Genomic DNA, 72,089 nt, shown 5'->3' on the forward strand with positions numbered 1-72,089 from the left:
CCTCACACACATACATATATGACAAAATATTAATAATGATTTAATATAGTAACTAAAATAAGGTTTGTATTTATTCATTTATATAGTATATATTTATCTTATTCTTAATAAATATCAAATATACGATAGTGTAGAATAAAAATTTGATTTTGAGTGAAAATAAGCAAAGTAAATAATGTATAAGAAAATTCTAAAATCTTAATACTTGTAAATTTTGATTGAAAGTGGCATTATGATTCTGGATTGACTCTTGATTCGAAATTAAATGTATATCTCCCATTTCCATATTAAACTCTGAAGCATTTGTTGACCCAGTTTGTACTTTTGTGTAATTAATATTGCTTTGGAAAGAGATAAAGATCTAAAAGTCATAAAAGGATGAAATGGAATGTGATTAATTGAAGACAGTAAAAAGTAGTGGTGTGATGATTGAAAGTTAGAAGTAGGTCAAGTTGCTTTGCTAGCAACAACGATCAACCACTCTTTACTCTAGAATGTGGTAGCTGTAGCCGCCTCAAAACACTTTTGCACGTAAAATAAAACTACTGAACAAGACTATTGTTCATTTGCGGAAATCTCAATATTAAGCAAAGCAAAACTCATTTAGAAGTAGTATCTGATGCGTATTTTATAGTAATAAGATTCTCCTTGTAATTTATTTGGCTACCAGAATGCAATGTATGTGTGTAACATATCTCGCAACTTGACATGCGCGCATGCTTTGGAGTTTCGACAGGAACAGAAGAACAATCTTAAAGTGATCATACGGAGAATATATGTAGAGTGAATAACCAACTCGATGATACGCAGAGACAAATAAAGGATAACAGCAAATTAATAGAATTAAAATATGTTAAAGATAGCAAAATCTAATCAGAAAATATCTTTTTTCGTCTCCTAGTCCACTTGCTAACTTTATCAATTATATATTCCATAAACTAAATCAACAGCACAAAAGTAAATTCAAATAAAAAATAAAAACTCTTACACTTTAAAGTTTGTTAATTTATTTACGTTAAGTAAAAAGTAACTATATAATAATAAAACTCCCATGGATAGCCTTAACTACGAGAGACTCTAATATATTAACAACTTTTTCATATAATTTTTTTGACAATAAATCACGTATTAGTATTTTATTGGTTTGTTTAAATTTATTTTTTTAAAAATATGTGAAACAAATCAATTCAAAGTATTATAAAAAATTGTTCAGAAAAATTGTTAAAAAATATTTTCCAAATATGAGTAACTAATTGTATATTCTGTTTTTCAATGATATAGGGAACACGCTTCCTCACTCACTAACCTTTTTATCTTGGCAAATCCAAATGGTAAAGAACATATATTGTTCAAATGTGATGGGTAACAACAAAACCTTTAATACCAAAATTTTGGTTTGTTGAAGTAAGAAACATTTTTCTCGCTGAGAAATTTAAATATATCAAAATATAAGATTTACAAAATTAAAATAACGAAAGTAATATGGCGAATCTTATCTGAAGAAAATGATTATATATTAGTATAAATAATATAAAATATGATTGTATTATAATATGTAAACAAAGGATAATTGTTTTTCTAAATTAGTATGTTGAGTTATATTTAAAGTCAATATTCTAAGATGGTATCAATACCTATTTTAACTAGATTTGTTATATCAATTATTATTGAATTTCTCTCTATTTTCGTTTTCAATTTTATCGATGTAAAAGAGTACAAAAAAATAATATATTATTATTATATAAGCTATTTGATAATTATTTAATTGTAAGTAAATGGATAGATATAAGATAACTATCATACATTTTTATAACATACTAGTAAAATTTGCTTTAAAAATGAAATACTTCTATAAAATTATTAATAGTTTTCTACTTAGAAGTTTTCATTTGATAAATATTTAGTTGACATGGGTTTTATCTTCCATCGTCAGATAATATGTATGTTGTAAGGGTTCAATCTCGAATGAAATATTTTGATGACTGTCATTAGTGTGAAAACATTACTACTTGTGTAGGTTACTGTTCATTTCTTCACCTAACCTGACTTAACAATATAAGATGGATATGGTAAATATCACAATCAAAAATTATTTTTATGAAAAAAGAGAAAAATATTTTAAAATGTCAGCCATTAATTACTGGCTACCTACCAATTCAAGATTCATGGACGTAGCTAGGTGTGAGTCATTTCGCCCTCATAATTTCTCAGTTTGATCCTAATCCACTCGTTTTTCAGAAATATAAAAATTGGATACTCTATTCCATCTTGTATTAAGATGCCCCACATACATATTTATTTATTTTTGTAAAATTATAAAAAAACAAGAAAATTGCAAGCTCAACTTTATAATTCAAATTTTATAATAATCTAATTATTATAATTACGTTGTGGATGAGTATCTATGTCTCTAAATCTGATCTCCATCTTATCGTTGCTCTATTTTCAGAAATAAAACATGGATATTAGATTCCAACTAAAATTCAAGGTTGTTCCTGTCACGCGATACTCAATGTCAAAACAAGGTTGTGGCCATCTAAGTACAAACATATGGAACAATTTGTTTGTAACTTTGAAAGATCAATTTTCAAGTATAAAACCAAAACATACATTTAGGTATAGAGACTTATTATATGTCAGTATTTGCTATATTATATTTTATCTTCGCTTATCACTAACCAACACCATCTGTGTCCATTTTTTTTAAGACGATTAATGGTGCATAACATGTTTGGACTGACTTTTCTGTAAGTTCTTCGAAAAAGAAAAATGAAAAATTCAAATTAATTTCTGTTAAAAGTAATTTATGCATGAATTAAATTGTAAAACCTTTCTTTAAATATTTATCTGTAACTTGCACAGAAGTTAATATTAATTTATGGAAAATTTAATTTTGATGTTTTCTTCTATTTTTTCTCTTAAAATTATAGAAAAATTCGATTAAACGTACTTATATGTAGAATATTTATACTACTTACAATGTGAGTATGATGTAAGTCTCTAAAATATTTTTTTTTTTATTTATATAGGAAGAAGTACATTCAGTGAGAGTGGTAGGAATGATTAGAAAGAAGTACATGACAATTAGCATTTGGTGAAAACTAAAGAAAGCAAGAGAAAATGTGCAAGAATAAAGGTTGTTTAACTAAAAGGAAATAGATGGAAAAAGGGAATGAAAATTAATAAATAACTAAAAAAAATGTCATTATTTATAACTTTTGGATATTACATTGGCAATTATTCTCCTGGCCCTACTCAAATCGCCATCACTTTATTTTCTGGCCCAATGTTTAGGATATGATATACACTCCCCCTTCATGATAAACGCCGAATACAGTATAATTTCATCAAAGTAAGCCACATCACATGTATGTATGTAACTTGTATAAACAGTCATATACTTTTGTAATTTCAAGTAAATCATATACAAATTACATGAGCATGATTATAATAGTATCTATTTAAATGAACAATAATACATATCACGAGTGTGTATATATATATATATATATATATATATATATATATATATATATATATATATTGTATAACTATAGGTTAGGTGTTTCTATACATCAGTGATTTATACAACATAACGACGAAGATAATCCAAACGAGCTGAATGCTTGAGCTTCATAAGAGCCTTCATTTCGTGCTTTCTAACCATTTCCCTTGATATATTCAAGTTCCTAGCAATTTCTCCCAATGTTCTGTCACCCTTCCCATCAAGTCCAAATCTCTGTCTGATAACTAAGTTCTCCTTCGGCTTCAGGGAATCAAGCTAGCACAAAAATTATATCTCAGATTAGTTGACAGTGACAATATGGTGTAATTGAATCAGATATGTATAATAATATATTACTTGGACAAAGAAAAATAGATATGTTACTAATTCCCAACTGAAAAGGGTTCTAAATTCTATATACTCTTCTTATGGATTAGAGTTTATTGAAAACCAAAAATATCAAATATCAATAAATTTCAACAAATGAATACACATTCAAAGAAGTATAGGGGAGGTTTTTGACCAAGAAGTCAATGAGCAATGAGACGTGATCCAACCTTATAATTAGTTGACACCACTCTTTACCCAAAACCTTAAGGCAATGAGTTAATGGGTCTCTCACTTATAAACCACTCTACTTTTCTACTTTTTCATTTTTATCCAATGTGGGACTTAGACTCACACTTGGATATTAGTCAGGATCGTCAACGAAGAGAAACCCAAGAGGAATCATGAAAGAAATAAAAAATACTGTTGACAAGAATATGATTATCATACTTATTTGAACATATGGCAGTGTTAAAACTTGAGTTCTGAAAATTTTCAAATTTCATTTATTTCGCAGATTTCATTGAACAAATACAGTTATGATCATAGCAAACTTCAACAGAATGAGAAATGTGGGATCAAATAATGTCTCAAGAGATTGAGTAGTTACCACATCATCAAGAGCAAGCCGTAGTAGAGCAGGTTGCTTACTATTATCACCATTAACACCATCATTATCAACGACCCCGTTAATGAACTCCTCTTGTGTAGTTATATGCCTCGAGTTCAGCGAAAGAATGGATTTTGATGCCTTCATTACGTCATGGTATCTTTCCGGAGATATTTTAGCTCTTTCTATTATTTCTTCCTCTGTTGGTGACCTCTGAAGCTCAATTGTTAACTCAGTTTTAGCTTTTTGGATTTCTGCTCGAACCTGCTCAAAAAGAAATGGAGAACTTACCCAAAGTTGAGACTTCAACACCCTAAATTCTACTTAATTTTATATCCAAGCCTTTCTAAATATATTGTCTATATAAAACAATCCTGGATTATACCTTCAAGCAACCACAACAAAAATGGTTGATTAGGAATTACAATTTGTTGACATTGAAAACAAAGTATGATGATATATAACATGGAAATAAAAACTAAAGAAATAAAGCCATGAACCATATGCTGCTAAACAAAACACTAATCACCATGAATAGTGAGAATGCATACCGATTCAAGTCCAAACGGAACGCGTGTGAAGCTTGAGAGGGTCATTGAACGAGTGATAGCATGTCTAATCCAAAATAAGCTATATGTTGACAGCCGAAATCTTCTGTTCGGTTCAAAGCGATCAATTGCTGTCATAAGTCCCTTAACTCCTGCCTGACAAAGATCTTGAAACCTAGAGCCACTTGCAAAATCTGAAAAATATTTGTTGATAACGAACAAGACAAGCCGGAGATTGTGCTGCAAGAGACATGATAAGTTACACAACAAACTGACAGTAATTTCATCTTCATACGTTGAATTTTTTTTCTAAAGTCATGCCGTGAAAGAACTTAACAATTCGAATTACCTTTATGAGTTTGTTTCTTGCAGCTTGACCAACCTCCAATGCTTTCTTTACATGAGCAATGTTCATGTTCGTTGCATCGGCTACTTCACTATCAGCAGGTTCTCTTTCTAGCTCTTTCTGTAAACCTTCTTTCACTTGAAGTATTGTCTGAAAAACAAACAATTATGACTTAATGTCTGCTACAGAAGCAAATTCTGAGTTTTCCTAACATCTTGAATTTGACAAAGTTATCTAAGAATGGAATTAAATCCTCGAACCCCTGCTACTCGGGAACCAAACAAATCTAAACTAATAGTTCAAGAATAAAAAAATCAAAGTATGGGGACAAAAACATTAGTTGTAATTTACTGATTACCTTCATAGGTTGCATCAATTTGAAAAGCCAAGCATGCTCTGAAGAAGAAAGAACGGGAGGTATTTTCATTCTTCTCCAGTCCATACCGACAAAATCAGTTGATGCGGAATAGTCCCGAATAAGTTCTTCAATCTTCTCCATCCTATTCTTTCTTTTATTTCGAGTGGGAACGACTTCATCCCCGTCTGAGTTCCTCTTTAATGAAATCCGCTCATCAAGATTCAACCGTTTAGCTTTCTTGTTCTGGTTTCTGACCACCCTATCGTCGTTTACATCCTTTTCTTCACAATCGTCAGCAATCTTCTTCCTTCTCCGGGAGACCCTTTTGATTTTACCATCTATACATTCTGCATTATCAGCATCAAAAGCAGGGCTGAGTTTGTAAATATTTTCAAGCATAGCAGCAGCTTCATTATAGTCGACATCCAAGGAAGAAGGAGAATTTTCCTCCGCAAAGGCAACTCTTTCTCTCTTAGGTAGTTTGTTAGCTTTCCCTATCTTTTTCTTCTGCGTCTTGGTGGTCGCAATGGGCACAGGGATTTTCTCTTGAGTTGCAATCAAAGCTGACTCATTTTGTTTATCCCCTTTAAATGCTATAATTAAAGGTCTCTTCAGACGATTACAGGAAAAGTTTGTATTCAATCCCACTGGAGTCCTCGCAGCTGAGCTAGAAACAGTCACAACTCCCATACCAGGTTACCTAATAATCTGCGTTTAACAAGAAATGGCAAGTTTTTAATGCTAAAGATCTTACAACATCATTAACTTTGGTTCACAAGTAATCCTTACTGAGAATTATCAATCAGTTAGCACATTCTCATGATTAATCATTACTACAGCTTAAAAAATGTATACCAAAATAATAACGTATGGACGAGTAAACTTACTGCTCTACCAACCATCAAAAACTTGCCACGATATGATATGATGAAACAAAAGTAATGGAATCAAATGAACAAGTAAATTAATATATGTTCAAAGACAGAGTGAGACCATAACGAAGAGTACCTTTGATCAGCGAGAAGCAAATGAATCCAGATAGAGGAATCTACAGAGAAAAGTTAAAGGATTTGAGTTTTTCTGTATTTAAAGCGAAATGCGTAATTAAGATGACCACAATTTTGGTCTCCGAAAAATCAACGGCCAGGAATTAGTGAGAGTAGAATATGCGGTTAGTGATGGGAACACGTTAGTGATGACGTGGCTAAGGTATGAAGAGGATTGTTCTGTGGAGCTTAAGGTTGACACGTGGATGGCTCCTTCTTGAGGCGAAAAAGATTTCGCCACTTTTTTGTGGGATCGAATTCAAGAGGCCTTTTATTGAATACGTAGCGCAATATCCACCATCATCCTTGCCATTTGCATTTTAACTCGTATATTTAAGTTCCATATTTACGAATAAGTTTTTTTAAATTGTGAAATACAGAAAAAAAAATGGAATTAAGAATACTCGACAAAAATAGGTCAAGAAGTTATATGATTCATCATGCTTGTCATCATGGAGCAAGAAACTTTATGAAAAATAATGACATTTTTCGAAGATAGTGTTTTGATATATATATATATATATATATATATATATATATATATATATATATATATATATATATATTATGGTTCAATAGTTGTTTCTAATATCTTGAATTGAATTTTAGTAATATGGAAGTTTCGTTATAAGTATTTAGAGATCATAATGAACTAATCCAACAAAAACAATTTTGGCAGTATTAACAAAATTCAAAAGAAGATAGAACATTGTCATTTGTAAGACGAATATGTTTTATAAAATCTGTTATCATTATTTTATCAATTTATTATTTCTCCATTTTTAAAGTTCCAAAAGGAATGTATAAGTTTATTAGGAAAGTAAAAAAAAAACTTTTTTTTTTTTCATAAAATGAAGGTAGGAAAATAGCTTGAATAAAATGAAAGAGTTTATGTACATAAAAAATAGGAAAAGACATAAAAGTATTGAGTTCTTTAATAAAACTATATTAACCAAATGAAAATGGAGACCAGATAAATAAGAAAACGACTTCTATAAAGAAATTCTAGAATCAAAATATAAATCTTGGAGAGGTCTATCGAGAAAAGTAAACATAAATTAATATGGTGAAAAGATTTAAAGAAGGTATGTAGGAAGGAGGGAAAAGGAGATAGTTTTACCAAAATATAAAATGGAAAAGTAGATTCAAAGCCTAAGATAAAATTATGGGAAGATACTTGATTAGGATAAGATATCATAAGCCTTAGGTTTATAAGACTATGAGAATTCCATAATTAAGAATAGAGTCATAAAAGTGTTTGGAAAATGGGAGAATGATGAATGGAAATGGAAGATAACATGAAGATAATGGACATGAAGAAGAGAATGGTTTGAGTGAAAATTGTCAAAAGTAGACGAATTTAAACAACAATAAAGAAGGAGGACTTGGAAAGATGAGAAAGATACATATTCTGTTAAATTTGGATATGAAAAATATAAAACACTTGTATTGAGGAAAACTCTTATTTGTACAAAATGTTATGAAGTGTAAAGATAACTCTCTCAACCAAATTTTTGCTTGGAGAACAATTATGAATAAAGTATCAACAATAACAAATCTTAGGAAAAGAGGAGTACAATTAAATGATTTGGAGAACAATCATGAATAAGGTACCAACAATAACAAATTTTAGAAACAGAGGAGTACAATTAAATGATGTATCTTGTGTATTATATGGATTGGAAGAAGAGACTAATTCATATTTATTTCTCACTTATATATCACAAAAGATTTGGAATGTATAATAAATGAGTATAAGTGAGAACAATTCATCATAATCAACTAAAAACCACATCCATCTTTTTTATTTGTTGACCCTTAGTAGTACAGAAAACATATGGAAGGTTGTGTGAATTAAAATTATAAATAATATATGGGATTATAGGAATAATATAATGTTTAGAGAAAGAAAAGTGGATGCAAATAAAATATTTACTTTTGACACAACTAAATGTTTGGTTTTAGATAAAACATAAAATTAATTGTTATTTTTTCTATTCTGATTGAATTCTTTGTCCAATTCAATACATTCCATTTGTCACATAAAAATATAACCTTAACCACACGTTAGAGACTAGTAGGAAACACAAATCTCAATCTATAAAATTGGAGGTAAATATCTTTTTTCTGCATTCTAACCTGACTTGACTTTTAGTGTGAAGCTATGTATGTTTTTAGTAGTAAATTTAGGATTAATATGAAACACAATATGGATGGTCCAACAATAACATACAGATACTAAAAAAGATACTAAAAAAAATGCAGTCATGCAACAACATGCTCCTTTCAAGCTACACCAGGGAAGCAACAATGGAGGAACAAAAGTTATCCAGTTATGACAAGTACTATAGGTTGATTTACATCAAGTACACAAATATCATAATTGGTTTTTGATGTAACTATGACTGCTTTACATTACATTAGATGTAACATGTGACTACTCTGTTTTAGTACCTTGAACATATATGTAACTTCTAAATTTTAAGACTATATAATACTGTCTTGAAAAGATACAAAATGAGATTTCATTACAAATGTGTTGAATGCATATTTAGATATTTTATAATAGTGTTTAATATATATATATATATATATATATATATATATATATATATATATATTATTTGTTGATAAAAAAAAATCAGAATATAACCTGAAAAAGCCCTTGAATTAATCAACAGCGGAAAAATCTAGTTGTGATTCTTGGAAAGAATTCGATTCCAATGTTAGTAATTACTAACTGGTAATTTATTTTAAAAATTATTTATCATTTATTTGTTTATTTTGATAAATACTAAATTATATTATTTGTTAAATAGGAATAATTAATAAGTTATTATTACAATTATTAAATTATTACAATTTTTAATTTTGTTATCTCCACAGGAATGAACTACTGCTCCTATCTTTGTTCAAATTTAACGAAAAACAAATTACATTGTTCTTTTAAAAAATATTTGTGTCAAAAAATGTTAAATCTACATTTTATCTTTATAAAGTTTTGGTCTTTTGAACTATCACAATTCATACATTCTACTATATAAATTTGATAAAGGAGTACACATAAGTCAATTAAATAAAAAAATTAATTTTGGTTACTTTTACTATGTGTTAAATTAAATTTATTATATTTAATAAAAAAATATAAAAGAAAAGTGGATACAACTTCTGTCTATAAACTTTAGAATTAAAAAAAGAGAGACGTGTAGCTAATTTAACCTATTTTCTGCTAAAGATTTTATCATCATAATTCATTTTGGATTAATTTTAATTATAAAATACTTATGATATTGTAAACTATATGATTCTTTTATTGAATAAAATTTGATTAAAATTAGATAAAAGATTGAAAGAACTAATTGTCACAATATATATCTTGAAACTATTAGAAAAATGTTAATTTCCTGCTAATTTTGTCGTGGAATTTTTTTTTTGCAAGAAATTCCTGAGAAATTTTTTGCTGGTTCACATTTGCAAGAAATTCTTGTGACCATTTCTGTGAAAAATAATTTGCAGTAAACTCATAAATAACTCTGCTAAAAATAATCCGTTAAAAATCCTGGTAAACCTTTTTCCAAGATGTATTCAGCAGGAAAAAAATGTTAAATTTATTATAACTTGGTTAAATTTTGTTAAAGAGTATATTAGAGGCAGAATTTTATGAGCCTTGTATATTATAAAAGAAATTATCTTAATTAATGTTCTGTTGAGTCGATGGATTGAAATTCATTAAAATTATATCTAAATAATTGAATATGGCTACGTTAAACCTAAACTCGCATTCACATGCTCCTTCTTTTAGATGTTTCTAATTTAGGTATGTTCATTCTATCTTTTCTACTATCATCCGTTCCATTCCTTATTTTTCCTTTTCAAGATTTTTTGCTCTCTCCCGCGCCTCTATCATCTCTTCTCATGTACTTTCCTTATCTCCAGGTTCCAAATTATTTTCAAATTCATGCCTTATTTTACATGTTTTGTTGTGATTGTTTTCATTAAGCATAATCATTTTGCAATATTATCTTTATGTTATGAGTTTGAGTTGAAGACGGTGCCTTCCACATGTTTGATGAAATGCAACACTACGACCACTTCTCAGTTGAAGTGAAAATTGCTACGACCACAGTTAGTAGGTTGATGCATGACACCTAAGTGTTGGTATCCTTCGTACTTCGCCCGTGTTTGGTTTAAAAACATAATATAACATTTTGTGGAATTCATGTAGATAGAACATAATATATTTGTGGTTTCATTTTTACTGTCTTAAGTGACTAGGAATAATTAGATCTTATTGTTCAAGCTCAATATTGGAGGTTAAAGGTATTATAATAAAGGCCCACTCGTTTAAAGGCCCACGAGAGATAAAAATATCTCGTGGTTAGAACCTGAGCCAAGAAAGGCAGTGCTGGTCCGCTAGGAGAAGGAGCACGAGGCTCACTGGCAGCATTCAGGCATGGCTTCTGGAAGGAGAGAGAGCAGATCGGCGGAAAGGCTTTATCAGAAGGTATGAAAAAACTGAACTTTCATTATTACTGTATTGTGTAAGTTTCTATGATGTTACAGGATGGGGAAAAACCCTAACCTTTAAATAAGTTAGGGAAAAGGGGGCGAAAACCAAACTCCTAACAGATTACTACTTCTAAGTAGTAATCCTAACAGATCTTACTAATAACAAACATCAATAGTACTAATAGGACAATACGAAAAGGTCTTTTTCTATTGATTTACTGCTTTAATATTTCATTGTTAAAAGTCTTTGTCGTTAGATATGTAAGATAGCATCAACATCATTAATTAGATTGCAACCCTGGATTTCATATAATTAAACGTAAAATACACTTTTAATGTAAGTGTAATGATCTAATTTTTTTAAATAAGGTTAATGGTCTACTTTTTTTTTATAACACGTGCATTTTCTACTATTTTGACTTGCAGGCGATTGTAGGTTTCAAGATCTGCCTCTTACATGAGGATCTGTGTCTTTCATTGAGGCTTTTCTAATGGTAATATCTCCTTCTCCTTTACCCTCTTATTCTCTCTGTCATGTGTTCTGATATCCTCTTCATTTATTTTCTATAGTACTGATATTTCTGTCATTATCAATCTTTATAGCCTTACGATTTTTTAAAGTTTCTATGTCAGTTTAAAATTAATATTTCGGACATTACCATTGTGTTTGCTTCTCCCACAGTGGTGAAGATTTTGAAATTTGTCATGGTTTCTGTTGAGAAATTAAGTTGCTTACGAAGTGTATGCTGAAATGCCTACATTCCTAATGTTGAATTATTGAGTCCTAGTTGGTTTCTGATGCACCGCAATGTAACCTTGCTAATGAAGAATATCCCTGGCAATCAGCCCTATGTGGGATCCACGTTGCCCAGGGTACAACGTATATATGTATGTCTTTTTTGCTAATATTTTTCAGTTTGTGTGTGTTCCCTCTAGCTTAGAATTCATAAACAATATCCGTCATAGTTTCTGAATAATAGGGCAGTTTGTAATGCTTTAGCTGTTTAATTTGTTTATAGCAGTGTATTTGTAAAGGAGGAGTTAAGTTTGGAGATCAATCCTACCGTGATATATTCAAACCTGCAGTTTGGTGACCAAGATGGAATAGACTCTGATGGACTTCTTCAACATCCATTGGGGATTATGTGTGGAAATGATGGTGAAATTTATATCACAGATAGACACAATCACAAGGTAGACAACTCACACCCAGGTAATTTTGAATTGCCATGGCTCTGCCATGCGATATATCTTATTGAAAACACTGACTGAATTATATAACTCACTAACGTATCTCAGTTCAAAGGCTTTTTTGCTATGCAAAAGTACGGGGGAGGATTCTATATAGCCTTACCCTTGCATGTCAGAAACGCTATTTCTGGATTTGGATCCACGACCAGCTGAGTTATATATATGCACGCACGCACACACACCAAGAAAAGAACGAATTTTTAGAATAATTTACATGTTCCTTTTGTCTTTGCATACATTTTCCAATTTCTGTCATTGCTGAAATTTCCAATTCTTGCTGGTCATCCGGCTGATTTCTATGAAAATTTGGGTGTCCGGCAGGTTTAAACTCTTTTAAACATTAATTAGATTCTTATTTTAACCTTTTATGTCAAATTTTTCGAGGGTATCCAATTCTTTTTCTACATACCTTATTAGGTCATATACGTGATTTAATTCTAAATACTATCGAATACTCAGATTTATGTCATCAAACTTATCTTGGAGCTTTGGAATCAAACATGATACACCTTACTCTGACACAATTTAATTAATTGAATGGTCAGACTTTAGTTCCATTATCCTCACTGACTGAATTTCCTATTCTCCTTCCTGTATGTTTTAAATTATCAAACTAAGAAGCTAGATCCAACTAGTAAAAGAGTTAACAACATTGCAGGAACTGGAAAAGCTGGTTTCAAAGCTGGAACGGCTGTAAAAGCTTAGGCTGGTAAAATGTTGTATGCCGTTTTAGATAACATGAATAATAATACATCTTTATAGACAAGTATTTAAACATGTGTATAAATTAAGTTGTATAAAATTTGATGTAATCCTGTTAACATTTACGTATGATTATTTTATTTTTCACTGATAGTAAAATATTTTTTTATTTAATCTTAATAGAACATATATTTCAAATTTAATTGTAGGTCAAGTTAGACTTTTTAAAAAATACCTACAACATATAAAAACAAAATTAAATTTGCTTTTTAAACAAATAAGCGTGCCAAAATTCTGTCTCGGCTTACATTTATCTGTCCCTTATTACTACTATCTTAGTGTGAAGGGAATGTGTAACTATATAGATGAGTACAAATAAAAAGATTCCATCACTCCTAAGTGTTTTTCTTTTCCAATCATCTATTTTATTGTTTCAACATAGAGTAAAGCTAAGAGATAAAGGATTATTTTTGTAAGTATTTTATATTTGGTATTTTTTGTTTTCATTATTTTTTTGGTTTTGCTTTTATAATAAATAAAAAGCATTATTTAAAATGAATCTAAGTGTGTATTCACTTTAGATGATTGATTTGGGAGAGAGTGAGTGAATGAATTTGAGAAAATTTGAGAATGAATTGAATTTTTTTTATGAAAATTAATGTAGAATTTGATTGATGTGATATATAAACAAAATTGTTTAATTGGTAGAAATTGAAAATTATCAAAATGTTTCTAGTTATAAAAGTAATATAAAAAAATAATTGTTGATGTTATATATAATTCTAAAAATATTTATAAGGAGAAAACAAATAAAAATTAATTTTAAAATTTTAAAAAAATGGTAATATAGTAAATTGAAATAATTAGTTTTAGAATATAATATTTTTTAATATAATTCATTGTCTAGTGGTTTGTTTTTTCTGTTATTGTAATGAAATTTAATATATATGATGAAACAAATAATTAACCAAGTTATAATATTACATGACCTAAAAAAATGCTAACATAATAAGATACAAATATATTTCTCATAATTTATGATGAAGTTGCTTTACTTAGTTATGTAAGCAACTTATTTAAATCATATTGTATTAGTATTCCTATTAGACATATTGTATAGAATGAATTTGAAAATAGAAACTCGAAGCACCATTTGAATAAGTTATCATCATGAATGATTATAGTCCTTAATAAATTATCAATTTCTTTAAAAGTATGATTAGATAATTGAGTTGTGGCTATTAACAATGCATTTCGACGTTACATGGCTTGTAGTTGTCTTTGAACAATTGCACGTAGTCTTCTTGTTTTAGTATTTTCCTTTTTCAGTTTATTAATTATTTGAGAATTAATCTAGTTTACAATTCATTAAGGTGACATTCACAATAAATAAAAGTATGATAACTATTGTAAAAACAAGTAGAATTGAAATATAGTTAATGTAAGAAATTAAAGACATAAGTTAATGAAATATAATAAGTCATGTAATACAATTATTGAATAGTAAAGAACTTAATTATCTAAATGGTGTAGAATTAAGTTAACATTATGGTTGAGGTTAACAAATTGTCAACTCATGTCGAGGGATAAGTTGGCCAAGTTATCCTCAATACGCTGAACCCGCTCTTGTATTTATTCCATATCCTGCATTCTATGTTGCAATTCATGTATCTCTCCCACATCTGAGTCATCATATTAGGATTTGAAGGATATGAAGAAGGTTGTAAAAGGTGGTCATGTTGAAGACTATGATGTCGTGGTTGCTCTTTGTTTTCATTATCATAGATGTCGTGCTGCCAAACACTATTCACGTTTACAATGTTCAACCTCTTCAAAAAATTAGTTGAAAAATGTTGTCTGGTCCCAAACTAAGTGTTGGCATTTGCATCAAGATGTACTCTACTATATTGTATGATTTTGGTTATCAAGATATCGTATGGTAAAGGTGTGTCTCCGACTTTGCGTTTAAGCATATGTCACATAATGCGATGATGTCAATTGATAGTTATATTATTTTTAAGCACTTATAACATAAAAATATCCTCGTGTAATAACTTTGCAAAATTTTTAGATCATGGAGTCAACATATGAACAATAACATAATGCAGAAGTTTATCATTAATATTCAAACAACTAACCGTTTTAACAAATTGACCATGCATTTCTAGTCTAACCATAATAATCAATGTCATCTCTCGATCATAGGTAAAGTCATATGGGATATTTGTAAAATATAATTTTTGTTCCTCGTACTTGAGATAAGCAATATTCAACCAATCAATTGAATTAAATCTAATTATTCTCTTGTTTATCTCATTAAGATATCCATTTGCGAAATCTTTAGATTTGAATAGAACACTTTGATCAAATCCAATGTCACAAAATCTACCACTCCTTGAAATACAAGGTGATGTCGAAAATATAATTCTAAGGTTGGAAATGATTCAAAATTCATAATTTTTGTAACTATTATATTTCTTGTGTAGAAATTAGTAGTGTAGTGTTCCATTTGATGATTATTACTGAAGAAACGAAGCTGATCTAATACTTATGCAACAGATGGCCTCTTATATGTAAGAGCTTTCGTCTTAGTTGTTAGTTCTTTTTCCTTTTGACTTTTTCGTCCTTTTGGATGATGATGATGCCATTTAGCAATAACTTTAAGTAAAAAAAATAACACAAAAAATGTCATAAGAATAAGGTTTAAACCCTCCCTTGGTCCTCAAGTTTGTATGAAAATCTCAGTTGGGTCCTCAAGTTTTTTTCTGTCTCAATTGGGTCATATTTTTTGTAAAAATGAACAAATTTTACCCTAACCGTTAAATTGTAACAAACGGCGTTAGTTGGTGCTGACGTGTTGCATAATTAATACGCTGATGTCAAAATATTTGATTACGTGGAATTTTTATTTAATTTGAGAGATTATGACATGGCACGTGGTGATGTTTTGATTACCTCCCTCCCCCTCTGCTTCCTCCTCCATTGTTGCTCCACCAGCGCCACCCACCATCTACAACACAATCACAGACCAAAAAAATGCCATTCTTCTCGATTCAGTTACAGATACACATTAATTTGAGAGATTTCAGATGAACTGTAACAGCGTTGAGTTAAGATAATGATTAAGAATAATGGCACCGTTTTTAACGACAATAATTTATCAAAGTTAGCGGATGTCAAAATATGAGGAGGGAGAGAGCCATTTTTCAATTCCACGTCATAATTAATGAGGCATGAGTGTCTGAAAGAGGCAAATGTTGTGCAGACCAGCTATAAGAGTTCACAAATTTTCAGGTTTCTATTTTCATAAAAATTTTAATCCCCAATAAGGTAATTTTCCCTCTTATAAATAATATTCAATGAAATTTTTATCTGACTCTGAGATCATCTTCCTCACTTCCGGATCAGCGAAAAAATAAACCATTTCTTTTTTACAGTTTGAATATTGCGATCCCGAATTTCTTCCCAGTGTCGGATTTCGGAAAACCCCTACAGGGCCAATCAGAAACCCTAGATTCGTCCTCATTTCTGGAGAATTTTTCAGTGTAACATGAACATATTTCAGTTGATTTTTCAGGAGGTGCGAGTTTCATTCGGTTCTGTTCTTTGTGTTATTTCGGGATCTTGAGTAACCACAAAGGGGAATCAACTTTGTTTTATTCCTATTCCTATTGTTATTGTTTATTTGTTTTTTTTTTCCATTTTTGAGTTGGAAGTGAGAGTGGGATTGATGAGAGTGCATTGGGAATTGGTGGCGTTGGATTTTGTTGCGTGGATGAATGCGTGATCTGGGTGGAGAGAAAGAGAAGGGTGAGGAATGAGTGGGGCATAAATGTCTGCTCCATTGGGTATTTGAATTCGTTCTGGAAGTTATGGGTCTTTGGATAAACAGGTACAGAACGGCTCTGCACGAAAGGTAACAAAGATGCTCAAGGAGAAGGAGAAGGAGAGGTTGTTCCTTTGGATCTGCAAGTTCGCTGGTCACAAGAAAGTCGGAATGCTCTTCCTCTGTCTCATCTTGAACAGAAATCTACAATACAACGGTGCCATGTCATAATCTCTCAAATTAAATAAAAATTCCATGTAATCAAATATTTTGACATCAGCGTATTAATTATGCAACACGTCAGCACCAACTAACGCCGTTTGTTACAATTTAACGGTTAGGGTAAAATTTGTTCATTTTTACAAAAAATATGACCCAATTGAGACAGAAAAAAACTTGAAAACCCAACTGAGATTTTCATACAAACTTGAGGACCAAGGGAGGGATTAAACCTAAGAATAATTGAATATTAATAGTAATATTTTAATTTAGAAAATGTCATAGCCATTACAAGAACATTGAACAATGATAAATACCAACAATATTAAATTACAATACAAATTCACCTAAGAACTAAGACTATTAAAGCGTTGTAAATGTTGTATTGCAAAAGATTTACTTCCATAGATTATGGGTGAGAAGACTCGAGTGGATGCCAATTTTGTAGAATGGTTTTGACCAAACCGTAATGTGCACAATAGCCTTCCAAGAGCTCGTGCTTCAAGTGTCTTTCGCAAGAAAGAATGTTGCCAACGTTTCTTTTTTAATTTGCAACGTTTATATTTTGCTTACAACGTTTTAATTTATTAAAAAAATCTTTTTCTTAAAAGATCTTTTGGATCATGGGCTTGGTTCACCAGTCTTATAAATAGAGCAGTTCATTCACTCCGAAAATATCATCAGAAACTAAGAGAAGATAGAATGAGAGAAGAATAGTTTCTGATGATGTTTTTGGAGTGAATGAAGTGTTGTGTTTATAGAGCTGGTGAACCAGATCCATGATCCAAAAGATTTAAAATATTTGCCAAAATATCTTTTGAGAAAAAGATTTCTTTAATAAATTAAAACGTTGCAAGTAAAATATAAACGTTGCAAATTAAAAAAAGACGTGTTGGCATCATTCTTCCTTGCAGAAGACGCTGGAAGCACGAGACCTTGGGAGGCTATTATGCACATAACAGTTTGGTCAAAACCATTCCATAAAATCGGCATCCATCTGATTCTTCTATACCCACAATCTACGAAAGCAAATCTTTTGCAATACAAAATTTACAACAATTTTCAAAAATCCTAAGATAATGAGTTAATGGGTCTTTCATCTTTATATAGTGCTTTACTTTCTTATTTCTATCTAATGTGTGACTTAAACTCACACTTTGATTCCCAACATAAAGACACAGGTGGACTCAGTCATCATCTTACATAACTTATTCCATCTACGATGTGGGGACAATCTCATTAACCTTTTTGTGCAAGCATGATTTTCACAGAGGAAATCATAACATTGATCCATAAGGCTTTCATTTGAATTGTTCATCGCACTCAACATCTCCCATATGTCGCCAATGTAGGTGTGCGACGTAGGATATCTGTTTGGTTATTGAGAATTTCATTTCTCTTCTCCATTACAATCACTTGTCGTTCAACCATGTTTGAAATTTTTTCAAAATAAATATTGCTACATCCCATCACATTCATGAAGCCATCTAGCCTGGTCGTCAATTTATCAAATTGGGCGTCTATTACATCCACCATAGGTGTCTTCATCTACGATGCACGTGGGGATGAAATGTCTTTGAATGGGACGGAAGACACAAACTGAATTTGTCCTAGATTGTACTCGTCCATAACTAGAGGGGATGATGGAGTGGGGGTTGTAAACCCTAAATAGATGAGCTCTTTAGGAATATATTTCATGCTCTCATTAAGATCAGCCTGTACACGAGTCTTCTGCCGTTGTCGAGGTGCTTGCAGAGCAGTCTAAACTCCACTCCAGTAGCACGATCTACTGCCCAAAGCTCCACCATTAGATCATAGTATCTAATGATGTTAACCCTCCACTTGGCCATAACTGGCATCGCCTGAAATATAATGCAGAAACAATTCATAATTTAATAAAGTGTTCATATTTTGTATAACAAATTCACTTTTCAAGCATATGTAATTAATACCTTAATTAGGTCATCCTAAACTTCATCCTCTGCTTCAAATCTTATTGTTATGCCATTTCAGACAAATCCACTCAATAACACAAAAAGGTCATGTAACAAACATCACTTGTCTTTCAAAACCTTTTGTCGATTATTTACATTGTTTTTACTAATTGCAACATACCCACAGGTTTAAGGGTTATCAACAATATTATTGTAAGCTTGGATTGTCCAACTTCCATCAACCCTATTCCCTAAATGTGGTTCCTCGAGCATAACATGTAAAAGTTGTGTGTCCATGTCCTCTATCCATTTTATACTCTCTTGCACCACCAAACGACTTTATGATGATTCCTTACCTCTGTTCATTTTAAACATATTTCATAAACAAAATGATAACAAGTTAAGTTTAAGTAATCATAAAACCAATTTCTTGTCATTACAAATAACATAATCATACAAAACAATCAATTACAAGAACTAGTTTTGATAATCTCTCCACAATTGTTCTGTTATCGAATTTTTAATACTACTACCAAGCTGATAATCTTCTTCACGAACTTGAGGTGATGTTGTATGGTCTTGTAAGGTTATCTAATCCCTAATACTACTACACCACTTGAAAAGCACAATTATGACACCATATAGAGGCGTCAGATATCACTTTAAAGAATTTACACGCAAATAACCACATAATCCACGTGAGCTTTTTATCTACCGTCATTCATCCTTGAAAAATGTTATTGAAAGGACATTTGATGTGTTGAAAAAAAGTTCTTTATCATTGCAAGTGACATTGAACCACATCTTAGGTTGGAAACAATGACATACATTATATTAGGTTGTTGTATCCTACATAACTTCCTTCGTGGCATGAATGACGATGTCTCATTATTTGATGAGGTTGATAATGAATTGAATGATTGGGAAGACCATACAAACTTATTTCAAGTTCGTAAAGAAGATTATAGGCTTGGTAGTAGTATTAGGGATTCGATAACAAAACAAATGTGAAGAGATTACCAAAAATTCGTAGTTTTTGTAATTGATCGTGTTGTATGACTATGTTATTTGTAATGACAAGAAATTAGTTTTACGGTTATTTAAACTTAACTTGTTACCATTTTGTTTATGAAATATGTTTAAAATGAACAGGAGTAAGAGAGTCGTCGTGGAGTCGTCTAGTGGTGCAAGAGAGTTTATAAAATGGACAGAGGACATGGACGCACGACTTTTGCATGCCATGCTCGAGGAATCACGTTTGGGGAATAAGGTTGATGGAAGTTGGACAACCCAAGCTTATAATAATATTGTCGATAACGTTCACACCTGTGAGTATGTTGCAATTAGTAAAAACAATGTAAAAAATCGACAAAAGGTTTTGAAAGACAAGTGGCGTGAGGTACATGACCTCTTTGCATTATTGAGTGGATTTTTCTGGAATGACATAGACAATGAGATCTGAAGTGAAGGATGAAGTTTGAGATGACCTAATTAAGGTAAGTGGATTTGTTATACAAAATATGAAGACTATTAAATTATAAAAAAGACGTGTTGGCATAATTCTTTCTTGTGGAAGTCGTTGGAAGCACGAGACCTTGGGAGGCTACTATGCACATAACAGTTTGGTCAAAACCATTCCACAAAATCGGCATCCATTCGATTCTTCTATACCCACAATCTACGGAAGCAAATCTTTTGCAATACAACAATTTTTAAAAACCTTAAGGCAATGAGTTAATGGGTCTTTCATCTTTATATAGTGTTTTACTTTCTTATTTCTATCTAATGTGGGACTTAAACTTACACTTTGATTCCCAACATAAAGACACATGTGGACTCAGTCATCATCTTACATAACTTATTCCATCTATGATGTGGGGACAATCTCATTAACCTTTTTGTGCAAGCATGATTTCCACAGAGGAAATCATAACATTGATCCATAAGGTTTTCATTTGAATTGTTCATCGCACTCAACATCTCCCATATCATAATATTCCCTATCATAATCTTAACTAACTTATTCCAACGATGATCTGGGGGCAGACCCATTAGTCGTTTGGTATAGACGAGATTTGCGCAGAGGAAATCATAACATTGTTCCATAATAGTATCCTCTTGTATGTTCATGTTATTGGTTGTATAACTAATGACAAATGCATTGGTCGCAGCAAAGCAAATGATAAATATTATTCTCTTCCAAGGAACTTGTGCAACATTCGACAACACTTGCACTGAATAACTCAATTAGTCCACAAAGTTTACAAAAACATAAGAAACTCTTTTTAGTATTTTCATCAAATAGTTGGTGTAAGGAAATTTAATATAGGGTATTTACAATTGTCAGGATTAAATTTCGTCAACTTCTCATATATTCATAACATATGAATTCCATATTCAAGTCAAAATTAACTCACCAACATACTTAAATCCTATTTCTAGCAACTTTGAGTCTATGATAAATCATCAAGTTCTAATTCCTTGAATCCTCAAACAAAAATCATGCACTAAGTTCAAGAGTCTTAAGAGTGAATTATGTTTTATCTCTAGATATACAAGCTCCATTAAGTATTCAATTTCAATTCTAGGTTCAAGTTATATTTCACAATACATCAAAAATCACAAATCAAGCCTTGGGTGATTAAGCCACAACAAGCATTAAGCATCAAAATCAACCACTAACTTTTAAATGGAAAACCTTATGTATTAACATCACAAAATACACAAGATTCAGTTTATCATATTTAATCTCAACAAATAAGGTTAGTTCTCCATGGTGGAGAACCTAGGGTTTACAAACTGAAGAGATAGGAAAGAAATGGAAACCAAAGAAAAGATGTTATTCCTCTCCCAAGCTTCTTGGCAGTTGCTCCATGTTATAGTTGTGCCTTCCCTTCGCCTCAACATCTCTAATTCGTAGCTCTTCTCCCTCATCAACCTCAAGATAGGAAAAACATCATGGATGAAGATTGAAGACCCAAGGAGGAGTGAAAGAGCTTACTAGCACCCCAAACAACCTCCAAGGGTCTCTCACAGTCATCCTTGGTCGAGAGTAATTGTGGTAGGAAGAGGAATGCCCCAAGCCTTTTGAGAAACATGTTTAAAGACCCAATTTTGCTATGTCAGCAATGTCATCGCTCAATGTCATATCAGCATCACTGAGCACCATAAGTTGAAACGCGAAAAGAGTTATATGTCAAACCACTGCTCAACATTATTTTCCACCGCTCAATGCAAGTTTTTTCGTATTTTTTGCCGCTCAGTACTATTCTTCCATTATTCTACTCTACCTGTGTAGGGGTTGGTGGCATTTAGCCCTAGGCAGTTAGACAACACTGTGAAATTTAAGCATTTGGCATGATCCAAGTGGCAATCAATGTGGGTATTTTCTTCATATTGGTAATTGCTTGTCCCAAACATGCTTCATTGAGTTTCATCTCGTTGTCCTTCATTACGATTACTCTGTATTCATTTATTTCAAGCTTATGAAGAAGATTAGCGGCTAAACAAACATAAAACAACTAAAATACAAAATAATACAAAACACACTAAACTTAAGGATAAATCAAAATTAAAGCTAGGAAAGAGTTGATTTATTCATGACAATATATAGACACATAAAAATAGGTAAAAATGGACGTTATGACATGTAGGCTAACATCTCCCAAATGTCGCTTTTTAAGTATTGGAAAGTTGTCATGCGACACATAATGTTGACTTGTTCACTAAGAATATTATTTCACTTCTAAAGGGAAATCACTTGTCGTTTTGCTATGGATGAGATATTTTTGAAATGAGAGTTACTTAATCTTATAATATCCACGAACCTATCTAGTTTTGTAGTCAGCTTCTCGAACTAGGAGTCTATTAAATCAACCATTAGCGTTTTTCATTTTGAGCCCACATGATGGAACAACGATACATATTGAGTAGTGCTCCATTTGATCATTAAGATCAACCTCTAACACATGTTGTTAGCACTCACGTCGTGCTTGACGTGTTATGTGTACACCACCGTATGTTGCTCAATCAGTGCCTCATAATTCCTCCATGAGGTCATAATATTTAATGGTAGTAACCCTCCATTTTGCAACAGAAAACTTTTCTTGAAATTTAAGTGAATGACATAAATGATAATTACTTTGTTAGAACTATTCCTAAAAATCAAAATATTTTAATTAATTTTCAATTACCTTTATAAGATTTGCTTATACTTCATCCGTTTCTTCAATTCTCTTGGATAATGCATTCCATGTAAATCTACGAAGTGAAGAAACTAAATCATGCACATCGCGCCATCTCTTTTTCAATACTTTTTGTCTATTTTTGATATTATTTTTTGTTACTCCACCAAACCCCAATTGATGAAGATGATGTACCATCTTATTGTATGCTTGTGTCATCCAAGTGTCGTCAATAATGTTTCCTAATCGAGACTCGTCTATCATAGCATTTAGAAGTGTCAACACTCAATTTCGTCCGGATCGATTAAATAATAGGTCCCTTTTTACTTTTATTTTAGTATATTTTATTTGGTTTGAAGAAAAGAAAATAAATGAATGAAAAAAGAAAAAAAAAGATAAAAAAAAGGAAAAAAAAGAAAAAGAAAAAAGAGAAAAGAAAAGAAAAAGAGAAAACGAAAAAAGAAAAAAAGGAGAAAAGAAAAACAAAAAAAAGAGAAAATGAAAAAAAAAAGAAAAAGAATACTAAAAAACATGAATGAAAAGGTGTCGGCAACACTATCATCATTCACGCCCATTTTACTCCCTCTATGGATTTAACATATGGACCCCTGGAGATGGAATTTTTCAATCACGGAGGCGCGCATCATGACAACACAGATTACAGTTGTCGTGAACAATACTATCAGCCTTTTCAAATCTTTACGTTATCTCCCATTTTTGGATGGAGATCTTTTGCTAAGTGACCTACACTATCTTTGGCTTATTACCACAAGTGGAAATGCCTTGTTTGGCGGTGAGGAGCAGGAGAAAGGAAATAGGGTGGCTAGATGGCAGTGCGAGTGGCAGACGCCCTTTGACCTTAGCATCTGCAAAGAAAAAATTGGAACCAACCATTCCTCCGGTCACTCAACAGATCCATCTATTTCTAAAAACCAATTCCTCCATCAATCACTTACTTTCTAACCTCCACCACGTTTCCCATCACTGATTCTCACTCTTTGATCAAAAAACCAAATTCTCACAAAAAATCACTACACCGCTCACCACAAAAAAATCCTCATTCATCATAACTCGTCATCCCCTCCCCTCCCCTCCATTCGGTCCAGCACCTAAAAAAAACACAAAGAAAAAAAACCACTCACTCATTACCTCTACCACCTTTCCCATCACCACCAACACCGGACCATCACAACTTAGGAGAGAGCTCTTAACTCCTTGACCTCCAGCACCAGCCTCATTCATCCTGTCACAACAACCATAGTAAGGGAGCTCCAAGAGGTAAACAACTAAGCTTATTGCATTTTATTTATAATCGTCGTTAGAATACCTTTGTACTCTGCTGCTTATGTATAATTGTTATCGAATATTCCGAGCTTGTATGCATGTCCCCGTCATCTTCTCCTCTCCATTCTGTTTGACACTCGATATACATTATTTTCTTTCGCATACTATTTGGCATTCATTCGTCTTAGCAACAAAAACACGCTTCACCACAAACCTGCAAACTGATGTCCCCAATACACAATCCCCTTATCATCATCAACCTTGACTTATACTACCGAGATCCCCAATGTCGTTTTTCTGCAAGAAAAAGAACTACGTAATGTAACACCCAAATAATTTAAAGGGTATTACTGGTAGTAAAGACTAAATTAATTTGATATCTGATATAAACAATCAAACTTTATTTAAATTCCTCCAAAGTACAATTCCAAACTTTATTTTAATTGTTTTTACCATTGGATTTAGCTAAAATTTTAATATATGAATCCTAAGACCTATTTCTTCACTTTGACCGTTCAGATCATTAATTAAGAGTCTGTACTTGGAGAAATAAGTTTTGCATGTTTGAGTAAATTAATTACCCTGTTATTGTGTTACTGAGTTCTCTCGATAAAATATAGATTCTATTCTATTTGACCGTTAGATCAACTTGAAAATTTGATATATGATTCCTAAGATATATTACTATAATTTTAACCGTTTGGATTTGTAATTAGAAGTCTATGTGTTGAGAAATAAATTTCGAAATTTTGAAAAGTATGATGAACACTATATTTTTGTTCTTAAGTTATCATGGTAAAAACTTCATATATATTTCATTTACCGTTACATTGAGCCCAAACTTTAATATGTAGTTCCTAAGACATGTTGATGTATTTTGGCTAATCTATGACCTTTGATTGGTGAAAATATGTTGAGTTGTACTCGTTATGGAAAAAAAAATGAGTTTATAATATGAAGTATGATATCTGGCAATATGTTTACTTATTTTTGGGTATTGACATCAAAACGGGTTATTGTCAATTTATGATTAAAGAATGAACATGATTGAGTTAGGTGGATACGAGGGTATGATTTATTGATTTTATGAAATGTTGGAGTGGATATAAGAAATCATTACTTATGAAATGATGTTTACTACTGGGATTAGCATGTTCGGTTTATACCATGAGAGCTTGATATGAGCAAAGTAACACCCGAGGTTTATGAAAGCAGGCAGAAAGTGGTCTGACCATAAGGCTTTGACATAAACATATGATTCGTAAGTTTTATAGAAGCAGGCAGAGAGAGGTCTGACCATAAGGCTTCAGAAAGTAAGACATAGTATACAGGTAAGGCTTAAGGAAGCAGGCAGAGAACGGTCTGACCATAAGGCTTCGTGAGTAAGCATGGTATACTTGTAAGGTTTATGAAAATGAGAAAGATGATTTTGAAGAAGTTAAAAAAAAATGAATTAATGACATCGGGATAATGGTATTTTTAAATTGCAGAAATACATGATTGAAACATTTATATTATAAGTAAGTTTAATGATTGTATGATATGATTGGCTTACCCATATTTGTTTGTGCTATGATCATATAACTCATGTTATATGTGAGCAGATAATGTTGCACATGCGGTTGAAAAAGCTTAGAGATGATGAGAGAGATGCGGGGAAAAACTTTCAGGGATCTTTGTAAAAATAATAAATTTGCATTGAAAAAATATGTTGTGTAAGACTTATAAGTTTAATTTTGAATTTATGTTAAGTGGTGAATACTATATTGTTTAAAGTTTGTAAGTTTGGAATTATACTTTGGAGGAATTGAAATAAAATTTGATTGTTTATATCAGATATCAAATTAATTTAGTCTTTACTACCAGTAATACCCTTTAAATTATTTGGGTGTTACAGTAGGCATTTCTATTATCGCTCGCACCTTGTCAGGATCAACTTTTATCCCTTTTGACTAACCACAAAACCCAACAATTTCCCAAATTTCACTCAAAACGTGCTTTTGACGGTGTTTAACCTGAGTTTATACTTTCTCAATCTCTTAAATAATTTCTTCAAGTTGAGAATGTGTTCTTCTTCCGATTCAGACTTCGCAATCATGTCATCCACATAAACTTCGATCTCCTTGTGCATCATGTCATGAAAAAGTGCCACCATCGCCCTTTGCGTGTTGTCTGCACCGTGGCCATTTTCAATGTAGGGGATAGATGTCATTGGAGCCATAGAGCCAAAGGCGTCAAACGGGTATCGTTTCATACTAGTCGCAATCGATTATTTCACCAAGTGGGTTGAGGCTGCTTCTTATGCCAACGTGACTAGCAAGGTGGTGACCAGATTCATAAAAAAGGAGTTGATCTGTAGATACGTGCTCCCTAACAAGATCATCACTAATAATGCCACCAACCTGAACAACCAGATGGTGGCAGAGTTATGTGAGGAGTTCAAAATTCATCATCATAATTCTTCTCCTTATCGTCCAAAGATGAATGGAGCAGTAGAGGCTGCTAATAAGAATATCAAGAAAATTGTGCAAAAGATGGTGGTCACCTATAAAGATTGGCACGAAATGCTTCCTTTTGCTTTACATGGATATCGCAGCTCGGTACGAACATCAACTGGGGCAACACCTTTCTAGCTTGTGTATGGGATGGTAGCAGTACTTCCATTTGAAGTGGAAATTGCATCGTTACGAGTGTTGATGGAAACCCAATTAGAGGAAGCTGAGTGGGTTCAAGCCCGATTCGACCAACTCAATTTCATTGAAGAAAAAAGGTCAACAACAATGTGCCATGAACAATTGTACCAAAGAAGAATGAAAAAGGCGTTTGGCAAAAGGGTGCACCCAAGAGAGTTTCATGAAGGCGAGCTGGTGTTGAAGAAGATTTTGCCCATACAAAAGGATCATAGAGGCAAGTGGACCCCAAATTATGAAAGGCCATTTGTGGTAAAAAAAAGGCATTCTCTGGTGGGGCACTAATTCTCACAAGGATGGATGGAAAGGAGTTACTGTTACTAGTTAATTCTGATGCGGTAAAAAAGTTTTATGCATGATAATTCCGTGATAGGGGATGTTGTTAAGGCATTGTAATTATGTTTTGTTCCACATGCTACAACAGGGAATTGTTTTTCCAAAACACCAAATATTCTTTCAATGACATTTTTCAAAGATGAATGACTATGATTAAACAGTTCGCGAGATTTTGTGGCCCGATTTGTGTGTACTCTTTAAGGTGATATCGTACACCTTTATATAGAGAAATTATTGATTTTTTTAGCATAAATCCAACATTTCCCATAACTTAAACATAACAGAATAAACAAAATAAAATACTAACCTTTTGGTATGATCAAAGGATCATCTCTAACAAGAGCATGTTTCAAAATTCTTGAATCAGATGATGTCCTCTCCCACTTGACCAACACATGTGAATTTCATATTAAAATTACATGCAGTGAAAACATTTTGAGTTGGCTAGTTCTTCCTCTCTGATACTTGGGAGCTTCAGATCTTGGAACCCTTACTAGAACATGAGTTCCATTTATGACCCCTAAACAATTCTATTTCAAACAAATTAAAAGTGAAAATGAAGATTGTTTCATTCTTGTAATTTTCAAAAATATAAATACAATTATGGTGATTGTTACCTTAAAGTACGGGTATAATCGACTATTGTTGAGGACATGATGATGTACTTCTGTCCTCGATGACTGAATTAAAAACTCTGACTCCAATGTTAAAAATTGCATCTAACACATTATGAAAATGTCTGTTAATAGTCGAACTTGAACGATAGAAGAAAAATGAAACACTACGATTCTTCGTATTATGCCCAATGATGTCTAGAAATTTAGAAACTTGATCTTCCAATGTGCACTTATGGCATCCTTCACTAACCTAGTTACCCTTGATCGCTAGGTTAATAAATATCTTTGGTCGCATCTGAATAATGTCACAACATCGATTTGTATGCATTAGGTAAGATATACACTACTTTATGCGACGTTCTTTGTCTGGGAAAAAATCTCTAAAATTATTTGTTAAATTGGAATATATGTTCAAGATATTCAACACATGCACAATAATACATAACATTGTCACTGTAGCTACTATTGTGCGTAATTGTAATTGTCAGTCTAAATGTGCAACTATATTGAAGTTGACACCAATAACATCATCTAATGCATCTTTACATCGAAATATGATACATCTAATTTCTTTTCTATATGTATTATTACATTATAAAAAATATAAAGATATTAGATAGACATCTAATTCTTCTTCCATCTACATTATAGTATAAAAAATATAAAAATATTACATACAAATAATAAAGATGAGGCCAGAAACATAATCTGTGTACCATATCAAAACGAGACAAATTTATCATGTAACTCATTCAAAATTTGTATAAACTAAGATACATAAAATACATATTTACAATATTTTCAAAAAATTTATCACTCATATATATATATATATATATATATATATATATATATATATATATATATATATATATATATATATATATATATATATATTGAATTGATATATAATTTATTATTTTTAAAATTGTAATATATTTTATATATTTAACATTCTAAAAAAAAAATTATGCACCTTCAAAATATTTGTTGAAGTATGCTATTATACTCGCTTCCGTGTAATACATTCATATAACCAAACATAACATTTGTCTTTGTTTGTGTTGAATGATTTATAAGCTTTGTTTCTGTTGTGAATTTACATACAAACCCTTAAATTTTCTTTGTCTTCATTCACAAATTTCAATTCTTATTAACACTGTGCTTGTATAAATCATAACAGTAATAAAAATAAATTTATGTAAATAATGAAATTTTTTTAAATAATAAATAGTAATGACAATATAAATAAATTTATATAATAATAGTAATAGTAATAAGTTAATAATAATCAAAATGAATTTTTAAAATAATAATAATAATTAGAAATCATAAATAATAATAATAATAAATTTTATCTCAATTTAAACTAATTATATTTATTTTAAGTTAATCTTAACCATCAAGATAAAATGGTACTCATTCCATTTTAGCAATTAAAACATTTATTTTAACTTACCAAATCATCATATCATTCACTAACTTTAATAAAAAAAAAAATCCATTTCTCTTAATTTTTTATCCAAACATTTTCACTTTTACTTATTTTTCTCCTCAAATTTACTTAAATTTTATTCAAAAATAAAGACGGCGTAAGTATATATATATATATATATATATATATGTAAAGAAAGGTTTAAATATAATGAGTGTAGTTGGAACAGTGAGGCTATGATGACTAATTTATTTGGCGGTGCACACATGAAACAGCGTAAAATGACACGCAATGAGGCGTTGTGAAGCCTTGACCCTATGGCTACACAAAGCAGCATGATACATTACAGGCTCCAACTTAGACATTGGTCAGTGCACATTTCTCACGCCCAAGTCTTAGGTGGGCCAACCACAACCACCGTGGCCATTGTTCCAGGGCCCACTCTTTTTCTTCCAGATGTCCGTAAACTTTGCGGCTTACCAAATTTAGTTTTTTTCTACCAACTTTCGTTGTTTAGTAGCAGCTCCTACCAATAAAATGAAAATTCATGTTCCATTTCCATATCTTAAATCATAGGAGAAGTTCCGACCACCTTACCTGTGCTTGCATTCCTGATTTTAAAAATAGCTTTTTATCACTCTCTAACGTTGACCCTAATTCCATCGTGTCTCCATTCATGGCAATAACACAGGTTGACATAGTCTAATTCTAGAATGTTACTTTTCGGGTGCCTAAGTTAATTCGTTTTTTTTGAATTTTTCAAAAGTAAGGACGGTGCAAATTAATTAATGCAACTTAAATCATTGGCACTTTATTTAGAATTTCCCCATAGATATTTTCTCTCCATATTTGTTAACACCATTCGAGATACATGATATATTAAACATTCATGTTCTTCATGAGAAAAGTCAAACAATTGTCTCCCGTTTTTTGAAATACTAACCATTTCTTTAAAATTTTGAACCTTCTTGACACTATTGAGGATTTTAAAATTTTGAAAATAATCTGAAATATTTCAAAATTGTTAATGTAAACTTTTGTAAAGATAAAAATATAAATTCAATATCATCATCTTGTATATTTTGTTTGGAAGATATAAAGACTATCTTGTTATTACCGAGTAGGTTAGACCGACCGGACATGCTTGAGTTATTACTGAGGTTAGACCGACAACGGATCGGTCATACAAGGACGATGGAAGTGTTACTACTGAAGTTAGATCGACCGGACACGCAGGGGCGATGGAAGCCAATCATTTCCGGTCGAACACTAGAATAATACTCGTGAACTCTCCAGCCGTTTGCTGGAGACAACCTTTGAATGTTAATGAATGCATAATTAATGATGTAACGGTCACTGTGGAACAGTTAAGGTTGACATTGATCGTCATTAAGAGGTAAATTAATGAATGATATTCCTTGAAACCCTATAAATAATAATTGATTAAGACAATAAGGTCACTGATTTTGACTAGATTTGTGGAGATAAATTCTGACTTGAGGTTCGGAGTGTTTCGTCACCCATTCTGGCATTGAGAGAGAAAGATCTAGGAGGTAAGACCGGAGTAACACCCCATTCCAGCAGAAACACTATCAATGTCCATTATCACTATTAATTGACGTAGATTTAAATGAGAAATATTGTGTGATAACCTTTCTCTGGTTAAATAATAGTTAGTATTGTAAGTTTTACTCGGATCTTGATATGACTTTTATAGAAAGTTTCACAAATATTTGATTAAGCATCTCTCACATTATTCAAAATTTCAAACTTGTTTTTTCCACAAATCCAACTTCACTTTTATTACCATGGCATCCCGATTAATCAAATCCATATCAGTCCAAATTATCCTCCAATTCCTATTTCCGAACCATCATAACCAAATACACATAAAAGATGCTCATTAACAATATTGACATTTCTTCCATAAGTGAATGGTGCAAAGAGAAAGTGGTCGAAGAGGCAATGTTGTTGTGTTGAAGAAAACGTTTTTCAAAGGAAACAAAAAAATAAATGACAAAAAAGGCGAAAAAAAAGTGACTTAGCACTACCATGCGGGAATATGAAGGTAATCAATACTGTTAACAAGAAAAAGAAAAAGAATTGTGAGAATGCAAATAGAATCTTTATTCTTACCTTAAAATCACTTATAACAACTAAAGTTTTAACGTTTTTTTAGTAAATAATTTCTATAAAGGAGAGAACACAACTATCATAGTCCTCATAAAATATATTTTTATAAAATATATTTTTATAACTACTGTCCTTATTATTAAGTATGTTACTTGTCCTCTCTTATTTCTTTTCCTCTTCCTTCTTATTCTTTCTATTCTTTTCCTTTTTATTCTTTCTATTTTCTATTTTCTATTTTCTATTTATCCTTATGCATTTAATTTATAACAAATATTTCTTAGGTTTGCACAGGAAACTTAAACGTCCATTTTATCGACAAATTTATTAACAAAATGATCAATGGATCTTTAAAAACATAATTATTGATGAATTTTCAAAAATTCAATTACCAACACACTTACTAGCAAGATTTCAAGACATATTTACTAAAAAAATTATAAAAACAAAATCATTGATGAATTTTCCAACGAATTTGACTACAATATGATTGAAACCTAAAATAAGAATTTTGACTCCATCTTATGAAAAATATTTTTGTCGATAACTAAAATTCCAAACTTTGTCAATAAATTTGATTTTAATGATGAATTTTTTTATTAATAAAATTTGTGAATAAATAATTTTATGAAAAAATATTTTAAGAGATGTTTGATTGAAGATTTTTTTTTTTGTCAATTGTTTTTTTTAAGTAATATAATATTTTCTGGTAGCCAGTAATCTTATTTATAAATACACAACACCTTTTTTTTTTTCATATCTTAGAAAATGCGAGACTAAAAAATAAAGCAAAATCAAGTTGAACTACGACAATTGTGGCTTTTTATCCAATAAAAACAAGGTTGTTTCTATTTTATATTAAAAGTGACCTTATTCATAGATACTTTAAGTATTTTTCTCTTCGTATGAAACTAAAAAATAAAGAAAAAGTGAAGCAAGATAATATGCAATTCTTTATCCAGCCAGAACAAGACTTTTCTATTTTACAATAAAAATGACATATTCCACTTTACTGAGACTTCTTTTTTACCTATCTTTTACCTTAGTGTTTTATTAAAAATTTCTCAAATTTTTTTCAATGCAATAGAAAGCCTAATTAAGCCTAACTTTTTTTTATTATTGTCATCATATGATGTGAATACGTTACTCTAATTCTAATCATATACGTTCGTATAATTGCTAGCAATAGGTCATAGTTGTGTTGGGAAGACGGCTAATGTCCGAATGAATTAAACGTTGCCACAATGAAGACAAAAAGTAAAAAGATTAGAGGTAATCGTGAGCATGGTTTTGAAAAGCTGTGTTGGGAACATAGTTTTACATTTTGGGAAATTTGGGAAGTGAAAACTGGGTAAAAGGATAATGAGATGTGCACGTGATTGAATATTTTAATTTGACTGATAACATAGTTGTTAGAAACATTTCGTTCAAATTAAATAAATTATATAATAAAAAGAAGTTTTTGAAAAGTTATTCTTGACATAATCGTTTGTTTTTAGTTATAGATTGCGCCACCTTAAAATTTATGGTTTGTTTGTTTCGGAACTGGCGGATTTGCATTTGTATGGGTAAACTATGAAAAGAGTTGAAATCACGATAAACCAAAACAAAAAAAAAATTAGAAAAACACGTGTATGTTTGTTCCTTTTTATTTTCTTTGCACAAAAGAAGAAATTTGTGGAGAAATGTGAAGTCCAAAAAACCTAATGTGTAATTTATTATATATATATATATTATAATTTATTCTAATTTAATTTTTATTAATTTTATGTTAATTTAATATAATTTTATTAATTTTAATTTTTCATTTTAAATAAAATTTACATTTTATTATAATCTAATTTATATTAATCTTATTTATTTTAAATTACTTTAAATGATAATTTTTCATTTTTATTAATTTTTTAAATTTATCAAATCTATCACGTAACTCATCAACTTTCATCTTAAATTTTTTATTTTTTATCATCTTTTTCTTAATCCAACCAACCTTACTTTTGTCTCATTTTTCTTTCAAATTCATTCATCCAAATTCATCTTTTATTATACATATCAATGTGTATATTGATTATAAAACCAATATAATTTTAATATATATTAATTGATTGTTATGTTGTTTTGTTTACATTTAAAATATTATTTAAGAAATTTAAGTTTAAGATAAAAAAAATGAAGTGAATAAATAAATGTGACGTGAGAGTGTGGAGAATGAAAAATTGAAAGTTATAAAAATAATTGATATGATGAAGAGTGAGAGAATCAATTTTGTCAATTGTATGAAATAATAGAAGACAAATAAAAACAAATAAAGTAGTTTTATAATATTTATAATTCTAAGTGTTTAATCTATCAGAAATTGAGCGAAAGTAATTAGTAGTTTAATATTAAAAGGAGTATTAATCAACTAGGTAAAATTTAATAAATATTGCATCATTGTACTTAACCAATTTACATATTAAAAATAATAGTTATATGTTGGGTCTTTCATTGGAAGAAACTAAGATATTCGTTACTAAAGAGTCATATTATGTAAGAAAAGAAACATATTATTTGTAATCTAAAATCTTAATAATAGTTGTATGTCTTTATATATATATATATATATATATATATATATATATATATATATATATTTCTACTCAATAATAGGATTATATTTCCACTTGGAATTCTAACATCAAATAAAAATATTTTTATAAAAATTATGGAATTATAATTATTAAAAATAGTGTTAACTTAAATACGAGAATAATTTTAAAATAATGTAATTAATTATTGCTATAACATTTTATATTTTGTAAGATTTTCATTTTTATCAAAATTTAGAAAAATAATTGTGCATAACTTTTTCTGTGTATCTTACAAAGCTTAAAAAAAAAAAGCTGTTGAAAAAGTGCTGTGTACGGCAGAATAGTATAAAATAAGTTTTGAAAAATAAATTTATATTTTAGTTGTTGATGGCTATATTTTTTAGCAGAAAGTTTGTCCGCTGAGATGCATGCATTCGAAAAAGAATAGTAAAAAGAATTACTTAAAGAGTAAAGATCCTCATGGAAGAAACGTTTGGTTTTGATTAAATCAAATATATTATTGTATTGCATATATATTAAAAAGCTTAATAGTCTATTTTGTCTCTAATTTTATTGATTTTTCTTAATAATAAGAACTTTAATTGCGTTGTAGGTTCAGAGTCTGAACTATCCACTTCAACCTCTAATTACTTAACACGTCACCATACATACAACTTAAAAATGACACGTTACCACTATGTTCTGCCAAATCATCATTTCATTAACGTCATTTGTTTCTATTTAACGGAAGGGACGGCGTTGACACAATATTTACTAAGTAAGGACCAAGTTGACACTCTTTTCAAACGAATGACCTTTTTGAGAAAAATAAGCAAAACTGGGGATAAAATATGCTATTAAGTCGGTTTTTGCACAAAACTAGACAAATTTATAGTACAAATTACCGATCTAGGCAAAACATTTTCGAATTACGAAAATAAGCAAGTCGTAAGGGACTCATACGACTTCAAATGAAGAAGTCGTGCACTCCAAAAACGACTTTAGAGCATAGTAGTCGATTACGAGGTATTGTAATCGATTACCACGTCTTTTTTCATAAAAAGAATATAAAAAAAATTGAAATCGTAGGGATTGACGACTTCAATAAGAGAAGTCGTACACCCCACACATTTTTACTTTTTTTAATTTTTAATTTCTTTTATTAATTAAAATCATTTATAATTTGTAAAAAATATTTTTAAATGTATTTAAAATGATTAAAATTTTATCTAATTAATTATTAAAGTTTTTTAATATTATTAAATAAATAAATTTCATGATTTTAATTATTTTTGTAATTAAATTAAATTTTTTATAAAATAATTTCAATTAAATAATTTATAACTATAATTATTGAAATTATCTAACTAAAACTTCAAAAAAAATTATTATTCTATTTTTTCGAAAATTTAATATTATAGTATATTTTTTTACAAATTATAATTAATTAATAAAAAAATTTCATTATAAACTATTTAAATTAATAAAAATATTAAATATAAACTATTTAAATTAATAAGAAACAAAATAATTAAAATATTAGGGTGTTCACGACTTCTTTTCTTGAAGTCGGGACCCCACACACTTTCACTTTTTCAATTTTTTTAAAAATGATTTATAATATATAAATAATGTATTTAAATGTATATAAAATATTCAAAATTATATATAATTAATTATAATTTGTAAAAAAGTATACTATAATAATAAAAATTCAAAAAAATAGAAATATATATTTTTTGAATTTTTAATTAGATAATTACAATAATTATAGTTATAAATTATTTAAATGAAATTATTATATAAGAAATTTAATTTAATTATAAAAAATAATTAAAATCATGAAATTTATTTATTTAATAATATTAAAAAAATTTAATTATTAATTAGATATAATTAATAAAAGAAATTAAAAATTAAAAAAGTAAAGATGTGTGGGAGTGTACGATTTCTCTCATTAAAGTCGTCAATTTCCTACGATTTCAAATTTTTTATATTTTTTTTTTATGATAAAAAGAATAGTAATCGATTATCATGTCCTAAAATCGGTTTTTAGGTGCACAATCTCACCTTTGACCACAGTGTCATGGTAAAATTGTATAATGAGATACGACTTTTTTTATTTAAAGTCGTATGAACTTCCACTACTTGTTTATTTTTGTAATTCAAAATATTTTTTGCTTAAATCGATAATTTATACTATAATTTTCCCTAATTTCGTGCAAAAACAACTTGCAAGACAGAGATAAACAAAAACGTGCATGAGAAACGAGAGATAAATAAATAAATACAACATCAGATTGACCTAAACTAGATAGTAAGACTTTTACGCTCGCACAGTTCGCGGCATTAATTTGTACGGTTTAAGAGTGGGTCATGTCTAAATTAAATCGAATTAAACTGAAATCATTTTTGAGATGTAATTCCTATCAAATTAATTTGATTAGACGGGAAAAGAATAATTACGTGGAGAGAATTAAATGAAAAGAATTTGGCATTGAGTAATTGTTAATTAATACATAACAGAAATTGATATTGATCTTGAATCCAGTTAAACGAGTGTACCCCATCCTGAAACAGGTCTGGAATGTTATAAATTGTAATTATAATATTAGTGAGGATTGGAACTTGAAATGTTATGATGAAAGCAAAGTGGAAGGCCAACAACCTTCCATAACAACGTTGGAAGGTACAATGGTAATGACGCGGAACAAGGTTTGAAGATTCCTAGTCTCATTCTTTTCCAACTTTATCACCCTTTTCATCACTCTGACTTTTTTCTTAGAATATATTTTTTTCTAATAAAGAATTATATATGTTTTTTACTGCGTATGAAAGCGAGGGAGATGGTTATTGAAGAGAAGAGGGTCTGTGCTGGAGAATGGGTCAGCAATTGGACCTCTCATGGTTACCCTTTGAACTGGTGGATTCCTTCCTATGACCAAAGACTAGTCCGAGTACACAAAATCCACTCAACTTTTCTCAGTCAAACTTTCCTTTTCCTTTCTATTTTCTGCGCTTTCCCATCCTTCAAAACTCCCATATAACTCACCTCATCGCTAACCCTTTTCTCTTATGCTTTTGTTGGGTACATGGACAACATGGACAACATGGGAGACCCAAAGAGCATCATACAAGAACTGCTACAAGGTTTGGAGTTGGCAAGGCAGCTAGAAGTGCATCTTCACACGCCTTCTTCGTCCCGCGAAACCCGTGACCTCCTCATCCACAACATCATATCCATCTTTGAAAAGGCACTTGAAATGGTAAATTGGAAAGGTCCGGTGCCTGTCGGTGAGTCATCACAACTGCCCCTGGCAGCCGCAATCCGAATGTCAGACTCACCTATCAGCAGTAGTCCCCAAAGTGAAGACTCTGAGAGAGATTTGAAGGACCAAGACAACAATGCTTTCAAGAAAAGGTATATCTAATACCAATGCATATATATCTATCTATGCACCACCTTGCCTTTGCTTTTGTCATTTCATTGACTTCATCAACTTCTTTCCTCACAGAAACACTTTGCCCAGATGGACAAAAAGGATTCGGGTTACACCGGGAATGGGGGTGGAAGGGCCTCTTGACGATGGACATAGTTGGAGAAAGTATGGTCAGAAAGACATCCTTGGAGCCATGTACCCCAGGTAAGAGATCTTTAATATACTGTTATATATATAGTGTTGAACTATATTTGTATGTATATATATATATATATATATATATAACTATGTACTTTGTTCGTTTGCAGGGGCTATTACAGATGTACCCACAGAACTGTGCAAGGTTGCATGGCAACAAAGCAAGTTCAAAGATCTGATGAGGACCCTACAATTTTTGAAATCAATTATCGAGGAAATCACACATGCACGGTGGCCCACAGCGCGGGTACTTCTTCAATAATTCCACTAGAAAACCAAGAACCAACTCTGAACAACACAAATCAGCAGCAGAATATCTTGCAGAGCCTTGAGCAGCAACCAAATGATTTACTTTTGAGTCTCCGAGAAGGGTTGAGAGTCCAAACACAAAACCTTGATTCCACTGACCAATCATTTTCTCCATTCCGTTTCCCTTTATCAACAAACATGGAAAACGAAGGTCAGGTTTTCCCTCCTCATGTTCTTGAAAATTTCACTTCTCCTTATATGTCACCTGCTACATCCGGAATCAGCCACTTTTCGGTGTCTCCAACTGGGGTGAACAATTTTGGAGGGAACCAAAATTTGTCAACTTTTGAGTCTCATATCAATGACATGATCCCTGCTGTTACTTCTGCTCCAAACTCAGCAGCTGTTGCTTTAGAGTTTCCTTTCGACCAGTTTGGATTTGATGGTCAGAACCTCAGATTCGGTAACCCATGATTTTTCTGCCGAGTATACTCAATCAACTGAAATTGAATGAAAGTCAAAATCTATTATTTTTTTAAAATAATAGAATTAGAAGCATATGATGAAAGTGGAAAGATATCAGCAGGTGCTGTAAGGTAACATTCTAGAATTATATGACCCTTTTGAAGAAAAAAAAAGGCTTGTGTGTTTGTGTCGTAGGAATCTGCAATTCTAAAATTGCTTAGTCATTAAGAACTTTCCTTCATAATGTCAAGTTATCACAAACTCTTTTCTAATTTTTTTGGCTTTAATATCAGGATTTAACTTTATTCACAAAGGTACCTATTCAGTGGAAACTGGATGATGAAAATGGTCATTTTCTCGAGTCAGAGGAAAGGGGAAAAAGATCTAAACCATTGTATTTCCTTCCAATTCTCTACAAATAAAATAAACAATCAGTTTCTACAGAACAGGTTAAGGTATCTTATCTTTGACCGTTGAAACGTTGACGCGGACAAACACAAAAACTAAAAACTAACAAGATTAATGATATTTTGTTGAACTGTGATTTTAGTTGTACAGTAGCGCTTTACACATTAAGTCGCAACTTGGATTGAAAATAAGAAAGGAAAAACTAGGGCTACAAATAAAAAAGTGGGTCTATGTGACATTTATCCAGCAATATTGTCAAGGGAAATTTGAAAATACTTTTCTACAAACTATTATTCTTGAATTTCTGCTGACTATACTATTATGTTGCATGATTTTTCAAACTGAATTTCAAAGTTAATATTTCCTTAAAAATTAAAATGTGTGTGAAGAATTATGGGATATATAAACATTTTAATCTCTGATTTTTCACTTACGGTCAATTTACCTTTTATGTATATTATGAACAAATTCAAATATTACTTTAAACAAATATTCTTTACTTTTTCACTTAGTGTCGTGAAAAATTAAATGAATTCGATCTCCAAGATTCACCCAAGTTGGATATCTCATGGTCTACAAAATATTTACGAATATACTTCAAATAATTGATCGTTGAAGTTCTGGCATCATTGACAATGAAATCTAAACTCATTTTTGTGAATATATATTTTTAGAGTATTTTTATATACTAAAGTAAAAAAAAAGATAATTATATAGAAATACAAATTTGTCCAGATGCAATTTGTAGTATCCAAATTGTGAATTTAAATATATTTTCTTCACATAAAGAAGTTTGGTAAATATTACCCGGTCAAACAAAATGTTTCCTTGCAGTCCCTAAAAATTGCTTTCCACCACAAATGAGACAGGCCACCACAAATAATTGAGGGTTACTCCCTACACCACCCCACATTATTCTCAGCACCACCACATTTTCTAAAAATTTCAAAATTATTTTTTATATTTTAAAATATCCTACACCCCCACATTTTTTTTTCAACGGATGTCGACATCTGTTGAAGAAAAAATACTTCAACGGATAAGTCACATCCATTAACGGATGTGACTACATCCGTTTAAGTTTTTTTTTTAGTTTTTCGTTTATTAAATTAATATTTTGTATATAATTAGTTAAACGGATGTGCCACATCCGTTAAGGTTTTAAAATTCATTAATTCAACTTAACCTCAGAATCCATAATGAAATTACAGTGGAATAGTCCTATAAGCATAGCTCTCTATGAATGGAGTGAAATACATGGTAAAATAAAAGTGAACGGAGTGGTGGATGATTGCTTCCAGTGGAGTAGTCTGAGTGAATGAATGAGTTATGATTTTCGTCTCCCATTGGTCTCTTTATATAATGTTGGGCTTGGACTATGAGTATTTTGTTGATAAGATATTTCCTGTTGATATATTTTCATAATAAATCAATTATCTTAAAATTATCAACTGATTTATCTCTTAAATTCCATTCATGTCCTTCTTAAGTTTTCAAAATTACAAAAAAGCCCTTGAAAGTTTCTTTAATTGCCCTTTAGCCCCTTCTGAATTTCTTAAAATTGCACCAGAGCCCCTTAATTGATCATCTTTGACCAAATTCAAACAGTTTTGACCAACTTTGACTTAGATGGACGTGGCCAATAAGTCCTTGCCACGTGCAGCCCCTTTCGATCCAAGTTTTGAAGATTTAGGGGAATGGGAACTTTATGCCGCTGTGGAGAGGATGGAGGCACGACTTGCTTGCGTCGCGACGTCACGCGAAGGAAAATGATTTTCATATGAATTCTAAAATATATGAACTGCCAAAACTGGTTTTCTATTTTTATATAAAAAAAACACTAAAAGGACGTCAGAAAATGCACTTTCTGAAGTCAATTAACCTCAGAAATGGTAATTTCTAACGTCAATTTACTATCAATCCACCCATTGGTCGCCTTCAAGTTTATGAATCTGGATACTACTGATAACTTTGTGAAGTTAGTTTAACTTGTATACAACGAAGTCTTCGCATTAGTAGACATCGTTTCATACACATGCGCTTGGACGAAAGCTTTTCCACCAAAATCATAGATAAAATGTCCTTTAATTTGTCTTCTTCTAGTCAATCTTCCATGATGGAATCCACAACATGTTTAGTTTGAGAGACACTTGGGAAGTCTATTAATTCGTCATGTCATGTTCATGTTGTATAACTTCAAAGGAAACCATCACAAGTAAGGTATCCCTAATTTCGGTTGCATTCAACTTTCTCCCGTTCAAACAGTTTAACAAATACATCTAAACTTCACTTCATCATCACTTCTACCATCATTATATTAAACAAATTGTATAAATTATTCAACTCCTTTCTCATACTCAACATTGATGTGTAGTGAATTAATCAAATCTCAATACATACATATATATTGAAATTGTTTAAACAATTTCAGTAATCTTTAAATGAATGATCACCTCGCTTTTGTATTGAACATGTGACTTAACAACGGGTCGGGTCGGGTCGGGCATGGATAATGCATACCCGCTATTTAATTCGCAACAAAAAAATTCACTTGTTATTACTCATTGGATACCCGTTTAAAAATTATTCGTGGGTATTTTAAAATCCGCAAGCACTCGTCACCCACAAATATTTAAAAAAATATATTTTATAAATTTTTAAAATAAAATCTAAATAAAATTATAAAAATAAAATAAAAAATATAATATAGATTAAAATTTAATTTTAATGAAATTTAACCTAATTCAAGAAGATTTATTGTTTTGAGTTTATTGGTACATATTGGTTTTCATATTGTTTTTCAGGTTACACAAAATGTAAATGATTATAAAAGCACAAATAATATGCACCTGAATATCAATACAAATACAATTAGAATTTTAAGATATGTAATTTATATATATATATATATATACTAGTAAACTACTAAAAGGTGATTAATCTTCTTAAACTGTCTTGGAAAATTCAAGATTTAATAAATATAAATTATTAGTACTATCCCATTTTATATTAACTTTTAGAAAATACAATTTCTTTTAAAAAAAAATTAGAAACACTAAATAATTTTTGTATTAAATCTCAAACGTGAAAACTTAGGCCAACTCGATACAACAACAATCTTAAATAAAACTGTTACTATAGGCTTATAGCCAACTCGATACAACAACAATCTTAAATAAACACTAGTACAAAATTAGCTTTTAAACTTGCATATTATGCTTCATTTGACAGCAAACCGCTGCCTATCACAAGGCGGTGGCAGGTTTGTAATAAAACCGATCTTATATAATTCGGTTGTACGTCGAACCGGTGCAAAACCAAGATACAATCTCGGTTGCACACAGAATCGAAGCATAAGCCGTGCCTAAAGGACTGACAACTTTACGAAAAGGTGATACTACCTCGGTTGCCTGCAGACTCGAGGTAGAAAGCCTGAGCTACGACCTCGGTGAACTTAGACCCGAGGCATAAAGCCTGAACAAATTCATTTCTTCTCGTGCTGATGGTTCTCCTTCTTCTTCTTTCTCTGCGTGCTGCCACTGCTATTAATTTCTTCGTTGCTTATTTGTGTTCATTGCTTCATCTTTCACTTAAAGCTTGGTTGTGTTCATTGCTTCTTCGGTTCTTCTTCTTCGCGCTGCTGCTTAGTCTTTGCCGCCACCACTATTGTTCTCTCCAAGGGCTGCCTCCACCAACGTCGCCGCTGCGAGTCCTTCGTCGGTGCCGTTCGCTTCGTCCTTGCCGCTCTCACCTTCATAGCCGTTATTGTCGTCGTCTACTATCATCGTCGTCGCGCCATGGAACCCTAAATCAGAAAATCCCAATCGGCCACCATCGCGTTTTTCTCCCCCAACGGTGAATGGGTCGCCTCCGCCTCGACCACCATCGCACGTTTCTCCCCCAACGGCGAGTGGGTCGCCTCCGCCGATGCCTCCGGTACCGTCAGGATTTGGGACACGCCGATGCCTCCGAAGCTTCTCTTTTGTTGATGATGTCTTTTGTTGATGATGTTGTATACTGTGCAATGAAGGTGCGATGAAGCTTCTCTGTGTGTTGTGTATTGCTTTGTGGTGTGTGTGTGTGTTGTGTATTGCTTTGTGGTGTATGTTGGAATTTCTGATATGTTGTTGTCTGTTGTTGTTCTTCCTTGGCGATGAAACAGGCTTATTGGGTGGCTGTTTACTAGCTCTGGATGGTTGAGGATGGCTATTTACCAGCTCTGGAAACATCAGCAAGATCATTCATAGTGAATCAACACACACCTTACTGCAGTGGAAAGCTGAGAAGAATGAATTCAGTGCAATCCTGGAGACTCTGCACAGAGGAGCTAAACATAGTGGAGCAAACCCAATAAGAACATTCTTTCCCCTTCTCTTCAATTGTAGCTTTAGGTTCTTTCTGATAGTTTGTTTAGGTTACATTGTTTTGTCTTAGCTGTTTTAGGTTCCAATTGAGTCTAGTAAGCCTGTATAGGTTGTACATAGTTTAGGTCACACTGTTAGACATTTTTAGGTTATGTTTCATACTCTTATTCATTCTTTACTGATTTAATTCATTTCTCAGTTTTATTTCTTTTAAATAGAACTGTTAATTGTGTTCCATGCTGTAAATTCAAGTAGAAGTAGTCCTAGCATTATTTTTGCATCTGAGTTCAGTCCAATGAAGTAATTTTTGCATAAAAGAGGGTAGAAAGTCAGTTTTAGCAAATTTCTTAACCTGGAGAGATTTTGGGCCAAATTTTTGTCTTTTTTGTGTGATTTCATGCATGTTTGACTTTTAATTCTGATTTTGCATTGATTCTCTACAATAAGCTTGCTCTTGGTATATTCTAGAGATGATTTAGGCATTCTTTTTCTTCATCCATAGCCACAATAGCTTAACCATTTCAGTTTTTGACCATTGTACCTTTCTTTTGAGCCTTAGCCATATTTGTTGTTTCAATTCATTACAAGCCATTTTCCCATCAATTACCCAACCTGTAGAGACTTGTGAGAAGTAGGGAGAGATGGAACTTGGTGAGTGCAAAAGAGAAAAGAAAGGCCAAGAGTGAAAAAGAAAAAGAAAAATGAGTTGAGAAATTTGGTTGTGTTGAAAAAGAAGAAAGAGCAGGTTTGCAAAAAGAGCAAAATTGCAAAAGAAATGAAAAAAAAAATTTGAGACCTGGCAGAATTGAAAACCAGAGAGAAGGGAAAAAGAAAAAAAAATTGATTGGCCAAAGTTAAACAAAGAGTGCACTGAGTTATAGGTTCTTCCTTCTTCTTCACAATTTCTCTAATTCCATTTAGCCTTGTGTTTTCTAACCCTTCATACCATTTACATTACAAGCCATTAAAGACCTTTTGATCTATATGAAACCATGAGCTGATCACTTTCACTTAGAGTCCTTGCAAAGTTAAGAATGGAGGTTGACATGTCATGAGTGAGTGAAACAAGACAGCTCTAAACAGTTGAGTGAATCTGAGTGAAACTTTCCTGTGAGGCTGAAACTGACTTATGCTTTTCTGATTATGTTCATTGCTGAAATTAGCTGAATTAAGTTGTTTCTCAAATGCTTGGATTGCTGAAACTGAGGTTTAAAGCTGAGAAATATTGTTATGCAGTTTTGACTGAAAGAAATGGCTAGGAAATGATTAAATAGCAGGATTGAATGTGCTGTGAATAGGTCTAGTGTTTTTGAGTCTTTAATTTTAGAGTTTTGTAAAAATAGTGTTATTTTCCCTTTTTAGTTAAATAAAATAGGTTTTTAAATAATTAGGTAATTTCTCTTTTAGAAAAATATTCAGAAAAAAAATAAATAATTTTTTTAGTCTTTTATCTTTTCTTTTTGCTGTTTAAAATCCTATTTTTTTTTTCTACAGATCAAGTCTTTGGCTGATTGGGCTGAAATGGAGCAAAGTGGGCTGGCAATGGCTGAATAAGGCTTGGCGATGGAATGGGCTGAAGTCCTCTTGGAGTGAAGTTTAATGAAACGCAGCCTTTCATACTGCTGCAAAGAGGCAAAGCTGACATGGTTTTCTTTCTTGAGTTCATTCTATGTAGGGAGGCTTAAATCAATTTGGGGCTTTCTCCCAACTCTTTCACCGATGGCTAGGGTTCTTGCGAAAAGAGAAGAAGTAGAACAGAATCAGACGCAAGCTCCAAGGTCCAACGGAAGTAGGCCCAAAAACTGATCGAACCAGAATGCTGATCAGACCGAGAAGCGGTTGACGGTTGAAGAGAAGAGAGGTTAGAGTCAGTTGAAGAGCAACCAAGAATATTCCAACTTTATTCGGTTCTTTCCCCTTTGCCCCCTCTTTTCCTCTTTTCTGTTTTTGTTTTCTCCTATATAAAGGAGTTTTGTAAAATAGAAACATACGTGTAGTGGGTGACAGACACTATACATCAATTGTATTTTCATTTCCAGTTTTTAATAAAAGCTTGTACATTTCAGTTTGATGATTCAATTTACATTTCTGCATTCACTTTATGTTTTGTCTCGTTTCTTTCTTGTATTGATTTTACCTTTTGATTTTCATGTCTGATAATGGTTTTAGAGTTGATGTTCTGGTTCTGTTTCTTATTGATAAAGGTTGAAAAAAAAACACGTTACTGCCTCGGTTACCTAAAAACCGAGGCATAATCCTATTTTTTTGACTCAGTTCATAACCGAGGCATAAAACCAACCATTTTTTACCTCATCTGTATATGTCTCGGTTGTAGAACCGGTGTCTATAACCAAATTTAACCGGTGCCATTTTGTCTTACTGCACTAGTGAAAACATCGATATGATTAAGCATATAATGAAACACATATCTAACATACAAAAATAAATTTTCCATTACCAACAATAATTATAGGTTTATACTAAAACTAAATTTTCAAGATAATAATAGCAACCTCGGAGCGTGAAACATGAACAACAACGACAATGCAATCCTTCATGTGTTTTGAAAAACTAATCAATTCCATCACAATGTAACAATATCTGGACAACAATGGCACCATAAAAACCGAACGAAACTTTACCAACAAAGAATCAAAGGAATACATGAACTCCACCAATAACATAAAAAAATTGAAATAAACACTCACGATTTCACTGATTGGATGTTGGGCAGCACAAAGAATGGAAGTGCGAGGTTGAACCGCAACGCAGGAGAGTTTCGTGAGGAAGAATAAATGATGAAGATGAAGAAGAAGAATAGGAAGAAATTGCGAAGAAGAAGAATATGAAATGACAAGGATAAAAAAAAAAAGGAATCACGAAACAGAAGAAAAAGAAGAAACTGCAATACTTTGGATTATTATGATCACTATGCAACTTTCATGAATATTAACCCTAGATAGAATTTTAAGCTTCAGTTTTAAAATAATCTAAATCTAAAACTCTGCTTTCAATGACAATCTTGAAATTTTGATGAACCTTTAGCTCTCAGTTATTTAGAACTTGAAGTCTAAAAGTTTTTATGCTATAATTTTCTCAATAATAAAATAATTAAGAAAGAGAGAAAATTTTAAAATTTTAATGAAGCTTTAAGTCTCAATTTTTAAACAATCAAAACATAAAAATTGATAAACTTTAACTTATCAAGAGTCGGAGTCTATAAATTTGCAAAAGTTTTAAAATTGTTACCACGTTTTTATATGTGTCGTTTATTATAAGACTGAATGATATAAAGGTTATTTTAAAAGCCAATTGCCCTAGTGAAAATAATTTAAAAAATAGTTAGACCAATTTATTTCATATATCTCTTTCATTTTTTAATTTGTTTCAATCAACTTTTTAAGTTTTATTTCATTTTATCTTTATTTTTTTATTCATTTTTTTCGTGAACATTAGTGTTCCGATAAGAAAAAAGAGGGTAAATAATGTAAAAGTGAAAAGGATAAAGTTAAAAACCAAAAGAATGACTGAGAATGTAATGCTTATATATATTTTGCAGCTCCTTAAATGCAATTAGTTTTGAAAGTAAAGATAAAACGGAGCACCAAACTCAAATTTAACCAGCTTAAAGTTGCAGCAATTAGTTGTGGAGGAGTGCTTAAATTTTGGAAATGGAAATATAATTAATTCATAGAAAAATAAAAGCTTGACAGTGGTCAATTACAGGAGAGCAGTCACTATACTAAGAACTACCTAATACTTGTCATGGAATTACACTACCGATTGCTGTAATAAAAATAAATAAGAAAGAAAGAAAGAAAATGATAAAAAGGTTGCAATTAAATCGAGTCTTCCCATCACTTCTCTGTTATTTGTACAGCCACGTACGTACAACACAGTAAGAGAAGAGAGAGAAATGCATGCATGGTGATGTTTGGTGTGGATTCTGGACAGGCATTACTCATCTTTATAGTAATTAGCAGAATGTTTGCTGGATTTGTTGAGCCAATTCTTCTGCACTCAGTTGGCATTCAATTCCAATCTATATACATACACACAAAGACATATCAGTAGTGTTAAAGAAACCACAATATTTAATAGACAACCTAAATTCACCTACTAAATATTCTACACATATGTCCTATCATATGCTGCTATATAAATTCCATACATGAATAATTCTCCAATTTAATAATTTAAATCAAAATCTCAACAATTTATATATTTGTCTTTTTGGCCATACTATGGGGACAAATATGTCGGAATGGAGCCTGGCCTCCCCATTCATGCAGTATAAAAATATACAGTCAGTGTATCCATTTCTTTTATATCTTGCAATAAAGAACTACACAGTAGATAGCATGCAAGAAAAATAATTGATGTTAAGCAATCATTAAAAAGGAAATATGTTTTTTCATTGAGTAAGTGTGATTTTACACTTCATTGTAAATTAAAATTAAGACGTTGATAAAAACAATTGTCTTCACACTTTATCTTTAAACTTTAGTCATATATATATATATATATATATATATATATATATATATATATATATATATATATATATATATATATATATATATGTGTGTGTGTGTGTGTGTGTGTGTGTGTGTGATGTAAATATAAGAACATAAACAATGAAGGAAACAAATGAAACAAACAAATATCTTGTGATAAACAAACAAATGAAAATCCAAGTGTGATACAGAAGAATATCTTGTATATGAGTTTATTTGACACTTTTACAACGTCATATATAATAAATATTTAAATATAATATTATTATTTTCATGTCTTATAACAAGAAATGTTTTCACTTAATGATTATACACGCACACAATGCAATGAATTTTAGTTAAATATAAATCTATAAGATAATTTACAGACATTTAATGTTAAAGATATTTCAATATTTCAAGTGGTCTATTTTACTATTTTTCATATATAAAAGGAGAAACCAGGTGAGACATATTTGAAGAGAAAAAAAAATCTTAAATAAGAAACTTAATGTTAAAAAATGTTTTTCTTTTTAAAATGAACATTTTAGCCTCTTTTCCTCTTTTCCATTATTTAGGTAATGAATTGAACAATATTAAGAAAACAGAGCTTTTAATTTCAAATGAATTTTTAAGTAAAAACTGACTTATAAAAAAAATCATATTATAAACTTAAATTTTAAAGTAATTTAAAGGTAGGTATCCAGCTGGCATCGAAAGAACAACTAAATTTTACATAAGAAAGACTTCACCATTTCCTCCTTTCATGTGACAAGGTACCATTGAAATTCATCATTGTCAGTCTTCCTTTCCATTTTCCATTTTCCATTTTTCATTTTCAATTCCATTTCCATAACACAAGTACTTAATCAAGAATGTTCATATATGTGGTGTTTTACGTCTTTAACGTACGAACCTCATTATTATTAAATCAAGGAACCTATTATGAACATGAACAGAACACAGGGTTATGCATTCCAAGAAATAAGAGGATTTTTAGCCGTTAACTTTTGTGTTCCAATTCGAAGTGTACCTTGATAGTGAATGAATTTAGCATGGTATCATCAGCAGCACAATTAATGTTGACATGGAGGATTTCTAGCGCGAGATCTTCAAGTGCTGTGATTATCTTCAGAGCCTGTCCGGGAATTCGTTGAGACACCGTTTTGAGAAGAACGTGGGGCCCTGAAAACTTGACCTCCACATCAGCAGTGGCGGATTTGGAGTTTGCAACAAGCTCGTTGATGTTGTCGTTGATGGAGGAATTAGCAGAAGAAGTGGGAGAAGGGTCGAGAGAGTTGGACATGGTTGGTGAAATCATGTTGTTGTAGCCTTGTTGCAACCTTGGCCTGTAAGGACTTCCTGGTTGTGGAGTTCTTGGGCTAATGGGCAAGTTTAGTCTCGGGCTCAGAGGTGGTTTCCGAGGACTCAGAGGTGAGGGCCTTGGGCTTGAAACCAGCCTAGGGCTTAGCACTTCACTGTAAACTTTCCTTTGTTTCTTGGCCTCCAGGGCTTGGAGCACTTGCTGCAACTCGTTGATGTAATCAACCACACCTCCGATTATGGATGCTTGATCTCCCTAAAGCATAAACCATTGAAAAGAATTTAATATACTCATACGTTACAAATAATAATGTAATTAAAAGTCAACTAATTCAAGGAAACAAACTTGTGGTAGCTTTACCACAAACATCTATTTATAAGGGATTCAGAAATGCAAGGTGCACTTAATTTAATCTGTAAAGAACACTTTACACTGTAATATGAAACCAGTAACCATATATATTTGAAGTTATGTTTTTGTAAGATAAAACTTTAAACAAATAATGAATAAATACCCTAAATTTTCAATCATCTCGCTTGAAAGATGAAACAAAGTTTTGTTTCAAATTTAAACACGCAAGGCAAGCTATACGCTAAAAAAGACAGCTCACGTGCAACTCTGTACCAATGTGTCACATGAGGAGCTTTTAATGTTGCTCTCCGTTAAGTAATTAGTGTTTTATTTCAGAAATCCGTAGTAACTCTTAAATAAATATTTATTATGCATATTAGTGAGAGAAAAAAAATAACGATAATTAAACAACAATACTCAAAACAGTTGAAAAAACGGTATCCTACTTTTCTAAGAAAACCTTTCAAGATAAAACTTGATAGTTGAAGAGATGTAAAAGAAAGTGAATATAAATAAAATAAAGACGTACCCGTTTGACATAAAAGCAAGGCATAAGCGACCTCAATACAGACAAGTGTTCATTCATCTGCTTTCTCCGGTTGCGTTCAACGGTGATGTGAGACATCCTTTGTTGTCCATCCGGGTTTGCTTCCTCTGGCGTGGTAGGAGTAAGCTTCTGTCTCTTGGTTTTTGATGAGGTTTCAAACTCAGTTTCGGAATAATCTAGTGGAGCACTTGACGAGGTAGACTTTTGAGACACCAATCTGGAGACATCCTCGTTCTCTTTGGAGACAGCAACAGTTTCTTCGTTAATGGGAGGGAAATGGGTGAAGTCCGATTCTAGGCTCTCCAAAATGGCGAATAGATCGTCCCCACCAAAGTGGTCGCTCCCAAACTCTTTGTCGTCGAAAATGTCACATAAGTTGTCGTCCATGTTTGGAGGCTTTAGGAGTTTCCAATTGGATGGATGGATGGAGTCCGGGAAACCTGCGACGGAAGAGCCGGAAAAATGTCTTTGAGTGGGAAAGAGAATGAGAAAGTTTGGAGTGAGAAAGGGACACACAAAATGAGGTTTGTCAAGATCAAGGAAAAGGGTAGCGGAGAGTGAAGATTGAAAAGGAGTAAATATATGAGAGGGGTGTTGATGTGATAGTGACTAAACGATCGCCATCAACTACTACTGCTGATTGATGTTATGGTCCCTTTTTGAAAAGATGTGGTTTAAACCGTTAGATGCCTAGGGATTGATACAATCTCACGGGCTGAAGCCGAAGCAGAACAGAAACAGCAGTATCAGACTGTGCCAGAATTCAAAACTGAAAATTTTTGAGAAGGGAGCTTGAGAACGGAGAATAACTTGCATGTATTCTAAAGTACATAGTAATGATAAAGGTGTTGTGGTCTATAAAACAAGTGATGATATAGTTGCTTTTGGACTGTTAATATAATGCAAGTTTTAGATAGTTATTTGGCTCCTACAAGCACTCTCAGTTGATGTTATGAGCATATATATGGCCAATGAGAGTGGTTTTTACTATTAAGGACAGGAAAGAGGGGTCAAGAATCGCTGCGCATCCACGTTACAATTCCCACTCATTAATATACCTCTACGTTACAATTTCCACTCATAAATACCTCTGCACTCCTTCATTAATATGTCACTGAATTGTTTTAAAATTTGGGAAGGAACAGTGAATTATTTAAACTTGAATTGATGTCCATTAAATTTCTGGATGCTTTTTGTAATGAAGTTCAACACCATTTTGCAGGTAAGTACTGTAATTTCTCAGCGTTTTATGAATGTCATTTGCATTAAAAATACCGGTCTTTCTGTGTGATATGGATGGTGCCGCTCGTTTACTAGTTTGTAATAAAAACACATCGATAAGGGAGAATTAATTAATTCGGCGTTTGGGTACATAAATATAATGCTATACTAACATAAATATTCTATATTTTATATATATAAAAAAAAACTTAGAGACAACTGTAAACTTTATCAAAACCGATAACAAAATCCTAGATTATGATGGTTAATCGCCTTAATTTGAACTTTCCGCCATGAATTTTAACTTTCATGTAGGATTTGTTTTTATGTTTTTATTCAAAATTGAACTTCTTTTTAGTGAGTTGTGTACTGAGATAGGTTTTTGGAACTTATCATTGAAGATTGATCAGTCATTTGCATTTTCTCTTTTCTTAGGAGGTTTTTTTTTTTATTAAGTTATATCATATTGCTGTATCTGAATAATATATTGGAAATAGTTTAGTTTTGGAGCATTATTTTTTTGGTTTTATATAACTAATTTAGTTAATAATGATGAACGGGATATAAATTGATGTTAAACACGTGAACAATTTGTTTGATTTAATAATCTAACGAGGGGAAAAGAATTCTAAATAACTTTGGTAATCTTTGTTTTATTTACTTAGATGTCGAATCTTAGTAAACCTTGTTAGATTACTAGTTTTCTCCATATTTGTAAGACGTTGAAGCCCTTAAAAAATGTCTATATTTGTGTTAGAGTTTTGCATTATAAATTAATCGTGATATCATCATACTAGTATAGTAGTTTTTGTTTAAGATGATATTGAATCCTTTAATATGGATTTTCAGGAATCTTGAAATGATAAGACTTTATCTTCTTATAAATAATTCAATTTAACATATGAGTTCGTTGTAAAGTATAAAATATTTGATAAAGGGTAATAATGTATAAAGTTGGTAAAAGTTAAGTTTGATATTGAGAACGTATTAGATGACTTAAGCGATTGACTTCATTTGAATGTAAAGTAAGAACTTGCTAAAAAAATAAGTTAGTATTGTAAATATTATTTATTTTGATATTTCAAAACTCAAAAAATGAAAGAGTTAAGTTGTCATTAAATCTCATAAAAGGTAAATGTTATATTATGTCATATAGTATAATGTTTACTTATATTTAAATATAGTTTGTTACGTAATGAAATGAAAACTTACATTTAATATAATTATAGTTTATATAACTACTTGATGTTATGATTCAATGCATAGTATAGTTGGTTTCTTATATTTTATATCATAACTAGACATAATCGTGATGTATAACATGACTAGTTGCTTAGTTTTTTAATAAAACTTCGAGTTATTGTGCGAAATATATAAAATAACTTATTACTTATTCTTTTTATTAACTCTAGACTTATACCTTATAAAGTGTGATGTTTAGAGGTGAATATCCATTATTACTGAAGGTTTATGCTTAATAAACATACAATATTTACCTTTTTAATTTATGCAATATAGTATCTTATAAAAAATGAATTCTTAGAAACACAAGATAGCTAAAAATAATATAGGTGTGTGAGGTCGAGTTTAAAGTCCTAAAAAATGAGTTACAAATACTCAAAGCTGAAGTTAAATATAACTTTATATTTAAAGTCAAGCTAAACACAATGAAACTAAGTTAAATATACTCTAGTCTTGTAGTAAATTAAACATATTCAATGTGTAAAGTAAAGCTAAGAATAATTTAAACTTTGGACTGAATAAAAATGTTCGTGTATAACAATCATGTTTTTTTTTTAAATAAAGAAAATACAAAAGAAATGTAAAAGGTAACTAGGACGTGAACCTCTTTATGGGGAATGGAGTTGCAAGGAATGGCTGCACATATAAACGCGTTTGAAGGGAAAAACCGTTATTTCTGCAAATTCAAAAGTGAAGAATATTCAGCATGAATGAAATCCAGTTCTCAGTGAGAGATGCACATAAAGTGTGGATACTGTCCTTCCGAGTTGCACGCAACCTTTCTTTTCTGTCTGAAAACGCCTGCACATGTAAAGCTGAGACTTTGTGACTTGCAGAAAGTCACACCTTCTAAAAACCGACAACATTAATTTCCATTACCATTATTTGGTCAAAAATATCATCAATCTCTCAACACTATTTATCAAACAAGACACTCCATGACTTATAAAATAACTTTATTCTCTTTAATTATTTTTAATTGTATTATCTATTCATAAAATTAGACCTAATTATATTAATTTATTAATTTTTGACATTAAATTGAAGAAATTGTTTATCACAATAACATGTCATTCATAACCACAACAAAATCCTAACTAAATTCCACGATCAAATACTTCTCCTACTAAATATAGATTTTCACGTATAAACTCTTTAGTAATGTTTCATCATTAATTAAAGATAAAATTAATATACAACATATAATTGGTTATAAATTTTATTTTACAAGTTAATTTTGTAAAATTTAAAATTTATTTTTTAATATAATATTAGTGAGTTAAAATTTATGAAGAAGATATAGTGGAATTTCTAAATTAATAAATAATAAAATCAATTTACAATGGAGGTAAACCTTTCTTTATAAACTCATGATTCAATTTGAAAAGAGGTAAAATTTAGTATATATTTTTTTAATTTATTTTAATTCTTTATCTTTGTTTTTTGTTTTGTATATTTCCTCAGCCAAACATTTTTAACTTTCATTTTATTTTCCACCTATTTTTTTTGCTTGTTCTTATCATCATGCACTAATTTTTGTTCTTTATATACCAATGAAATATACATATTTATAGTATTTTTAATATATTGTATATTTTTTTAATTTTTAACCAATGACATAATAGAACATTGATCCTTATTTAATTTGGTCAACTTCTGCTTTGAGCTGATTTTGTAAATTATTTCACAAATTAACAACAATTTGTAGGTATTAATCAACTAAAAACTAATTACATTTACTAAATCAATAACAATGTGCATAGCTATCCAAATTTCCTTTCAGCACCTCGTTGTATTTGGTGTCTACTTCTCCTCCAGAACAATAGTTCTGAGTTTTTCTTTTCTCCCTTGAAATAAATAGATTTTATCAGATAATAACACTTGATTGAAAGAAATACTTATTTTATTTTTCTCATCAATAAAAAAATATAAAAAATAGTTAGGTCGTATTTTTTATTATCAATTAAAAAAAAGTTATTTATTTTCTACTTTTGAAAGCTCAAATTGAAGTTTATTGAAAAGAAAATGTTTTATATACAAAATGTTTACCAAAAGAAATTTTTTTTACAGTTTTTAATTAATAATAAACACAAGAAATGAAAACAACACCAAAAAGTCTTAAAATAGAGAGGTTTTACTCTCTATTTCACTGTCAAACCAATCCTTGTATAATAGAAAAAAACCTCTGCAATTCCGGTCATAATCAAAGATAGACATGTATAAGTTGTAAAAATGATACCATAAAGACATAATCTTAGGAATAAGATTTTTTTTATTTATGGATTGGGATATTCTTAATATTCTGTTCCCACATTTTATACAATTGACCCATTTGATAGATTTGTTAGCCTCAACATAATACTCACAATTGAGTTTGACAAATTCCCAAGACTGATTGCGTGATTCGATTTTATATCATTTAACTCTGAAGAAACAGCACTCAATAGTTTTATCAACACCCTTTTACAATCAAAACTCAAATAAAATGTTATGAAGACCCATTGCTAATATCCATTGACATATTTGTGTTATGTTCAAGAATAACTTATTACTTATGGATTTTAATCAATTAAAAATTAGTATTATTTAAATCAATAATATTTATATATCTTCTGAGGGAGTAACAGGAAACAGGATAAAATATTTATCATGGAAATGTTACTGAGTTATACATCCATTTTGTTAATATAATAGTGCAATTTACTCTATGCTTTTATATATAGAGAGAGATGTCTTATATATTATGGGTTGATAGTTTAAAATAAATTAGTTGATCTATACTAGGATATGCTATGATAGGATGCTGTATAAGAATAAATTATATTGATAGGATTATTAATAGAGATTTGTCACTATTTTTTTAAAAATATATAAATATGAATAATATTTAATTTTTTATATTAAATATTATAATGTGATCACCTTATTCTTCTATCTGTCTACATTTATTAAAACACATTTACATTTTTAAGCAACTTAAAAGACTTATTTTCATCTTTTTTTTCTTTTGTTTATGTTGTTTGAATAACCTTTCTTTTGTTATATATTTTTCATTCTCTTTTTTCATTATTCTATTTATTCAATATTCATCAAATTTATGAAAGTATTTCCTTCCTTATCACAGCTTATATTACACTATTCTCTTAATGCATTTTTCTTTAAAAAAATATTAAATCATTTATATGACACACATTATATATTTTTATTTACTTTTAATATTTATATTTATTTATTTTTTACAACATAATAATCTTTAACTATCAATTTCAAATGTTTAATGGTGTAATTGCTTAATTTATTAGATAACCTTTTTTTTTTCTCTTTAGTTATAAATTTTATTTCATTTGAAAAAAAAATTGCATAACATTTCATTTTCTCTCTCAACATTTACCTCCTTTGATATATACCCATATTATTTAAATAATTGAACTTTTTTTCTTCAATATTTTACAAAAGTAATACATGTCGTAGTTATTATAAAATTTTGATTATTTACTACTATTTTTTAAAAAAAATTATTTAATTAATATTTCAAATAGACAGGAATAAGTATGAATGAGAGTACATATACTTATATTATTTGATATATATTATTTAATACGAAGATACAAATTTCATATAAAAAAAGGGAACAAGAGTGAATATGAATTCTTGAAAGAACATATATTTTTATATTATTTATAACTACTATAATATGTGTAGCTTTTTTAAGCGTTACAGGGTTTACGGTAAAACTTTCGCAAATGAAAATTTATTTTCACTTTTAAAATATTATATTTTCCTAGATACATTATCTATAATAATAGCATATAAACGTGATTATATTTTTTTTATCGTACATATTTAGTATTTTTTATTTTATTTTTAATTAAATTAAAAATTAAAATAAATCATCTAAGTATTGGAAGTAAATATAGACACGCTTGCAGAGACTAATAGTTTTATATTTTTTATTTAATTATTATTTAAATATTTTTTTTCTTAAACAATTAAAAATTAAATTGATTGAATATAGAGAGTAATTCTTCCAACCCTTTTACAAACTAAAACGAATTGATCCTTTAACATGTTTAACTGATAAAATATATATATATATATATATATATATATATATATATATATATATATATATATATATATATATATATATATTTAGTGATAGTTCTACTTACGTTCTTTTATGTATAAAAGAAATGTCACGTTTCCTCTTTAAGATGTCTGCCTTTACATCTAGATTCCTTTTAATAAGAGTTCTATATATTAATTAGTTGGAAATTACATAATATAAAAATAATCTCTTAACTTAAAATACACTCAATATAGATAAAAGTATTTATGAAATTCAATGAGGTTGAAAACTTCAAGGCTTATTTTCATAAATATTCAACAAAATTATTATGAAGAAAACTCGTATAATTTTACTAAAAAAAAGTAACAAACCTTCTCAAAATGTTTCTAGAAAAATTGCAAACCCTCCTCATATAACTATTTAAGTCCACATAAACTCATGATACATATGCACAAACTTATTAATGATGATTATCTTTTATCACTGTTAATATTTAGTGTCTTCTAGAATAAAAATTCATTATCGACAACTTCTATATTATTGTTATTAATAAGTCATCAATATTTAAGGAAAATTCATCACCAACATCACCTTAGTCAAGTCAAAACTAACCACACATACATCAAAAAAGTCATTACACATGAAGAATAACAAAGACTAATCTCTCTAAAAGTATAACATACAAGATTGACTTTGGTCTACATGGCTTATCTTCCTCCTCTCCTTTTTATCAACAAAGAATAAATAAATAAAAATGCAAGTGGAATACTCTAACCCTTTTATAAAAATTATTCATGTTAGTTCTATAGATAAGATGTATAAAGAGTCCAAAAGAGAAGCTACTTCAAACAAAAACTTCACACATTAACAAGGTCGACATTATACCTAATTATGATTCAAAATACAAACCATGCTCATGATTCAATACTGACCAAAGATACAAGAATGCAAAAAGGTACCTAGTATGCACCTCAACAAACAAAACAAAATAGACACTAGTAAAAAAAGAGGATTTAAAACCACACAATATGCTTTGGTTTAGGAGCAACCGAAGCTTATTAGAACGCGGTGGCATTTTTTGTAATTTAGTCGAACTTGTCTGCCTCGGTTCAAGGAGAACCGAGACATATACATCATATGACCTCGGTTAAAATTCCAACCGATGCCTAATACCTTGAAAACTTTCTACACATTTGACTTTTGGCCTGACAAAATTTTTATTCCTGATCTACTGCCTCGGTTCACTAGGGACGCGAGGCATATACACCATATGACCTCGGTTAGAATTCTAACCAAGGCCTAACACCCTAAAAATGTTTTTCGAATTCCATGCTTAACACTAGGCTTTTCTTTTCTTCACGGACTAGTCCATGGGTCGCGTCTTTTCTTTTCTTCAGGGAGAATTCCTCTCCTTCTCGCACATCCAACCCTAAAAAATTTCATGAAAATTATTTTCTCTCTTAATCCCTCATCCCACACAAGCCAGAAGCTTGAAGCTTCTGCCATTTCTCTTCACCGTAGACGACCCAACGTTTGAGCAAGGATGATCTGCGTCTTGAGCGGAGGTTACGCCCTCACGGCGATGGTGTGGAGATGGCGCGACAGGCGGCGTTCGTGGCGGCTGACATCGGCGCTCGTGGTGGCTCGTGGCAGCGTGATTGGTTGTTCTTCTTCTTCCCTCTTCTCTTTCTGGTTCTATTATGGTTGCAGGGAGGAAGATGCGAAATCGATAGAGTAGGCGTCTTAGTGGCGGAGGCGACGAGAGCACGACGAAAGTGCGACGGAGGCACGACGATGGCGCAAGGATTGAAACGCGTTTTGGAGTTTTGTTGCGATATTGGGGTTAAAGTTTAGATTGGGAAAGTTAGGGTTTTGAGTTTGGGGAATTTCTTTTTGGGGATCTGGTGAGGGTTTTTGATGGTTGTGCTAGTGGAGTAGCCATGAGGGTTTTGGTGGCTAGCAGCGGAGTCCTTCGTAGGCTACGTGGCTGGATTGGCAGAGGCGAGAAGAATTTGGGCCAGTTAGGCTTGGTTGCATTTGCAGGACATACTGGTGATGGTTGTCGGCGGCGCATGGTATGTTTGTTGTGGAACTTGCAAAGATGGTGGTTGTGATGCGTTGGAGAATGAGATGATGGCCTGTGGTGGTCTGGTAAAGGTGACACGGTTGTTGGGTGGTGGTCAGATGTGAGAATGGAGTGTTGAAGATTTGTGGGCACCTTGTTATCAAGCTTCTCGAGAGTGTAGATGCCATTGGTGTGTTCATTTGTAAAAGTTTGACATTTCTGTTTAATCCCAAAATATAATTTGTCTTACGTGTTTTTGATTTCTTTGAATGGTTATTTGCTGCAGAAATTAACCAATTATCTAAACCATTTTTTAAGAAGACATCATGGCTGAGACCTAAAGTTACAAGGCTTTCGTCAAGAGAATTTATTTGATATGTCTGAGACCTAAAACTAGATGGCTGAGACCTAAAGCTACATGTCTGAGACCTAAACTAGATGCTAAGATATAAAAAGTGAAAACCCTTTTTACCTTGCTTGTATATGCCTCGGTTCAGAAACCGTTGCCTATGAGCGAAAATAATCGTTCTCGCTTCCCTTAACTGCACTAATGAACTAAGGTTATAGACCCTTAAAATTAATTAATTAAAGGGTCTATTACCTCTGTTGGATCTAGAACTGAGGCAATAGACCTCTTCTTGTCTCAGTTTTTACCAAAATCGTGATCTAAAGTACATATTTTTTTTAAAAAAATTATTGTTTCTTTATCACATAAACCATATCCCAGAAACACAAAAGATGTTATTTTTTATTTATCAGGAATTCTTTTTTGTTTTATTCAAACTTTGAAAAAAATATTTAAAATAGTTACACTTTGAATTTTGAGTTGAAAATTTTTGTGAATGGTTTTCATGATATTTTTTGGTTCTTCATACAAATTTTCATTTCATTTAGAATTCGTTTGAACATACTCTTAGTTTTACCTATACTTATGCTTTTATGTGTATGGTGTATGAAGAACAATCAACCAAACGAAAACATAAAAATCCTAAAACAAAACTAACCTTGAAGGTGAGTATGGAGCTGAAATAAACATCCCAAAGTGTTTATTTGAAGAGCTGAAGAGCACCTGTACATAAAATCAATCAGTCAAAACAAAAGAAAATCATACCTAAACACTTAATCAACGTAAAATGAAAGAAAAAAATGCAAGAAAAGTTGAAGATGATGATCACAAAAAAGGAGCATGCATGCAAAAAAAGCTTCTGTCTAAAAAAGTCTTTGTTCGAAAAATTTAACCTAAACACATGTTATTTCCTCAGTTATTTTTTTAACCGAGGCAATAAGGGTCTATGACCTCGGTTATCTAAACAACCGAGGTAATAGACGTTTGCGATAATTACAAAATGTCATCGTATCACTTTTAGGCATCGATTCTTTTTGAACCGAGGCATATACGTTTACGATTTTTTACAAAATGTCACTGCACCATTTTTTGCTTCGGTTATAACTAAACTAATATCAAATGCGAGTTAATTTTTTTTTACTAGTGTAGGTTAACAAGCGGTGACATTTGAAATCGTTTTATCCTTTCTAAAACAGCGGGGGACATCATCAAAGTTGTCAAACTAAATTTCCTCCTCCACTTATCCATATAAATATAGATAAGAATAAGTTCTATCAAAATCTTTTAGTTTTCATTATGCCAACAATGAGATGTTTTGAAACAGTCTGACCCTCCTTTATTGTTGTAGATTTTTATTTTCTAAGCATGTAAGAATTGTGTGGAAATCCATTTCTGATTTAATCTTGGCACACATTACACTTAGTGATGTGTAACAGTACTAAAATGGAAAAGAAATCAGAAATAAGGAAAAGGCGAGGAATGGCAGTGATTGTATTCTTCTATCAGCAAATAGGTACCAATAGTGAAGGATGAGTACAGAATTAGAGAATATGAGGTGAGAGAGAGAAATCAGAAAAATACAGATGAGAAGAGAAAGAGACAATTCATCATTCTACACACCTCCCACTAAAGGGCAAAAGTTGTTATTATACTGCCAGCCTACTTTCCTTGCACGAAATCTCTCAGCCTAGTGTTGCTCCTCTTAGTGCGTGTGCTCCTCCTGAGTAATGCATTTTCTGGAAAGGCTGCCACGTGTCCTTCCTCAATAACTAACTTATCATTTTCTGCCTGAAGAGGAATATTCTCCTCTGGGCCCATGACAATGCTTCCCCCATTGAAAATAACCTTGTCCTCAAGGTTGAAATTGGGATATAGGTGGCTCATGTCCTCTGCATTTTCCCAAGTAGCTTCAGAAACCTCTTGTCCACTCCACTGAACCAGGACCTGAGGAATGAGTTGCTCTCCTTTAAGAATCGTACGTCTGTTGAGGACTTGTAGAGGTTGCAGCATGATACCTTCTTCATCAATAAGTAATGGAAAAGGAATAGTTGTTGCAGTGTCATCTCCCTTGAATTCCTTTAGCTGTGAAACATGGAAGATAGGATGTATTTTAGCATTGACTGGCAGCAGTAACTTGTAAGCCACCGAACCAATCTTAGCAAGGATAGTAAAAGGGCCAAAGTATCTCATGCTAAGTTTTTGATTCTGTCGCAACTGAACTGAATGCTGCCGATACGGTTTCAGTTTCACCCACACTTTATCACCAATCTGAAAGTGTTTCTCAATCCTCTTCTTATCTGCTTGATGTTTCATGTACTGTTGGGCCCTGAATAAATTCTCCTTAAGCTTGTTCAACAAAGCATCCCTGGCTAGTAAGGAATCCTTAACTGATGGGTTATCAGATGGTGACGGTTGATACCTCAATAAGCCAGGAGGGTCTCTGCCATAGACCACTTTGAAAGGAGTCATGCCAATGCTATGATGGAAGGAAGTATTGTACCAATACTCAGCCCATGGTAAAAAATTGACCCAATTCTTAGGTGATTGTGAAGTGAAACACCTTAGATACAACTCCAAGGCTTTGTTGACAGCTTCAGTTTGCCCATCTGATTGGGGGTGATAAGTTGTACTCATGGCCAATGTGGTGCCTTGTAGTTTAAACAATTGCTGCCAAAATTTACTTGTGAAAGTCTTATCTCTATCAGAGACAATGGACTTAGGCATGCCATGAAGTCGAACCACTGTATTGCAGAACAGGTCAGCGACTTGAGTGCTTGTATAGTCTGCTTTCAAAGGTTGAAAATGGGCATATTTGCATAACCTGTCCACTATAACCAGAATCACATTAAAGCCTTTTGAAACTGGCAGGCCAGTGATAAAATCCATACTGATATCTTCCCATATCCGAGAAGGGATGGGCAACGGTTGCAACAGCCCAGCAGGTTGCATAGCAGCATATTTGGCTTGTTGACAGATGGAACAATGTTGTACAAACCTGTGTATTTGTTCCTTCATTTTGGGCCAATAGAACTCTGCTTTCACTCTGGAAATCGTCCTTGCAATTCCAGAATGACCGTCAATGGGAGAGCAATGATATGCTTCTAGGAGTTTGGATATCAAGGGAGACTGCTGTGGAATTACCAATCTGCCTTTCCAAAATAGAAGTTGATCCTTACTAGAAAGATGAGGATTTTGATTGTTACCCAGCTCACAATCCTGTAACTGCTGTTTCCAATACTCATCCGTGACAATGTCGTGTTTAAGCTCTTGCAAAAACGTTGGCTGAGTTTCAGACCAAGCCATGTAAAAATATCTGGACAAAGCATCCGCAGGAATGTTATCTTTCCCAGGTTTATACTCAATTTTGAAATCATAGCCAAGAAATTTGTGAAGCCATTGTTGTTGCTCAGGGGTTTGAATTGTCTGATCCGTTAGATGTCACAAGCTACGTTGATCAGTTCTAATATTGAATTGGTGGCCCAATATGTAATGTCTGAATTTAGCCAATGCCTCGGTGATGGCATATAACTCTCTGGAATAAGCAGATTGCTTTTGCATCCAAGGGGATAGCTTTTTTGAGAAAAAAGCAATAGGGTGTTTGCCTTGGCTGAGTACAACGCCTATACCAATCCCTGATGCATCAGTTTCTAATATAAAAGGCTGATTAAAATTAGGTAAGGCAAGCACTGAAGCTGCGGTAATGGCTTCTCTCAAGCTCTGAAAGGTCTTTGATGCAATGTCAGACCAATGAAAAGCATCTTTTTTGAGCAGGTTTGTTAACGGTTGAGCAAGAGCAGCATAATTCTTTATAAACTGTCTATAGTAACCTGTGATGCCTAAGAACCCTCTGAGCTGTTTGAGGTTTGTTGGCTCTGGCCAGTTTAAAATAGCCTGCACCTTTGCTTTGTCCATAGAAACCCCTTTCGCAGAAACGGTATGGCCCAAATAATCTACTTGTTGTGTAGCAAAAGTGCACTTAGACAACTTTGCATACAAAACATGAGATTGTAGAAGCTGTAAAACCGCTTCTAAATGTTGGAGATGAGAGGACCAGTTGGGGCTATACACGAGGATATCATCAAAGAATACAAGAACACACTTTCTCAGTAATTTCTGAAACACCCGATTCATTAGTTGTTGAAATGTGGCAGGAGCATTGGTAAGCCCAAAAGGCATCACCAACCATTCATAATGGCCTTGATGCGCTCTGAAAGCAATCTTGTGTCTGTCCTCTGGCTTCACAAGAATTTGATGATATCCGGACCTCAAATCCAACTTTGAAAAGAATTGTGCACCAAAAAGTTCATCAAGTAATTCATCCACAGTTGGCATAGGAAAATTATCCTTAACTGTTATGGTATTAAGGGCCCTATAATCAGTGCAAAATCTCCATGATCCATCTTTCTTCTTGACTAATAAGATTGGAGAGGAGAAAGGACTAGTGCTGGGTGTAATTAGGCCTTCAGCGAGCATATCTGCAACCATCTTTTCAATTTGAGCTTTTTGACTGTGGGCATACCTATACGGTCTGACCTTAACAGGATTACTACCTTCTATTAAAGGTATGGAATGATCCTGAAACTGTTGAGGTGGTAGACCTGAGGGTTTGTTGAAAACCTCCTTATAAGTATGCAACAACAAAACAAGTGCAGGTTCCAAATTTTGAGGTATTTCCTCACAGAATTCAGACTTGTTGTCAGATTCTTGTAGCTGTATAGAAAACACTTTAGCAATGGCATGAGTTTGATGGAGCCTTTTGATATGGTGAAACTGGGCTAGCTAAGGCAAGTTCTGTTTTTTCACCATATAAGGTGATAAACTTACCATCTAGCAGAAATTTGAAGGCTAGAGCACTGTAATCAGCCACATGAGGACCTAAGGTTGTCAACCATGCTGCACCTAGCACCAAGTCTGCTCCTGCTACTGGTAACAAATAGACAGGAAATTGGAGAGTGTAGCCTTGCACCGCAACTTGCAGGTCAGAAATAAAGCCTTCAGCAGACATTGAATTTCCATTTCCCACCATCACTTGGAAATTTGGGGCTGGTTCGATTGGTAATTTCAAAAAGTGAGCAATCCGTGGCTGCAAGAAATTATCATAACTGCCACTGTCCAATAAAATGTTTACTCGACAACCATTAATTCGACCCTGGAACTTAATGGTACCAACTCCACTACTGCCTTTTAGAGCATTGAAAGACAAATGATGATCAATTGCATCCTGTGGTAAGCTGTCTACAGAATCAGTCTGAATCACATTGTCCTCATGGTTGCACTGCTCCTCATCAACTTGCAGGATCATGTAATGCTTGTTAGGACACCGATGGTTTGGTGAAAAACGTTCATCACAAGTATAGCAAAGGCCTTTTTCGCGTCGAATCTGCATTTCAGTGGGTGTCATTTTTTTAATAGGATTGGCCGGTTGGGTGAGTACAGAATTAGAGAATATGAGGTGAGAGAGAGAAATCAGAAAAATACAGATGAGAAGAGAAAGAGACAATTCATCATTCTACACACCTCCCACTAAAGGGCAAAAGTTGTTATTATACTGCCAGCCTACTTTCCTTGCACGAAATCTCTCAGCCTAGTGTTGCTCCTCTTAGTGCGTGTGCTCCTCCTGAGCAACGCATTTTCTGGAAAGGCTGCCACGTGTCCTTCCTCAATAACTAACTTATCATTTTCTGCCTGAAGAGGAATATTCTTCTCTAGGCCCATGACATGATGTTAGCTGTTCAAGTGCAGACATTTTAGTAAGTAACCCAAAAATATCGTGTGGATAATTATACCTCGTTCAATAACAAATTCAAGTAACTATTCAATTAAAGAAATGTATCTAATAATAAATATAGATAATATATGAACGTAGACGTCAACGGACCTCATTTATCCTGTCATTCTAGAAATGATCATGACCATAAACATTGTCAGGAAAAAAAATACATATGCGGTCCCATTATGATAAAGTCAATAAGATAACATAAATATAAATAGGAATAGGATGGGATGAGAGCTTTTCATCCTAAATTAAAAATATATATAAAATGAGTTAATTAACTTTTATATATATATATATATATATATATATATAATATCTTGGTTTATGTTCACTAGGAATATATGATATTAATGAGACATAATAATGGACTGATTTTAAGTCCAAACCTTAAGAAAATGAATTTATAAGTCTTCACTACTTTTATATGGTGTTCTACTTTTTTTTTTATATCCAATGTAGAACTTACTCATACTTGGATTTTTAACAAAAGTCATTTCACATTGGTACATTCTCTCTCAAGTAGAAACATTCCAAATTATGAGTACTCCCTTTTTTATCGTCATTCTTCTTAATGGGGCATACTTACGTGAAATCCTTGCTAGGGAAACTTTCAACACAGGAACCATTGTACTCATTTGAGTTGGTCACCAAGACTAAGCATGAACTTTAATTACCACTCTTGAGTTTATTAAAAAAAAGATTTACTAAAGAGATACAAAAGAAATCAAACCTAAGTCAAACCACGTAATGGATTGACATAACTCTTAGTATAAAATCTTAAGATAATGAGTTTATGAAATTTATATATAGTGTTTTACTTTTTTATTTCTATGTAAGATAAAATTTAGACTCAAATTTAAATTTCCAACGGAGTAAAAATATCTATTTTTTGAGTTAACATAAAATGACTTTTACCACTAAAAAAATAAAAATAAAAACAAAAAATATTATATTCTATTTGAAATTAACTATATTGTGAGATATATGAAATGATATATAACTAAATTTCGACACTCCAACGTTAAAACCACAAACGCGCTCGTATGGGACATCAGATAGTAATGTAGGCTTTAAATGAAGGCGCCAATTTTGAAACTTCGAAAGAGACTTATTTTATTCACCTCTTCACAAGATGATTTATACTGCAAAGAAATTTCAGTAAAAGGAATAATCTTTTATTTAAATATTTAATATCTATATGTATAATAATTCATCACTGTTTATAAATAATTATAGAAGGTAATGATTGATATTTCAATATATTTATGACCATAGTCTAACACATGTTATGTATGGGATATGTATTTTAATACTGACCAGCAAAATATTTCATATATTTTTTAATGTGTAACACTTTTTAAATGATTTATTTTATAGAGTTTAAATATTTTATAGTTTGAAATGATAAATAATTAATTTATTTTAAGCTATGCTGTAAAAAAATATTTTTATTATTATTCTAAATGATTTATAACATACAACCGTTTAAATTAAATGTGAACAATTAAAATTTAAATATTACTTAAATTTTATTTTAATCACTATCAGGTAATTTATATTTCATCAGTCCTGAGATCAATTGTAGATACTTAATGTAATACTAGTGTTTTTACTAATTATTAAATTTTCTTATAGTTCTTTTTTCTTAAGATAAGCATTTAATATTTTGTAATCATGGAAAAATATATTAGTTGTAATAAATACGGAAAATATAGAGATTTTATGTGAAAATAATTTAATCAAATTTTATTAGGATTTAAAATTATGTTATTTGATACTACATGTTGTAAATGTATTCAAATTAATATGATATATAATTAAGTATCAAATTAAGGCATTGCAATTTACAATAAAATTATTCATTTCAAAGAAAAAAAAACCCAAATAATTTGAAAATTCATATAAATAAATTTTATTTATTTATTTTAATTATTCGAAATGTTACATATTTGTCTTATATAGTGAAAATGATTATTCACAGACCAATTATATTAATTGCGTATAGTAAATATTCATACAATTATAAATATACAATATATACCTTCATTAATATATTCAATGAAAATATATTTGTATTTAACAGATAAAATGTTTTAGTTTCAAATATTCTCACTCTACAAATCGGTGATGAATATGCAAATTTTAACGATAAAAATTTTAAAATTGAACATAATAAAACTATAAATTTAAATATTGTAAATAATACAATTTTAGTTGAATTTCTATTTGTTACAAATGTTAGTTATCAAATAATTAAAATTAAAATACTATTACAATTTAAAAATGTTAATTTGTAAAATAATTCAATTATTTTATTTCAATTAAAGATAAATAGGTGTTTTCTATATAGATAAATATATTGAGAGAAGAAGATGTAATTTATTTATTAAAAAGCCATCATTTTCATCTCAATAATTTTTAATTTAATAATTTAAAAAATATTCATCATTAATTATTAAAGTGCAATAAAATAAATAAAAGGATAAATATAATTATTTTTAAAGTTACTTTTTGAAAAGCTTTATTTCTCATTGATAAGTTAATCTCTATTTATCGATAAGAGAATCGAGTTCTCTGAAAAAGAAATAGAGAACCACGTTACTTTCAAAAGTAGCTTCTTCTTTTTTTAATATAATGACGGGAAAAAAATATTTAACCTCTACTGGTTAGATTAAAAAGGAATAATTTGTTGAAACAGATTGGTAATTTATTCTTTCAACAATAGTAACAACGATAACTAGTTTTATTCTCTGAAATAACTGACTATTTTAGATTTGTATGAACGTCATTTCTTTGACATGTATTGGGTATGTCCATTATTAAAAATAAGAATATAAATACATAGAACAACACGTTAAGTTTTTCTATTCTCTCATTTAACATTTTGATTATCCTCACTCTTTTTGTAAGTATTGAATAGCATGAGTGGTCCATCCAATATACACAGATGAAGTAACTAAAAATTTGTCGCATCTTCGCAGCTATGAAATCATTCTACTGTTGTTTCATGAACAGTAGACCCATGGCTCTGTGTTGGGTCAAGCTCAACAACGTTCAATCAACATATGCTCCTCAAAACTTCAATGTCACTTCTTCACAGTGTAATCTAATGGATGCAACGGCTCTAACAAAGTTTTCTTCCACGAGTACTAATTGTCATGAGATGTCATATATTTTAATTTTTTTAATATGAATATCTTTCCATGCTAAAGTGATCATCTAACATGAATTATTTGGTTATTCGTATTTACTTTAGGTGTTTTACTCAGTCACAAAATTCTATTCCAGTAACTAGAAACTCTCAATAACATCGCACGTTCATGTAGCTTCACATTTACATCTAGCAAAAATCTTTCCTAAAACATTATGTTTAAAGTTATAATCTGTAAACAAAATTTTGTCGTGTACCTGTATAGTACATGTGCATGTAGTATATGTTACGTATGTAAATATATTTTGTAACTTTATGAATCGTCGTCCCTCAACATGATCGCAAAGAAAAAGTGCAACTGGAACCAGGAATTTTGATGAGAAAGTGGAATGAATAACCAGAGCAATTTGCCTTGCCCCACAAGGGCATATATTAATTTCAGAGAAGGAAAATAGTGATTCAGAAACGAATCTACTTTAAGAACTTGGTCAGTTATTTTTGTTTAACTTCCTTCTGATTGTTTCAGACGACTGATCTATGCATAGATACGAAAACAAGATGACATATCTGATGAGTTCTGAACATAGATTCATGATATTAGAGGTAGCAATTACGAAGATCACAGGCATATGTGCTAATAAAGAGATGATGTCACGGAGGACAAAGCGGAGAAATAATAGATGGCGGAAATTAATAAATAAGGATGGTGGCAGGAAAATGCATGTTGCAGATGGTAGTGATGACATGTAGTAGAGAGGCAAATATCTGCAACTTGTCTCGTCTACGATGTTCTATATTGGAACAATTATTACAATGATGGTAGGTTTCAATGTTTAGACACGGCATCTCCGTGTCTACGATGAACCGTTTGCAACTTTGAAGCACCGTTCACTGTCTCTCTCTCTCTCTCTCTTTTCTTCTCTTCTCTTCTCTGCTATGCGGGGTCACTGTGTTCTGTGGCAGGGTGGCTGGTACCACCTTTGTGACAAATAGGCAGCAGTAATTGCTAGTGAAGCATGGGAGTGCGTTTCATTAAAGTAAATTGCAGGCTACAATTTTTTTGTTTTATTACATTTACTTTCCTCCAAATGCGTCCATATTTTGGTATCATACATCAATTTTCACATTTACCACCCTCAACAACCCGCCATTTCCCTCTTTTTCTCTTTCTCGCTCTCAGTTTCAGATGACGCCAAACCGCTCTCAATTTCATCGCTATTCACTGATGATAAGACCAAATTGCATGCTGTCACTCTTTTCTCGTCTTGAATTGTGTGATGATGTGCTGATTAATAAAGAACATCACTTTTTAGAATGACATGTAATCACAAAACCTTAGCCGGGTTTTTTGGTAGTTTCAAAAATTTGCTTCAGATTCTAATACGAGTGCATGGGTAAATGCGCGAGTTTACTCTTACCTTGAGTTGAAATTCGCATTTCTATTAGAAAAACTGGGTGGAAAAGTTCCAGTTTAAAATAATTTAATGAAAGATCAGAAATTAATGATTTAATATCTAACAGAAAGTTCGCAGAAAAAAACTTATCTTTGCAACTATGTGATGGAACTGTTCTTACGTATACGTGTTGGCCTGTATACATTGACTTAATGCAGAGGTTTCCTTGTATGCAAGGTAACAATATTACAATATCATTTATCACAAACAAAAATGTGCCAAATTTATGATGCTCCGAGAGGTCAAATGGTAACGTTAGCTAATAATACGCCTGAATTGTTACATTCGCATAGTGTTAAACCATTTGCATTATCAAACAAATAAGCTAGGGCTTTGCTGTTCTTCGAAAAAAAAAACTAGGGTTGTTATAGAAAAGCACTTAAGCTAAACCAAATGAAACTATCTATAAAAACTAAAGTAATTTTGTCAAAAAGATTCATTTAAAGTGTTTTGCTAAGCCTAAACTAAATTGTTTTAACAACTAAATTAAAACAAACTACAAAAACGGATTAGTTCTAGAGAGGTGAATAAATTCTTCTACCTACAATATACGACTAAAAAAAACATATAATTCACTAGTGCATGTTATAACGTCACGCGTTTAACATCCAATCACTGAATTGGTAACGTTAAAAATTATCAGTGACATTTTTGTAAATAAATGCAATTATTAGACATCATTTAGAATTTTAATTCGACGTTAATTTGTTATATTAGGTAAATTTTGCGAAAATACTTGGCGCGAAGGTGAAAATATATTTATGTATGACGTTGAATTCCCTATAATTAGACGTCAAAAGGATATAAAACGTCGAATGTTCCAGCGTTAGACGTTAAAAGGTTAGTGAATTCAATAAAAAATTTGAGCGGAAGATTGAAATTTCATTCACTTTATCTTAACGTGCGATACCCTCTTCTCTGCTCAAACTTTTTTGGAACGAAGTTTGACGACCATCACATGAATATTTTTTTCATATGCTACAAATGCTTGTTAATTAACTACTTTAGGTATGATTTTTGTTTGTTTTGATCAATTATTTTCGTGTTCTTGTCCTTCATAGGCGCATTCTACTTTCTCTCTCACCGGTGGCAACACTTTATTTCGACGAACTCACCTTTTGAAGGTTAATTTTCATTTTCGTTTTGAAGAACTTATTTGTTGAACTTTGTTGTTTTTATGTTGAACTTGTTTTTTTTGTTTGGTTGAACCTGTTTGTTGTTGTTATTGGATTGAACTTCTTCGTTGTTTGTTATTGTTATTTGTTGTTAATACTAGACTACCGTTCATAGTTCATGCTTTATAAAATACCACAAACTGAAATTTGTTGTTTTTTTGTTTTTCAGGTCTCGTACAATTGTAAAAAAAATCACAATTAATTAAAAAGACAAAAAAAATATTAATGTCAAATATTAACAAAATTCAACGTTAATTTGCTTTACTATGAACATCAAATTGTTTTATATTCGACGTCAATTTAACGTCTTCCCATATAACCTCGATTTCGAATTCGACATGAAAAACCAAAAAACAATGACGTTATACGGTGTTTTTATACTAGTGATTTAACTCCATACAAGTTACATAAGTTCAAAACAAGTGAGTTTAAATTTTGAGAAAAAAGTTGCCAACCGAAAAGCACTCCGATTTGGACAGACTATTTTCTAAACAAGCTTATTTCAGTTAGGTTTAGGTCTAACACCGTTTAGTTTATTCAACTTTTTAAAATTACGTGTTAAGACGTAGTAAGTATAAGATTCTGGTATAAATCGTACATTGATTAGTTGCAACAAAATATGATTTGACTAGGATAAAAGTATTAAATAAAACATGGCACAAGATAGTTGGTAGCCAGCAAGTATTGTGAAGGCAGAGTGACACTTTTAATGGTGTTATTTTGTTTCATTTCCATGGTTAGAGATTTGGTAGGCTTACGCGGATCTAGATAAGCCAGTGAGCATCTTTGTACATACCCACTTAAATTCAAGCATATAACTATCTCGATCATTTATGGGCCTACAACACAACATAAATGGGAAAGTGGGACAAAATTTGAAAACATGAATTGAAATATATACATATAAATTGAAAAGAAGTTAATAGGCCGGGTCCTTTCTAAGAAAACTTCATTCATTTCCCAATCTGAGAGCACATTGATGACCACCCACGAAATGTATGAGCAAAACATTACTGCTTTTTCACCTAAACCTCTCATCTTTCTCTCTCTCTTTCTTTCTCTCCGGTTTTTATTCATAGTGGGGTGATGAAAATCAAATAAATTGTTAGGGTTCTTGGTAATTGTGCATTCATAATGATGGATGTTTGAGGCCAAAATGAGTCCCACAGGTTTGATTCTCTGTTAGATTTCCATACCCCATCCTAGATGCCATGTCTCCATCCCCTTCCCTTTGACTATTGGAGCCTATATTCGATGCAACTCTCCTTCCCATGTTTATTAATTTCCCGACATATGATTGTCGGGAGATATTAATGTAATA

General features: G+C 31.4%; 3 protein-coding genes and 1 long non-coding RNA gene across 22 annotated transcripts; 2 read left to right on the forward strand and 2 right to left on the reverse strand.

Annotated features, from left to right (window-relative positions):
* Positions 1 to 3,526: 3,526 nt before the first annotated feature.
* On the reverse strand, positions 3,527 to 6,804 carry LOC108330600 (RNA polymerase sigma factor sigE, chloroplastic/mitochondrial). The gene is made up of 6 exons (XM_017565093.2): positions 6,703 to 6,804; positions 5,695 to 6,402; positions 5,340 to 5,486; positions 4,994 to 5,230; positions 4,443 to 4,706; positions 3,527 to 3,781 (listed from the first exon to the last, which is right to left on the reverse strand). The coding sequence occupies exons 2-6, from the start codon at positions 6,382 to 6,384 to the stop codon at positions 3,584 to 3,586; spliced, it is 1,536 nt and encodes a 511-aa protein (XP_017420582.1). The 5' UTR covers positions 6,385 to 6,402; positions 6,703 to 6,804; the 3' UTR covers positions 3,527 to 3,583.
* A 3,738-nt stretch (positions 6,805 to 10,542) lies between these two features.
* On the forward strand, positions 10,543 to 13,361 carry LOC108330952 (uncharacterized). Of its 19 annotated transcripts, none has more exons than XR_008248590.1 (5): positions 10,585 to 10,657; positions 10,777 to 10,898; positions 11,009 to 11,244; positions 11,676 to 11,743; positions 12,272 to 12,893. It is a non-coding gene; the product is annotated as an uncharacterized LOC108330952 (long non-coding RNA). The 19 variants fall into 19 exon arrangements; XR_008248594.1 differs by having other exon boundaries at positions 10,586 to 10,657; positions 11,041 to 11,244; XR_008248600.1 differs by lacking the exons at positions 10,585 to 10,657; positions 10,777 to 10,898 and adding an exon at positions 10,543 to 10,557 and having other exon boundaries at positions 11,061 to 11,244.
* Positions 13,362 to 37,485: 24,124 nt separating this feature from the next.
* LOC108331293 (probable WRKY transcription factor 53) lies at positions 37,486 to 39,051 on the forward strand. The gene is made up of 3 exons (XM_017565945.2): positions 37,486 to 37,848; positions 37,943 to 38,071; positions 38,176 to 39,051. The coding sequence occupies exons 1-3, from the start codon at positions 37,520 to 37,522 to the stop codon at positions 38,786 to 38,788; spliced, it is 1,071 nt and encodes a 356-aa protein (XP_017421434.2). The 5' UTR covers positions 37,486 to 37,519; the 3' UTR covers positions 38,789 to 39,051.
* Positions 39,052 to 47,235: 8,184 nt separating this feature from the next.
* LOC108331150 (transcription factor SPEECHLESS) lies at positions 47,236 to 51,178 on the reverse strand. The gene is made up of 3 exons (XM_017565781.2): positions 50,252 to 51,178; positions 49,081 to 49,626; positions 47,236 to 47,593 (listed from the first exon to the last, which is right to left on the reverse strand). Exons 1-3 carry the CDS (start codon positions 50,654 to 50,656, stop codon positions 47,528 to 47,530), a joined length of 1,017 nt encoding a protein of 338 aa, XP_017421270.1. The 5' UTR covers positions 50,657 to 51,178; the 3' UTR covers positions 47,236 to 47,527.
* Between the last annotated feature and the right edge of the window lie 20,911 nt (positions 51,179 to 72,089).

Source organism: Vigna angularis, chromosome 4 (assembly GCF_016808095.1).
Source record: "Vigna angularis cultivar LongXiaoDou No.4 chromosome 4, ASM1680809v1, whole genome shotgun sequence".
In the NCBI taxonomy this organism is placed as follows: domain Eukaryota; kingdom Viridiplantae; phylum Streptophyta; class Magnoliopsida; order Fabales; family Fabaceae; genus Vigna; species Vigna angularis.

Excerpts from the sequence above, each read along its gene's own strand:
- LOC108330600 (XM_017565093.2), bottom strand. The coding sequence starts at position 6,384 with ATGGGAGTTGTGACTGTTTCTAGCTCAGCTGCGAGGACTCCAGTGGGA. Across the intron at positions 4,707-4,993 it reads TTCCGTTTGGACTTGAATCG|GTTCGAGCAGAAATCCAAAA; the intron begins GTATGCATTCTC and ends CTTTTTGAGCAG. Across the intron at positions 3,782-4,442 it reads GGCTTGCTCTTGATGATGTG|CTTGATTCCCTGAAGCCGAA; the intron begins GTAACTACTCAA and ends TTTTTGTGCTAG.
- LOC108331293 (XM_017565945.2), top strand. The coding sequence starts at position 37,520 with ATGGACAACATGGACAACATGGGAGACCCAAAGAGCATCATACAAGAA. Across the intron at positions 37,849-37,942 it reads AACAATGCTTTCAAGAAAAG|AAACACTTTGCCCAGATGGA; the intron begins GTATATCTAATA and ends CTTTCCTCACAG. Across the intron at positions 38,072-38,175 it reads CTTGGAGCCATGTACCCCAG|GGGCTATTACAGATGTACCC; the intron begins GTAAGAGATCTT and ends GTTCGTTTGCAG.
- LOC108331150 (XM_017565781.2), bottom strand. The coding sequence starts at position 50,656 with ATGGACGACAACTTATGTGACATTTTCGACGACAAAGAGTTTGGGAGC. Across the intron at positions 49,627-50,251 it reads CTTGCTTTTATGTCAAACGG|GGAGATCAAGCATCCATAAT; the intron begins GTACGTCTTTAT and ends TTTATGCTTTAG. Across the intron at positions 47,594-49,080 it reads TAAATTCATTCACTATCAAG|ATTGGAATTGAATGCCAACT; the intron begins GTACACTTCGAA and ends GTATGTATATAG.